Source organism: Oncorhynchus mykiss, chromosome 27 (genome assembly GCF_013265735.2).
Source record: "Oncorhynchus mykiss isolate Arlee chromosome 27, USDA_OmykA_1.1, whole genome shotgun sequence".
Classification (NCBI taxonomy): Eukaryota; Metazoa; Chordata; class Actinopteri; order Salmoniformes; family Salmonidae; genus Oncorhynchus; species Oncorhynchus mykiss.
The window spans coordinates 1,268,541-1,340,629 of record NC_048591.1 but is presented as its reverse complement, the minus strand read 5'-3'; the positions used below and the strand labels follow the sequence as shown (position 1 = coordinate 1,340,629).

The 72,089-nt window shown below is 42.4% G+C and overlaps 1 protein-coding gene and 1 pseudogene across 1 annotated transcript; one reads left to right on the top strand and one right to left on the bottom strand.

Moving 5' to 3' along the window:
* Nucleotides 1-19,654, top strand: part of LOC110507040 — a 22,431-nt pseudogene extending 2,777 nt beyond the window's left edge.
* Nucleotides 19,655-38,137: 18,483 nt separating this feature from the next.
* Nucleotides 38,138-50,045, bottom strand: gmnc (geminin coiled-coil domain containing). Its single transcript, XM_021587204.2, has 5 exons — nucleotides 48,957-50,045; nucleotides 48,054-48,228; nucleotides 47,663-47,751; nucleotides 40,188-40,304; nucleotides 38,138-40,003 (listed from the first exon to the last, which is right to left on the bottom strand). The coding sequence occupies exons 1-5, from the start codon at nucleotides 48,957-48,959 to the stop codon at nucleotides 39,101-39,103; spliced, it is 1,287 nt and encodes a 428-aa protein (XP_021442879.1). The 5' UTR covers nucleotides 48,960-50,045; the 3' UTR covers nucleotides 38,138-39,100.
* Nucleotides 50,046-72,089: the final 22,044 nt, after the last annotated feature.

The following is a 72,089-nucleotide window of genomic DNA, read 5'->3' as shown; positions in this document are numbered from 1 at the left end:
TTCTATTTCTGTCTACATTCAACTGGTAAAAGTTTATTGTGATATGATTAAGGGGGAAAAAACACCATTAGAGTGTGGTGCCTGGCCTTAATTGACCACAAAACATCACGCCTTGATCAAATCATGAAAATGTTGTCTTGACCTGCTTGTAACAAAACGTTAATTTTAGTCTGGATATATTATGTCTTCTCAACCAGAAAACCAGCACTGTAATGGATTTCTGTATTTTTATTTTTACAGTAAATCATACAGTAATGTGCTGCTACACCAGTTTACAATATAATACTGTAGACTACAATGCATTCTGGTCTAGCAAATTATTACATTTGTTAGCTGTAAAATGAACAACAAATGTTCAGCTAAGATACCGGATAGTAAATTACAGTAAGTTCCTTTATTTTCTAAATTAATTCCCATGTGCCAATTCAAGACTGATTTACAAAGTTTGACTGATTACAACATTTGAGGCCTCTCCAATTTTTTAGTAACTTTTTGTAAAGGTTTAGAACTTTCTAAGTTAAATCAACCTTTTTTGAGTTTGCTGATCATATCTTATGATCTCATGGTTGTATGAAATCCAAATAGTCTGACTGTTCGACAAGCTCTGATGTATTGAACAATACCTACAATGCCAGGGCTGTCAAACTCATTCGGGTTTCAACTAGATCCGGAGGGCCGCAATGAATAATTGTTATATTTCCTTGCCGTCAAAATTGTTCTCTATCCATAATTTTTTGAATTTTGCGACGCTCCCTGACTGTCTAGCTTTCATTTCGGTGATTATTAGCGAGCTGGATACAGTCAAACTGTATGAATGTAGGTCGGGTATAATTTCTACAGTTTAAATTTGGTTTAAGTTGTTTTAAAGTATATTGAGTTTGTTCCCCCCTTCCAATTTTTTATTACTAATAATTATTATAATTTTTTAAAACTAAAACCAGCCGTGGGCCCGATTAGACCCCATCAGCCCTCGAAGCCGGTGTTTGGAGCATATATTTGTCTCGGGCCTAACAACACCCATGCCAATATATCCTCCAAACACCAGCTTCTTGGGCAATATCACTTAATTATACACCACTTTATGAATGTAACCTTATTTTGCTGAAGGAACAAGACATAGCCAAACTCAGGACCTGTTCAGAAAGAGGTAATGTAGATTAGAGGCTACATTACCACAGGGCTTTATACCCTTCGAGTGACTTACTTAAATGGTGCTCAGTTCCATCAGCCTGTGTAACTCATTTCATCTGTGTTTTTATTTTCTCTTCATGCTCATGCTGCGAGAACTGGTGGTAACTGTGGTACCAGGAAGCAGGAGTGTAAACGCCTTCGGGAACATTGATCGTGTGCCCAAAAGAGACAAGCTGGTCATCAATGTAATGTAATGGAGCACTACCAAGGACTGTACCACTGTGTGGTCACTTACGAGACCAAAGGAAGAGCCATCAACTTCACCAGAGGGGTCAATGTAACCGCAGTGTGTAAGGCCTTTTTTTACAACTATATGAATGTTTTGAGACTATGAACCTTGCACGTTACATCCTTTTGTGATATGTATGTTTGAGTATTTCCTGTAGTTAGGTTTGATGGATAACTAAGTCAAACTTTTGACAAATTGAGTGTATTTTCTGCTTTGTTTCTCTCAGCTTCCAGTGGTTTACCCAAAAATACCATTATACTCAACCCTGCCAAGGAGCAACTCTATCCTGTCAAACATGGTAGGTAGAGAAGGACTATCAGATACATCAGCATATCAATATATTATATATTGATCAAGATATACACTGAGCGTACAAAACATTAGGAACACCTGCTCTTTCCATGACATAGACTTACCAGGTGAATCCAGGTGAAGGCTATGATTTTTTATGCTTGAGACAATTGAGACATGGATTGTGTATGTGTGCCATTAAGAGGTTGAGTGAGAAAGACAAAATATTTAAGTGCCTTTGAACGTGTTATTGTAGTAGGTGCAAGACGCACCGGTTTGAGTGTGTCAAGAACTGCAACGCTACTGGGTTTTTCATGCTCAACAGTTTCCAATGTGTATCAAGAGTGATCCACTACCCAAAGGACATCCAGCCAACTTGACACAACTGTGGGAAGCATTGGAGTCAACATGGGCCAGCATCCTTGTGGAATGCTTTTGACACCTTGTAGGATCCATTCCCCAGCAAATTTAAGCTGAGGGCAAAATGGGGAGCAACTCAGTAGGAAGTGGTTCTAAATGTTTTGCACACTCAGTGCATATCAAGATGTATCAAGTCCAATTTACTCAACTCAAATTCAACCCTTTCCCCATAACAAGTCATACAATTCAGTTGAAAATTAGACCATCACTTCCCCACTAATCCCACTACTCACTGTTCTGATCATAGAATTAGAATGAATACTAAGCCTATGGTTGTGACAGTTGTCTGAATAAATATAGAAAAAAACATTGACACATTGAATCATCAACATCAGAGTTGTGGCTATTCTTTTTTTCATATTATACACATTGCTCATGTGACAACGTTGTAATTATGGCTGTAGCGGTGATATTGTCATGAGAACAATATCCAGCACAGTAGACATTGTTCTCATGGTAATGCAGCAGTATTGATCGCCTTAATGACTGTTGCACGGTTGGAGGAGGCCAATATGAGATTCACCATCTCCAACTATTTAGTAACTGATTTGAGATCAGTTTTAGAACTTTGAAGTTAACTGAGTTTGCTTAACATATCTTATGTGTTGGCTGTCATTAATTTTAAAGTTGAGATGGGCGATGATTATTGAGTCCGTTTGGGGAGATGCATATGTGATAACAGAAAGTTGGATACTTTGATTTGACTTAACACTGTAAATGTTTGACAAAATATTACACTGCATTGTGGGACAATTATCATGGGTGAGGAAATATCTGTATTTCAGGTGTTAGAGTAATATTACCACATAATACCGTACATTTCCAATCTATTGACCACATGTGGGTGCATGGGATTGTGACTTCTGGGCCTCATTAACATATTTCACAGTGTGCATTGTTAGAGGTTATAGTTGTGCACCAGTTAGTGTAGAGTGTTGTACAAGTTTAGCTGTTCTTTGATTGTGCCAATACTAATATTTCCATCACAGGGTGCAGACCAAAGTGACAGTTCCACATTAAATGGATGTAATTAAATAACTACATACTGTAGAACATTTTACAGGACGTCATTGGAAACTCGAGTAAAATCACTACCATTTCAGAGTTTTACTTCTATTTTTTTGGTGAGTTGTTACTATTCCTTTTTTTTTATATTATAAAAATGTTCATGTGACAAAGCTGTAGTCATGGCTGTAGCGATGGGGTGATATTGTCATGGGGACACAGTAGCACAGTAGACATTGATCGCCATGGTGACTGTTGCAGGGTCAGAGGTGAATCTCACATGCACAGTGTTGTTGCCCTACCTAGAAGGACCTAGGAAGACCTGGTGGACCATTGATGGGAAGACTGTAGAGCAGCTAGCTGATCGCCGCATCTCAAACACTTCTAGGTAAGTCTCATCCTCTTTTGTCTTTTCTTGACTCTTCTCTTCTGTTACTGTCTCTTCTCATCTCTATTCTTCTCTACTCTTCTATATTGTTATTTTTGTTTGTTTCTATCCTCTCCTCTCATTCTTCTGTCACTCCAATTTATTGGACCTAACCAGAGAATACAACTGCTCCGGATGCAACCACCGAGGCGTGGCCACCCGCAGGGCAGTGCTAGAAGAGGAGGGTGAGGAATGAGTCGGCACACCACAGAGCATAGCATGACACAATATGACATTTGTTGATAATTTGTGTATTAGTCAGTATGGGAAATTAGTGTGTATCTAGCGCTCTGTGGTTTATCTTGTGGACTGTTGTGTGATTGTTACCATGGTAGAATTTAAAAAACTCTCAATGGAAATAGTTGTGAAATATTTATTTCAATCACCTCTGCAGAGGGTAAGCAGCAGAGATCAAATTTGAACTGTTTACTGTAACATGATTTAAATATAAAAGTATTCTAATCTTGATTTTGAACTAATTTTCCTTTTATTCTCAGTTTTATTGCTTTTCACATTTGATAAATTATCTTTATTGTTTCCTTTATTAGTATTTTTATACCATTGTTTTATATCTTGCTCTGTTCTTTCACTTGGCATTTTTTGTTTTATTTTTACATGCTACATTCTTTAGTATACGACTATATTTTATTATTTCAAGCAATAACTTGTGAAGCACATTGGGCTGCAATGACTTGTTTGAAAGGTGCTTAAATCCCTATAGTCGATTGACGCACCGGTGCATCAATCTAAGTTGCATAACAAAAAAAGTCTATAGTCGGTACTGTCGATGTGCCAACTTCTGTTTGGTAGCGTCCAAAACACTAAACAAATAAGACCCCCCACTGTGGAAAGGGGAGATTCTCACAAACACGTTGGTCGTCTCCGTTTTTCTCTAAGACCCCCACAAGTGTCACAAGACTCGTCTGAAGGTAACTGGTACCGCTAAAAAAAAAAAACGAATGGATGTATGAAAGTAGTTTTGTGCCTACCCAAAAAAGGGGTTAATTAAATATGTGTAAAAATATATATATATATTTATATATTTCCTGAGTTAGTTTTATTTCTCCTAGGTTTAGGACAGACACTTCAAACCTTGTTTCTTATGATTTATTGTTCTTTTTTGCCATTTCTAAATGTGTTATTCAATGTGTTTCTATGGGCTTTTGTAGTAAAGGCCCAAATCAATATTTTATCAAATCATTTTTTTTTACATCTTTTTTTTTATACCAAGAGGGGTTCTAAAATTCAAAATCAAATAGCTAAATGATCCATAGTATGACCTTCTTTAAACAATTCCACATGTCATCTTAGCACCCCACGCTTCCCCCAACATCTTAGACTCTAAAGAATTAACTTCTTGGTGACAGGGGGGCAGTGTTGAGTAGCTTGGATGAATAAGGTGCCCAGAGTAAACTGCCTGCTACGCTGTCCCAGATGCTAATATATGCATATTATTATTGTCGTGGAAATTTCCTCTATTTACCAAATAATGAGAGCAAACCAGACACAAGTCAGAGTTAGTTATCACAAAGTCCATCTTTAATTATATGAGCTCTATCACAACCCTGTGACTCTCAGATCAATTCAGTGTCTATCAATGAATTCTCTGAGAGTCCCTTACACATTGCAACTGAGATCCTTTATAGCAAAGACACACATAGCCAGACAGCATCGGCATAATTTATCGTTCAGCTTTGTCTCCTAAACTATGTTATTTTCTCAAACTCAGAACCATAAACCAATCCTCATATCAACAGGCATATATCAAATCCATCCTATCTTGACAAGATCACAGAGACACATTGACTGGCACACAGACATTGTGGAGCGAAGAGATACACGCTTGACCTCTCCCCTCTCTCCGGCCCAAGTAACTTAGTCTTGACATAGAACAGATACTGCAACCCCGCCACAGTATTATACAAACACATTCTGATGAGAAATAACTTACAAACATATGATGAATATAAAACATCTTACCTATGTTACCAACTAATTCTGATTATTCCCCAACATTATTTAGTAGTATTGGATAGGAAACACTATGACGTTTCTAAAACTGTTTGAATGATGTCTGTGAGTACAACAGAACTCATATGGCAGGTGAAAACCTGAGAAAAATCCAACCAGGAAGTGGGAAATCTGAGGTTTGTAGTTTTTCAACTCTTTGCCATTCAAATATACAGTGTAAATGGAGTCGTAATGCACTTCCTAAGGCTTCCACTAGATGTCAACAGTCTTTAGAACGTTGTTTCAGGCTTCTACTGTGAAGGGTGGCCGAATGAGAGGGGATTGAGCCAGGTGTCTGGCAGAGTGCCACAGGCTCTGACGCGCGGTCACGAGAGGGTCAGCTCTCGTATCATTGCTTTTCTACAGACAATGGAATTCTCCAGTTGGAACATTATTGAACATTTATAATAACATCCTAAAGATTGATTCTATACTTAGTTTGACAAGTTTCTATGGGCTGTAACGGAACTTTTTGAACTTCTCGTCCGACGTTTGACTGGACCTGAACGCGTGTTTGGATTTGTTACCAAACGCCCTAACAAAAGAAGCTATTTGGACATAAATTATGAACTTTATCGAACAAATCAAACATTTATTGTGGAACTGGGATTCCTGGGAGTGCATTCTGATTAAGATCATCAAAGGTAAGTGAATATTTATAATGCTATTTCTGACTAATTTTGACTACACAGTATGGCGGATATCTTTTTGGCTGCTTTGATGTCTGAACGCTGTACTCAGATTATTGCATGGTTTGCTTTTTCCGTACCGTTTAAAAAAAAATTGACACAGCGGTTGCATTAAGGAGTAGTATGTCTCTAATTCCATGTATAACACTTGTATTTTCATCAACATTTATGATGAGTATTTCTGTAAATTGATGTGGCTCTCTGCAAAATCACTGCATGTTTTAGAACTACTGAACGTAACGCGCCAATGTAAAATGAGATTTTTTTGACATAAATATGCACTTTATCGAACAAAACTTGCATGTATTGTGTAACATGAAGTCCTGTGAGTGTAATCTGATGAAGATCATCAAAGGTTAGTGATTCATTTTATCTCATTGTGCTTTTTGTGACTCCTCTCTTTGGCTGGAAAACTGACTGTGTTTTTCTGAGAGTTGGTGGTGACCTAACATAATAATTTGTGGTGCTTTCGCTGTAAAGCCTTTTTGAACTCAGACACTGTCTGGATTAACAAGAATTGTATCTTTAAAATGGTGTAAAATACTTGTATGCTTGAGGAATTTTGTTTTGAATTTGGCGCCCTGTACTTTCACTGGCTGTTGGCGACCTCCCAGAGAGGTTTTAACATACAAAGTATATTATCATTATTTCCAGAGAAAACACCTATCCTCTAGCCTAGAAAGGTTGGCTATATTACACAGACCTTTCCTATTTGATGTATTTTGTTGGGATAAGCAGTCATAACAGAAAGGGAGAGCAGGATGAGACATACAGGTAGGAGGGGTGATATTTGATACCAGGCAACCACAGACTGAGGGTTACATTTTTATAGTGCAAAATAAATTATTCAAAGTGCAAAAATTACAATAAACCTCATAATCAGTGCGATTATGATAAGACAGATAAAATGATGGCGCCAACAGAGATGGTCTCCTCGCTTCGGGTCCTTAGAAAACTATGCAGTTTTTTTATGTGCTATTTCTTACATTGTTAGTCCAGAAAATCTCAAGTGTTATTACATACAGCCGGGAAGAACTATTGGATATAAAAGTGATGACAACTTACCAACATTATGACCAGGAATACGTATTTCCCGAAGCGGATCCTTTGTTTGGACCTCCACCCTGGACATGCGATCTTATCCCAGAGGCCGACCCAAAACAACGCGGTCACCGCAGGAGGGGCAGACGGAGAGGCCTACTAGTGAAACTCAAAAGGCGAGCACACCATCCACCGCTTCTTAGCATATTACTCGCCAATGTCCAATTTCTAGATAACAAGGTGGATGAAATTAGGGCACAAGTTGCCTTCCAGAGAGACATCAGAGATTGCAACATTCTCTGTTTCACGGAAACATGGCTCACTCGGGATACTTGTCAGAGTCGGTACAGTCACCCGGTTTCTTCACCCATCGCGCCGACAGAAACAAATATCTCTCAAACATCTCTCTGATAAGAAGAAGGGCGGGGTGTATGCCTTATGATTAACGACTCATGGTGTAATCACAACAACATACAGGAACTCAAGTCCTTTTGTTCACCTGACCTAGAATTCCTTACAATCAAATGCCGACCGCATTGTCTTCCAAGAAAATTCTCTTTGATTATAGTCACAGCCGTGTAAATCACCCCCAAGCAGATACCTCATTGTCCCTGAAAGAACTTCACTGGACTCTATGTAAACTGGAAACCATACATCCTGAGGCTGCATTTATTGTAGCTGGGGATTTTAACAAAGCTAACCTAAAATCAGTACTCCCTAAATTCTATCAGCATATCGAATGCGCGACACGAGGTGGCAGAATTCTGGATCATTGCTACTCGAACTTCCGCGATGCATACAAAGCCCTCCCGTGCCCTGCCTTCGGCAAGTCTGACCATGAATCCATTTTGTAGCTCCCAGCCTATAGACAGAAACAAAAACAGGAAACGCCCGTGCTCAGGTCAATTCAACTCTGGTCTGACCAATCGGAATCCACGCTTCAAGACTGCTTCGATCACGTGGACTGGGATATGCTCCTGGATAGCCTCAGACAACAACACTGATGTATATGCGAGCGAGTTTATTAGCATGTGCATCGGACATGTCGTAACCGCTGGAACTATTAAAACCTTCCCTAACCAGAAACCGTGGATTGATGGCAGCATTCGCACAAAACTGAAAGTGTGAACCACCGCTTTTAACTTAAGGTATAGGGGGCAGCATTTTCACTTTTGGATACATTTTGTGCCCAATTTCAACTTCCTGCTACTCATGCCAGGAATATAAGATATGCATATTATTAGTCAAATTGGATAGAAAACACTCTGAAGTTTCTAAAACTGTTTGTTTGAATCATGTCTGTGAGTATAACAGAACTTATGTAGCAGGCAAAACCCAGAGGACTAACCATTCAGATTTTTTATTTTTTTAGGTCTCTGTCTGTTCAGTGAGTTCTCGTTGGCAAACGATTTCTTAGGAACTGGTTTACAGTTCCTACCGCTACCACTGGATGTCACCAGTCTTTGGAATTTGGTTGAGGTTATTCATTTGTGCAATGAAGAAGTAGGCCATCTAGGAACTGCTTAACACTGTTGAGAGTTGCGCAAGACGTGAAAAGTAGCTTGGTTTGTTGTGTTCCTGTATTGAACACAGAGACCCGTCTTCAATTTGATCTAATATTAAACGTTTAAAAATACCTAAAGTTGTATTACAAAAGTAGTTTGAAATATTTTGGCAAAGTTTATAGGCAACTTTTGAAATATTTTGTAGTGACGTTGCGCATTTGGGAAGCAGTTTTTTTTCTGGATCAAACGCGCCAAATAAATTGACATTTTGGATATATGGACGGAATTAATCGAACAAAAGGACCAATTGTGATGGTTATGGGACATATTGGAGTGCCAACAAAAGAAGCTCGTCAAAGGTAAGGCGTGTTTTATATTTTATTTCTGCGTTTTGTGTAGCGCCTGCAGGGTTGAAATATGCTTCCCTCTTTGTTTACTGTTGTGCTATCATCAGATAATTGTTTCTTATGCTTTTGCCGAAAAGCCTTTTTAAAATCTGACATGTTGGCTGGATTCACAACGAGTGTAGCTTTAATTGAGTATCTTACATGTGTGATTTAATGAAAGTTTGATTTTTATATAATTTTTTTGAATTTGCCGTGCTGCGTCCCCTATACCATAAGAAGTTATTAATCATGACAAAGTGACTGGAAACATGACCGAATACAAACAGTGCAGCTATTCCCTCCACAAGGCAATCAAAAAAGCAAAGCGTCAGTATAGAGACAATGTAGAGTTGCAATTAAAAGGCTCAAACATGAGATGTATGTGGCAGGGTCTACAGTCAATCACTGATTACAAAAAGAAAACCAGCCCCGTCGCGGATATCGTGTTGCTCCCAGACAAATTGAACAACTTCTTTGCTCGCTTTGAGGACAATACAGTGCCACTGACACGGCCCGCTACCAAAGCCTGTGGGCTGTCCTTCTCTGTGGTCAACGTGAGTAAAACATTTAAGCGTGTTAACCCTTGCAAGGCTACTGGACCAGACGGCATCCTTAGCAGCGTGGCATCCTCAGAGCATGCGCAGACCAGCTGGCTGGTGTGTTTACAGACATATTCAACCAATCCCTATCCCAGTCTGTTGTCCCAACATGCTTCAAGATGGCCACCATTGTTCCGAAGAAAGCTACGGTAATTGAACTAAATGACTATCGCCCCATTGCACTCACTTCTGTCATAATGAAGTGCTTTGAGAGACTAGTCAAGGATCATATCACCTCCACATCACGGACAAACTGAAATGGTCCACCCACACAGACAGTGTATTGAAGGCACAACAATGCCTCTTCAACCTCAGGAGGCTGAAGAAATTTGGCTTGTCATCTAAAACACTCACAAACCTTTACAGATGCACAATCGAGAGCATCCTGTAGGGCTGTATCACCTCCTGGTAAGGAAATTGCACCACCCTAACCGCAAGGCTCTCCAGAGGGTAGTGCGGTCTGCACAGCGCATCACCGGGGGCAAACGACCTGCCTTCCAGGACACCTATACCACCCAATGTCACAGGAAGGCCATAAAGATCATCAAGGACAACAACCACCCGACCCACTGCCTGTTCACCCTGCTGCCATCCAGAAGGCGAGGTCAGTACAGGTGCATCAAAGCTGGGCCCGAGGGACAAAAACAGATTCTATCTCAAGGCCATCAGACTCTTAAACAGCCATCACTAACATAGAGGCTGCTACCAACATACAAACTCAAATCTCTGGCCACTTAAATAAATAGACTTAATAAAGGTATCACTAGTCACCTTAAATAACGGCACTTTAATCATGTTTACATTACTCATCTCATATGTATATACTGTATTCTATACCATCTACTGCATCTTGCCTATGCCGCACGCCATTGCTCATCCATATATTTACATGTACATATTCTATTCATCCCTTTACATTTGTGTGTATAAGGTGTTATGAATTTGTTAGATTACTTGTTAGACATTACTGCATAGTCGGAACTAGAAGCACAAGCATTTTGCTATACACTCGTATTAACATCTGCTAACCATGTGTATGTGACCAATACATTTGATTTGATTACATTTTAACTTTTCTTCAGCAATGTGCGCGAGAAAGAGCAACTATAGATATATTGCTCAGTTTACTAAACTATTGTTAAATCATACTGCGAGATTGGTCTCAATGGGAATCCCCTGCCTTACTAAGTAAAATAAAAAATGAGGTTTATGCTATTTTTCACACTTTGCACAATTATTTTGCATTGTGAAAATGGTGCCCTGAATACATGCTGCAGGTGACTATGGTACCCACTAGGCACCCAAATCTTTATTGTATTGTATTTTCAGTGTACCTGCCATCGGTGAAGCTGGGCTGTGGCCTGTGCGTGACTCTGTTCCTGATGCTGATGCTGTTCGTGGTCTACCACATCTTCTGGCTGGAGCTGCTGCTGCTCTATCGCTCTTGGTTCGGAACCGACGAACAATGTACAGGTGGGACACCTTCTGTACAGACAGCCCTAGCTAAGAATAACCAACTAGATTTAGGAGTTTTTCCTGACCACCTGACCAAGAAAGTCTGGCTCCAAGTTATTAAACCTGACCAGGAAAAACTCCAGGCCTTAGTTAGTTACCCAGAATTTTGCCTGGTCAGGTCCAGTGGTCAGGAAACTTTTGACCCTACTAATGACATCTGTGAAATACATATTTTTTAAAATTCTTACTGAGTTTCCGCTTCCTCCCTCATTCAGTCGACAAGGAGTACGACATCTACATCTCGTATGCGAGGAGGAGCAATTTGTCCTCTTGACACTGCATAGGGTCCTGGAGAATGAGCTGGGCTATACTGTCGGCATATTCGACAGGGACAGCCTTCCTGGAGGGAGGGAGTATGGGAGAACCCCCCCCCCCTGCTTAGACAGAATGGTATAGTCTATCTTCAGGCACTGATATCAGTATGGAACAGGGGTGAGGAGTGCATGAGAGAAAGGGAAATAGAATGTAACAATGCACCAGTGGGTAGAAATGTGTAGGAATTGTGAAGGAGATGATTACAGACAGGAGGTTTTCCTGACCACATGACCTGACCAGGAAAAACTCCAGTCCCTAGTAGCCCACAACTAGGGCCTGGAGTTTCCCTGGTCAGGTCACATAGGAAACCTCCTCTGGCCCTAACGATGACACTTGCTATTACCATTAGAGGTTTCGGAGGATTGGCCTGAACAAAGGCTCTGCACAGGCCGCCCCCCTCGAACACGCTGTGTGACTGAGTGAGAATAGTGTGATCCCCTCCCCCTTCCCAGCCATCACAGACGAGATGCTGACCTTTGTGGGCCGCAGTCGCCGCCTCTTGGTGGTTCTCAGCCCAGGATACGGTCGCTAGGGGACCCAGGCCCTGCTGGAGCTCAAGGCAGGGCTTGACAGCATGGCGGTGGGTGGGCGTCTACGGGTCATCCCCGCTGGTACATTGGAAAGGGGACAAATCCAGTGATCTGGATTCTGGAAGGTTCTGGAAGCGACTGCGTGTGGAGCTGCCTGTCAGAAGGATAAAAGACTCGCTACAGAGCCAAGATAGTAACGCTATACCACTGCAGAATATACAGTGCCTTGCGAAAGTATTCGGCCCCCTTGAACTTTGCGACCTTTTGCCACATTTCAGGCTTCAAACATAAAGATATAAAACTGTATTTTTTTGTGAAGAATCAACAACAAGTGGGACACAATCATGAAGTGGAACGACATTTATTGGATATTTCAAACTTTTTTAACAAATCAAAAACAGAAAAATTGGGCGTGCAAAATTATTCAGCCCCTTTACTTTCAGTGCCGCAAACTCTCTCCAGAAGTTCAGTGAGGATCTCTGAATGATCCAATGTTGACCTAAATGACTAATGATGATAAATACAATCCACCTGTGTGTAATCAAGTCTCCGTATAAATGCACCTGCACTGTGATAGTCTCAGAGGTCCGTTAAAAGCGCAGAGAGCATCATGAAGAACAAGGAACACACCAGGCAGGTCCGAGATACTGTTGTGAAGAAGTTTAAAGCCGGATTTGGATACAAAAAGATTTCCCAAGCTTTAAACATCCCAAGGAGCACTGTGCAAGCGATAATATTGAAATGGAAGGAGTATCAGACCACTGCAAATCTACCAAGACCTGGCCGTCCCTCTAAACTTTCAGCTCATACAAGGAGAAGACTGATCAGAGATGCAGCCAAGAGGCCCATGATCACTCTGGATGAACTGCAGAGATCTACAGCTGAGGTGGGAGACTCTGTCCATAGGACAACAATCAGTCGTATATTGCACAAATCTGGCCTTTATGGAAGAGTGGCAAGAAGAAAGCCATTTCTTAAAGATATCCATAAAAAGTGTTGTTTAAAGTTTGCCACAAGCCACCTGGGAGACACACCAAACATGTGGAAGAATGTGCTCTGGTCAGATGAAACCAAGATTGAACTTTTTGGCAACAATGCAAAATGTTATGTTTGGCGTAAAAGCAACACAGCTGAACACACCATCCCCACTGTCAAACATGGTGGTGGCAGCATCATGGTTTGGGCCTGCTTTTCTTCAGCAGGGACAGGGAAGATGGTTAAAATTGATGGGAAGATGGAAGGAAGCCAAATACAGGACCATTCTGGAAGAAAACCTGATGGAGTCTGCAAAAGACCTGAGACTGGGACGGAGATTTGTCTTCCAACAAGACAATGATCCAAAACATAAAGCAAAATCTACAATGGAATGGTTCAAAAATAAACATATCCAGGTGTTAGAATGGCCAAGTCAAAGTCCAGACCTGAATCCAATCGAGAATCTGTGGAAAGAACTGAAAACTGCTGTTCACAAATGCTCTCCATTCAACCTCACTGAGCTCGAGCTGTTTTGCAAGGAGGAATGGGAAAAAATGTCAGTCTCTCGATGTGCAAAACTGATAGAGACATACCCCAAGCGACTTACAGCTGTAATCGCAGCAAAAGGTGGCGCTACAAAGTATTAACTTAAAGGGGCTGAATAATTTTGCACGCTCAATTTTTCAGTTTTTGATTTGTTAAAAAAGTTTGAAATATCCAATAAATGTTGTTCCACTTCATGATTGTGTCCCACTTGTTGTTGATTCTTCACAAAAAAATACAGTTTTATATCTTTATGTTTGAAGCCTGAAATGTGGCAAAAGGTCGCAAAGTTCAAGGGGGCCGAATACTTTCGCAAGGCACTGTAGCTATAGACACACAGCGTGCATAATAACATAGCGGAGACAACTCGCACTTGGAATACAGAATAGCATAGCATATACGTGACACAGACGCACACACATACATACCATTGTTCCATTATTTCACTGTCTTGTTTCCTTTTTGTGAGTGACAAGCCATTCATTTGTTTTGCATTCTGTTAAATGCTCGTTTGTGCTATCATCAGATAATTGTTTCTTATGCTTTTGCCGAAAAGCCTTTTTAAAATCTGACATGTTGGCTGGATTCACAACGAGTGTAGCTTTAATTGAGTATCTTACATGTGTGATTTAATGAAAGTTTGATTTTTATATAATTTTTTTGAATTTGCCGTGCTCCGTCCCCTATACCATAAGAAGTTATTAATCATGACAAAGTGACTGGAAACATGACCGAATACAAACAGTGCAGCTATTCCCTCCACAAGGCAATCAAAAAAGCAAAGCGTCAGTATAGAGACAATGTAGAGTTGCAATTAAAAGGCTCAAACATGAGATGTATGTGGCAGGGTCTACAGTCAATCACTGATTACAAAAAGAAAACCAGCCCCGTCGCGGATATCGTGTTGCTCCCAGACAAATTGAACAACTTCTTTGCTCGCTTTGAGGACAATACAGTGCCACTGACACGGCCCGCTACCAAAGCCTGTGGGCTGTCCTTCTCTGTGGTCAACGTGAGTAAAACATTTAAGCGTGTTAACCCTTGCAAGGCTACTGGACCAGACGGCATCCTTAGCAGCGTGGCATCCTCAGAGCATGCGCAGACCAGCTGGCTGGTGTGTTTACAGACATATTCAACCAATCCCTATCCCAGTCTGTTGTCCCAACATGCTTCAAGATGGCCACCATTGTTCCGAAGAAAGCTACGGTAATTGAACTAAATGACTATCGCCCCATTGCACTCACTTCTGTCATAATGAAGTGCTTTGAGAGACTAGTCAAGGATCATATCACCTCCACATCACAGACAAACTGAAATGGTCCACCCACACAGACAGTGTATTGAAGGCACAACAATGCCTCTTCAACCTCAGGAGGCTGAAGAAATTTGGCTTGTCATCTAAAACACTCACAAACCTTTACAGATGCACAATCGAGAGCATCCTGTAGGGCTGTATCACCTCCTGGTAAGGAAATTGCACCACCCTAACCGCAAGGCTCTCCAGAGGGTAGTGCGGTCTGCACAGCGCATCACCGGGGGCAAACGACCTGCCTTCCAGGACACCTATACCACCCAATGTCACAGGAAGGCCATAAAGATCATCAAGGACAACAACCACCCGACCCACTGCCTGTTCACCCTGCTGCCATCCAGAAGGCGAGGTCAGTACAGGTGCATCAAAGCTGGGCCCGAGGGACAAAAACAGATTCTATCTCAAGGCCATCAGACTCTTAAACAGCCATCACTAACATAGAGGCTGCTACCAACATACAAACTCAAATCTCTGGCCACTTAAATAAATAGACTTAATAAAGGTATCACTAGTCACCTTAAATAACGGCACTTTAATCATGTTTACATTACTCATCTCATATGTATATACTGTATTCTATACCATCTACTGCATCTTGCCTATGCCGCACGCCATTGCTCATCCATATATTTACATGTACATATTCTATTCATCCCTTTACATTTGTGTGTATAAGGTGTTATGAATTTGTTAGATTACTTGTTAGACATTACTGCATAGTCGGAACTAGAAGCACAAGCATTTTGCTATACACTCGTATTAACATCTGCTAACCATGTGTATGTGACCAATACATTTGATTTGATTACATTTTAACTTTTCTTCAGCAATGTGCGCGAGAAAGAGCAACTATAGATATATTGCTCAGTTTACTAAACTATTGTTAAATCATACTGCGAGATTGGTCTCAATGGGAATCCCCTGCCTTACTAAGTAAAATAAAAAATGAGGTTTATGCTATTTTTCACACTTTGCACAATTATTTTGCATTGTGAAAATGGTGCCCTGAATACATGCTGCAGGTGACTATGGTACCCACTAGGCACCCAAATCTTTATTGTATTGTATTTTCAGTGTACCTGCCATCGGTGAAGCTGGGCTGTGGCCTGTGCGTGACTCTGTTCCTGATGCTGATGCTGTTCGTGGTCTACCACATCTTCTGGCTGGAGCTGCTGCTGCTCTATCGCTCTTGGTTCGGAACCGACGAACAATGTACAGGTGGGACACCTTCTGTACAGACAGCCCTAGCTAAGAATAACCAACTAGATTTAGGAGTTTTTCCTGACCACCTGACCAAGAAAGTCTGGCTCCAAGTTATTAAACCTGACCAGGAAAAACTCCAGGCCTTAGTTAGTTACCCAGAATTTTGCCTGGTCAGGTAACTTTTGACCCTACTAATGACATCTGTGAAATACATATTTTTTAAAATTCTTACTGAGTTTCCGCTTCCTCCCTCATTCAGTTGACAAGGAGTACGACATCTACATCTCGTATGCGAGGAGGAGCAATTTGTCCTCTTGACACTGCATAGGGTCCTGGAGAATGAGCTGGGCTATACTGTCGGCATATTCGACAGGGACAGCCTTCCTGGAGGGAGGGAGTATGGGAGAACCCCCCCCCCCTGCTTAGACAGAATGGTATAGTCTATCTTCAGGCACTGATATCAGTATGGAACAGGGGTGAGGAGTGCATGAGAGAAAGGGAAATAGAATGTAACAATGCACCAGTGGGTAGAAATGTGTAGGAATTGTGAAGGAGATGATTACAGACAGGAGGTTTTCCTGACCACATGACCTGACCAGGAAAAACTCCAGTCCCTAGTAGCCCACAACTAGGGCCTGGAGTTTCCCTGGTCAGGTCACATAGGAAACCTCCTCTGAACCTAACGATGACACTTGCTATTACCATTAGAGGTTTCGGAGGATTGGCCTGAACAAAGGCTCTGCACAGGCCGCCCCCCTCGAACACGCTGTGTGACTGAGTGAGAATAGTGTGATCCCCTCCCCCTTCCCAGCCATCACAGACGAGATGCTGACCTTTGTGGGCCGCAGTCGCCGCCTCTTGGTGGTTCTCAGCCCAGGATACGGTCGCTAGGGGACCCAGGCCCTGCTGGAGCTCAAGGCAGGGCTTGACAGCATGGCGGTGGGTGGGCGTCTACGGGTCATCCCCGCTGGTACATTGGAAAGGGGACAAATCCAGTGATCTGGATTCTGGAAGGTTCTGGAAGCGACTGCGTGTGGAGCTGCCTGTCAGAAGGATAAAAGACTCGCTACAGAGCCAAGATAGTAACGCTATACCACTGCAGAATATACAGTGCCTTGCGAAAGTATTCGGCCCCCTTGAACTTTGCGACCTTTTGCCACATTTCAGGCTTCAAACATAAAGATATAAAACTGTATTTTTTTGTGAAGAATCAACAAAGAGTGGGACACAATCATGAAGTGGAACGACATTTATTGGATATTTCAAACTTTTTTAACAAATCAAAAACAGAAAAATTGGGCGTGCAAAATTATTCAGCCCCTTTACTTTCAGTGCAGCAAACTCTCTCCAGAAGTTCAGTGAGGATCTCTGAATGATCCAATGTTGACCTAAATGACTAATGATGATAAATACAATCCACCTGTGTGTAATCAAGTCTCCGTATAAATGCACCTGCACTGTGATAGTCTCAGAGGTCTGTTAAAAGCGCAGAGAGCATCATAAAGAACAAGGAACACACCAGGCAGGTCCGAGATACTGTTGTGAAGAAGTTTAAAGCCGGATTTGGATACAAAAAGATTTCCCAAGCTTTAAACATCCCAAGGAGCACTGTGCAAGCGATAATATTGAAATGGAAGGAGTATCAGACCACTGCAAATCTACCAAGACCTGGCCGTCCCTCTAAACTTTCAGCTCATACAAGGAGAAGACTGATCAGAGATGCAGCCAAGAGGCCCATGATCACTCTGGATGAACTGCAGAGATCTACAGCTGAGGTGGGAGACTCTGTCCATAGGACAACAATCAGTCGTATATTGCACAAATCTGGCCTTTATGGAAGAGTGGCAAGAAGAAAGCCATTTCTTAAAGATATCCATAAAAAGTGTCATTCAAAGTTTGCCACAAGCCACCTGGGAGACACACCAAACATGTGGAAGAAGGTGCTCTGGTCAGATGAAACCAAAATGGAACTTTTTGGCAACAATGCAAAACGTTATGTTTGGCGTAAAAGCAACACAGCTCATCACCCTGAACACACCATCCTCACTGTCAAACATGGTGGTGGCAGCATCATGGTTTGGGCCTGCTTTTCTTCAGCAGGGACAGGGAAGATGGTTAAAATTGATGGGAAGATGGAAGGAAGCCAAATACAGGACCATTCTGGAAGAAAACCTGATGGAGTCTGCAAAAGACCTGAGACTGGGACGGAGATTTGTCTTCCAACAAGACAATGATCCAAAACATAAAGCAAAATCTACAATGGAATGGTTCAAAAATAAACATATCCAGGTGTTAGAATGGCCAAGTCAAAGTCCAGACCTGAATCCAATCGAGAATCTGTGGAAAGAACTGAAAACTGCTGTTCACAAATGCTCTCCATTCAACCTCACTGAGCTCGAGCTGTTTTGCAAGGAGGAATGGGAAAAAATGTCAGTCTCTCGATGTGCAAAACTGATAGAGACATACCCCAAGCGACTTACAGCTGTAATCGCAGCAAAAGGTGGCGCTACAAAGTATTAACTTAAAGGGGCTGAATAATTTTGCACGCTCAATTTTTCAGTTTTTGATTTGTTAAAAAAGTTTGAAATATCCAATAAATGTTGTTCCACTTCATGATTGTGTCCCACTTGTTGTTGATTCTTCACAAAAAAATACAGTTTTATATCTTTATGTTTGAAGCCTGAAATGTGGCAAAAGGTCGCAAAGTTCAAGGGGGCCGAATACTTTCGCAAGGCACTGTAGCTATAGACACACAGCGTGCATAATAACATAGCGGAGACAACTCGCACTTGGAATACAGAATAGCATAGCATATACGTGACACAGACGCACACACATACATACCATTGTTCCATTATTTCACTGTCTTGTTTCCTTTTTGTGAGTGACAAGCCATTCATTTGTTTTGCATTCTGTTAAATGCTCGTTTGAGTCCCACAAATGTTATATCATTTTGTGTAATTATTCAATATTATGCAAATGTTTTATCAGAATTTTTAAATCTCTCCATTTCATCACATTTTCATTAAAGTTTGTCATAATATGCATATGGAATATGATTATCTTTCACATACATGTCTGTGTGTTTAAATACCACAATGCGATTTTGATTTATTGTTGCCAATAGTGTCATAGTCCCGTTCTGCTGGGTTCCTAAGGTGAGTCTCTCCCCCAGATGTGTCGGAGGCTGTCCTCAGGTGTATACAGTCAAGCTGATGGCTCCTGGTGGTCCTTAGCCCTGACTATCTGACAGAGAAGAGCATCAGCCTGCTGGAGTGTCACCTGGGCTTCTACATCCAGCTCACCAGCCACGCCTGCATCATCACCGTCCTTTACAGCCCCCTCCCGGTAGTCTCCTGCCGGGCCTCCTGCACTGAGGCCCAGCAGCTACGCCGCAGCACCACCACCATCACCTGGAGGGGACGATGGAGTTGGAGCCGCCCACCTCTTGCTTTTGGAAGCGCCTGAGCCTGGCCCTGCCTGTGAGGCCACTGGCCTTGGGGAGGAGGATCATCGACAGTACCTCATCACACTCCGACCTGGCCGACCTTTTTTGTTCCTTCAGCGCCAGCAGCAGGATGCTGCCGAGCTACAGAGGCAGAAGGATGGGAAGGGTGCTGCAAGCAGCGATGGCAATGGCGTGGTGCGAAGTAGAGGAGAGGTCGAAGGTTTAAGAAGCGGTAAGAACTGTAGAGTGTGTGTGTGTGTATATGTGAGTTTTAGGGAGCCTCGTGGAGTCTTGGTTAGCTTCATCCGGTATCAAACAGTAACAGACCTGAGGACCAGGACTTTATCCAAACAACATAGACACCCAACCAGGACTTCATAAAATCAGCACAGAGACCAAACCAGGACTTCATCCAGGCAGCACAAAGGCCCAAGCAGGACTTAACCCTAAGAGTACTGAGACTCAACCAGAATGACCAAATCCTTCCCCTAGCCAACCACAGAATTCTGACAACTGTGCGTGTAACCTAGATAATAATAACAGCAACAATATCAGGCATGGCTTTGCACTGTAAAACACTGGCTGAAGACGGACAACTGCAATAGAGTTGACTTACAACTTACTGGCAAAATGCCAAGGACACATCGCATTGAAATAGCAGAGGAGACAACTTCTTTTTTGAAGTGGAGAAATGTGCAAAGTGAATTTTATGGGTATGTAGTGAGAAACATTTGATGTGACATATAAAAGGCTGGTGTTTATGTGATTGATTGTCAGTTCTGTATCTCATTTGGTCCCTTCACTGACTTATCGAAGACCTATGGCAGACGTCACTAGATGTCACCCTTTCACCATTCACTGGCCTGAGTTGGTTGGTCTCCAATAAGTTTATCTGTGTGTGCGTGTTGGTTGTGGGTGGGTGGGGGTGTCTAGATTATCATAATATACTATCTATTGTCCATGTTACTTCTTTGGTGGTCCTTTGAGCCCATGACAAATGGTACTTAAATTTGGTTTATGTATGCCATATGTTCAGAAATCCATACAACTCTACCAATGCACGTTTTTTTAAGACTGGGTTTTGATGTGCCATAGAACAATTTCCTGTCTCAATGAATATGCAATTCAATAGAACTCAATAGAATTCTACACAAACCATGACCTTGTCGCTATGTGATTATAGTGTATTTCCTTATGAAATGAATGTGTTGTATTGAACAAGGGTTGTATTATCAATCGGCACAAAAGCTGAAATCTTATTCCATATGGATCATAGATTGGGGCAAGTTCAATGATGACATACAGTGTTATGAAGCACATTTACAATGCTGAAGTGCAGAAAGAGAGAGTAGAGGAAATTGTGCTGGTGGGAGGGTCTGTTTTCTCAGTGTCTGCTTTCGGTGAAGGTGCTCATTTCATTCCATTGAAGCAAATTACACACACATTGAAGGGAATTGTTTAGGCTTGCACCTGAATAGGCTTGCACTTTTTCAAGAGTCCTGGAAATTGATTTCATCAACGTCTTAGGACCAGAGATACAATTAGAGCATGAGCAAAGCGTACATTGACCTAATCGGGGCTCAGATTGAATGGCAGTAAATTGGTGTACAAGTATACAGTAACACAAACGAATCACTGAGCATTATTTAGGCCGCCGAGGGGCCTGGAAAGTAACCCAGAAATGTCATTGTAAGAGAAATGGGCAATTATATATTACGGGAAAGGATTTGACAGGAGGTGACGAGAATATGATTTATACCACATTAGTATTACACAAGGATATAAATAAGGATACTTTTTTAGTTGTTTTTTGAGTTGACTAGAGTAATTTAGAAAAATATTTAATTTTGCTGGACAACTCAGTCCGCTCTGGTAGAGGGAATGATATTTCCCCACAGCCGTTGATGGATCATCAAACACAATATACAGAATGAGAGAACTACTACAGGCAGCTATAACTATTATCACGGATCATCAGTTATACAGGGTTATCAAAACATGGCAGAGGCTTCCCAACATTATCGTTGTACATGGCGACATGATGATAGAGTTAAAACAACACAGTGAGTAAGTGGCCATGCTACAGCTACTATGATCTATTCCATAGGATGCTCCATGTACAGTACAGTGGTTACAAAACTGTCCCTGGGCATACGGGCATGCAGGCAGGCAGGGGTAACAGGAAGGCCCTGATGTCACCGCGTCTGTCCCCACCCTGTACTGACATCTTCATGGCTTCTTTATGAATTCTGAAAGGTTGACCAGATAAGGACTGTGATTGGATGTGTGTGTCAGGGTTAGAGGGATATAACAGTAGCGTACAGGTGCAGATACCATCACACACACATACCCCTAGTGTAGCAGGTGTATACGCTCTACCTACCCCATGGACAGGTGCGGGTGTCGAAGGTGCCAAAGTGCATGTTTACGCAGGGCTCAACCATTATCTGTCTTCATGGAGGGTAAATACTGTACTCAGGGACATGGAGAACACCTGAAGACATAACCTAGAAACTTTCCATGATGTTTACCACATCTGTGTTCCAAATGGTACCCTATTCCTTACATAGTGCACTACTGTTGACCAGAGCCATATGGACCCTGGTCAAAAGTAGTGCACCATAAAGGGAATAGGGTGCAAATTTGGATGTAGCACACATATTGGGTGATAGGCTGACCACCCACACCAACCTCCCACACACATACCTGTACACACACTGTCAAACATATGTTTCCGTTTGAGGTTTGATCTTCATTCTTATATTTCCTTTCAGTGGACGTTTCTGTGATTATACACTACCGTTCAAAAGTTTGGGGTCACTTAGACATTTCCTTGTTTTTGAAAGAAAAGCTAATATATTTGTCCATTAAAATAACATAACATTTATCAGAAATACATCGTTAATGTTGCAAATGACTATTGTAGCTGGAAACTGATGATTTTTTATGCAATATCTACATAGGCGTACAGAGGCCCATTATCAGCAACCATCACTCCTGTGTTCTAATGGCACGTTGTGTTAGCTAATCCGAGTTCATCATTTTAAAAGGCTAATTGATCATTAGACAACCCTTTTGCAATTGTTAGCACAGCTGAAAATGGTTGTACGGATTAAAGAAGCAATAAAACTGGCCATCTTTAGACTAGTTGAGTATCTGGAGCATGATCATTTGTGGGTTCGATTATAGGCTCAAAATGGCCAGAAACAAATAACTTTTTTCTGAAACTCGTCAGTCTATTCTTGTTCTGAGAAATGAAGGCTATTCCATGTGAGAAATTGCCAAGAAACTGAAGATCTCGTACAACGCTGTGTACTACTCCCTTCACAGAACAGCGCAAATATTTTCATGCTTCCATAATACTCTGATAAAGCTGGGGTCAATTCATTTTAATATGCTTTTCAGTATTTCTAAATCTTTAGTACGTACAACATTTCTCTCTCACCCATGCTTTGTCATCATACTGCTTTCAACTCTCCCTTTATCTCTCTCTCTTCCTTTCGCACCCTCAGACACACGCATGATCTGCATGTCTTATCATAACTCTGTAAAAATGATTCTCTATTCAAAACTTTACTTTCCTCAGGGCAGTCATTTACATCCACATTTCCTGATCCTCTCTTCCTGACACTGCTAAAAGGAAAGGACTGTTAAAGAAATGATGGTGAGATAGGAATGTTTATTAATGTTGAAGCCATGTGTCGGTGTGTGTGTAACCGTGTCCTTATGTGTCCATGTGTGCGTGTCCTTGAGTGTATGTGTTTTTCCATACCTGCCTATACCTGAACTACCGTACATTAATAACTGTATCTTTGCAAAAATTTTAACACACACGGCCCAATCCTAATCTGTTTCACAGACCTCCATTAACGTGAAAGTGAAAGTGATAAATTAAGTGGATATATGGGTATAATCTGGTCACTTTTAACTACGGGAATGGTGAGAGCAGGGTTACATGCCAAATGACATTCTATTACCTATTCAGTGCCCTGCTTCTGACCAGCGCCTATGTGGCTCTGGTCAAAAATAGTGCACTAGATAGTGAATAGGCTGCCATTTGGGATGTACCCCAGAACAGTGTGTGCGGACCTGCTCTATTTGCTTGTACAACTGAAAACTTGTGTTGGATCTGCCCTGCAACTGATCAATTATGACTATGATTATGACTGATAAACATTTATAATTGACCATATATAGTGCCTTGCGAAATTATTCGGCCCCCTTGAACTTTGCGACCTTTTGCCACATTTCAGGCTTCAAACATAAAGATATAAAACTGTATTTTTTTTGTGAAGAATCAACAACAAGTGGGACACAATCATGAAGTGGAACAACATTTATTGGATATTTAAAAAAAATTTAACAAATCAAAAACTGAAAAATTGGGCGTGCAAAATTATTCAGCCCCTTTACTTTCAGTGCAGCAAACTCTCTCCAGAAGTTCAGTGAGGATCTCTGAATGATCCAATGTTGACCTAAATGACTAATGATGATAAATACAATCCACCTGTGTGTAATCAAGTCTCCGTATAAATGCACCTGCACTGTGATAGTCTCAGAGGTCCGTTAAAAGCACAGAGAGCATCATGAAGAACAAAGAACACACCAGGCAGGTCCGAGATACTGTTGTGAAGAAGTTTAAAGCCGGATTTGGATACAAAAAGATTTCCCAAGCTTTAAACATCCCAAGGAGCACTGTGCAAGCGATAATATTGAAATGGAAGGAGTATCAGACCACTGCAAATCTACCAAGACCTGGCCGTCCCTCTAAACTTTCAGCTCATACAAGGAGAAGACTGATCAGAGATGCAGCCAAGAGGCCCATGATCACTCTGGATGAACTGCAGAGATCTACAGCTGAGGTGGGAGACTCTGTCCATAGGACAACAATCAGTCGTATATTGCACAAATCTGGCCTTTATGGAAGAGTGGCAAGAAGAAAGCCATTTCTTAAAGATATCCATAAAAAGTGTTATTTAAAGTTTGCCACAAGCCACCTGGGAGACACACCAAACATGTGGAAGAAGGTGCTCTGGTCAGATGAAACCAAAATGGAACTTTTTGGCAACAATGCAAGACGTTATGTTTGGCGTAAAAGCAACACAGCCATCACCCTGAACACATCATCCCCACTGTCAAACATGGTGGTGGCAGCATCATGGTTTGGGCCTGCTTTTCTTCAGCAGGGACAGGGAAGATGGTTAAAATTGATGGGAAGATGGATGGAGCCAAATACAGGACCATTCTGGAAGAAAACCCGATGGAGTCTGCAAAAGACCTGAGACTGGGACGGAGATTTGTCTTCCAACAAGACAATGATCCAAAACATAAAGCAAAATCTACAATGGAATGGTTCAAAAATAAACATATCCAGGTGTTAGAATGGCCAAGTCAAAGTCCAGACCTGAATCAAATCGAGAATCTGTGAAAAGAACTGAAAACTGCTGTTCACAAATGCTCTCCATCCAACCTCACTGAGCTCGAGCTGTTTTGCAAGGAGGAATGGGAAAACATTTCAGTCTCTCGATGTGCAAAACTGATAGAGACATACCCCAAGCGACTTACAGCTGTAATCGCAGCAAAAGGTGGCGCTACAAAGTATTAACTTAAGGGGGCTGAATAATTTTGCACGCCCAATTTTTCAGTTTTTGTTTTGTTAAAAAAGTTTGAAATATCCAATAAATGTCGTTCCACTTCATGATTGTGTCCCACTTGTTGTTGATTCTTCGCAAAAAAATACAGTTTTATATCTTTATGTTTGAAGCCTGAAATGTGGCAAAAGGTCGCAAAGTTCAAGGGGGCCGAATACTTTCGCAAGGCACTGTATATACTGGATACAGTACCAGTGAAAAGTTTGGACACACCCACTCAGGGTTTTCCTTTATTTTTACTATTTTCTACATTTTAGAATAATAGTGAAGACATCAAAACTATTGTGAGGACGTTGCTAAAAATGAAAAATGCAGAGTCAGGCGCAGGACACAGTTCTGAGTAATAATCCAAAATGTACTCAATAATAAGTTAGATTCCAACAAGGAACAAACACAATGATCCAAAGCATGAACAAAGAGAACCCACATGACAAACAATAATGCACAAAACAGAGAGGGAAATCAGAGGGTTAAATAAGGAACATAATAAATGGAATGGAAACCAGGTGTGTATGATCAAGACAAAACAAAATGAAAATGAAACATGGATTGGTGGTGTCAAGAAAGCCCGTGACGTCGACTGCCGAACGCCGCCCGAAGAAGGAGAGGGACCAACTTCGGCCGAAGTCGTGACAACTATGAAATAACACATATGGAATCATGTAGTAACCAATAAAGTGGTAAACAAATCAAAATATAATTTATATTTGAGATTCATTAAAGTAGCCACCCTTTGCCTTGATGACAGTTTTGCACACTCTTGGCATTCTCTCAACCAGCTTCATGAGCTAGTCACCTGGAATGCATTTCAATTAACAGGTGTGCCTTGTTAAAAGATAACTTCCTTCTTAATGCATTTGAGCCAATCAGTTGTGTTGTGACAAGGTAGGGGTGGTATCCAGAAGACAGACCCATTTGGTAAAAGACCAAGTCCATATTATGTCAATAATATGTCCACAGTCAATCATTACTTTAAGACTTGAAGGTCAGTCAATGCAGAAACATTTCAAGAACTTTGAAAGTTTCTTCAAGTCCAGTCGCAAAAACCATCACGAGCTATGATGAAACTGGCTCACGTGAGGACCCCCACAGAACGGAACACCCAGAGTTACCTCTGCTGCAGAAGATAAGTTCATTAGAGTTACCAGCCTCAGAAATTGCAGCCCAAATATATGCTTCACAGAGTTCAAGTAACAGACACATCTCAATTGTTCAGAGGAGACTGCGTGAATCAGGCCTTCATTGTCGATTTTGCTGCAAAGAAACCCCTACTAAATGACAACAATAATAAGAAGAGACTTGCTTGGGAAAAAAACAATGAGCAGTGGACATTTGACCGGTGGAAATCTGTCCTTTGGTCTGAAGAGTCCAAATTTGAGATTTTTGCTTCCAACCGACGTGTCTTTGTTAGACGCAGAGTAGGTGAATGGATGATCTCCGCATGTGTGGTTCCCACCGTGAAGCAGAGAGGAGGAGGTGTGGGGGTGTTTTGCTGGTTACACGGTCAGTGATTCATTTTGAATTCAAGGCACACTTAACCAGCATGGCTACCACAGCATTCTGAAGTGATACACCATCCCATCTGGTTTGTGCTTACGGGGACTATTATTTGTTTTTCAACAGGACAATGACCCAAGACACCTGCAGGCTGTGTGGGGGCTATTTGATCAAGAAGGAGAGTGATGGAATACTGCATCAGATGACCTGGCCTCCACAATCACCCGACCGCAACCAAATTGAGATGGTTTGGGATGAGTTGGACCGCAGAGCGAAGGAAAAGCAGCCAACAAATGCTCAGCATATGTGGGAACTCCTTCAAGATGGTTGGAAAAGCATTCCAGTTGAAGCTGGTTGAGAGAATGCCAAGAGTGTGCAAAGCTGTCATCAAGGCAAAGGGTGGCTACTTTGAAGAATGTAACACTTTTTTGGTTACTACATGATTCCTTGTGTGTTATTTCATAGTTAAAGATGTATTCACTGTTGTTCTACAATGTAGGAAATAGTAAAAATAAAGAAAAACCCTTGAATGAGTCGATGTGTCCAAACCTTTGACTGGTACTGTATCTGCTCAGGCAGTTTAGGGCATTGATTGAAGACCTGGTTCTTGAGAGATGTTGATGTTATCTATGATTGTATACTATATTTTTGTGTATTTTAACTGTTGCTAGTGTTCTATAAAATGTGTAAATTGTAATATGCAGGGCTCCCTTGTAAAATACACCTAAGTCTCAATGGGACTCCCTGTTGAAATAAAGATAAAATTAAATAAAAAATGTATTTTTCTCTACTGTCTGACTTTCTATTCGGTTTTCATAACATTTACACTATAGTTCCATAATGATGTTTAGTATACTTTGCATTCACTAGAAGTATGCATCCTTTTTAACAAAGTATTTATGAATTCTGACATTTTATGATTGGCATGTGATGTGTTCTTATTCTGAAAATTTACCCGTATTCATCATTCATGGTTGGACTCATCTTCTCAGTCCTCAGTCCTCCAGAGAGTGGAGAGCAACACTTAGGCAGGTTTAATCAAATCAAACCAAATCAAATGTTATTGTTCACATACACGTGATTAGCAGATGTTATTGCGGTTGTAGCAAAATGCTTGTGCTTCTAGCTCTGACAGTGCGGTAATATCTAACAAGTAATATCTATCAAATTACACAACATATACCCAATACACACACATGTAAGTAGGAATGCATTACACTTAGGTTAGTCATTAAAACTTGTTTTCAACCACTCCACAAATTTCTTGATAACAAACTATAGTTTTGGCAAGTCGGTTAGGACATCTACTTTGTGCACGACAAAAGTAATTTTTCCAACAATTGTTTATAGACAGATTTTTCACTTATAATTCGCTGTATCACAATTACAGTGGGCCAGAAGTTTACATACACTAAATTGACTGTGCCTTTAAACAGCTTAGAAAATTCCAGAAAATGATGTCACGGCTTTAGAAGCTTTTGATAGGCCAATTGACATCATTTGAGTCAATTGGAGGTGTACCTGTGGATGTATTTCAATGCCTACCTTCCAGCTCTTTGCCTTTTCGCATGACATCATGGGAAAATCATAAGAAATCAGCCAAGACAGCCTCAGAAAATAATTGAGACCTCCACAAGTCTGGTTCATCGTTGGGAGCAGTTTCCAAACGCCTGAAGGTACCATGTTCATCTGTACAAACAATAGTCTGCAAGTATAAACACCATGGTACCAAGAGGCCGTCATACCGCTCAGGAAGGAGACGTGTTCTGTCTCCTAGAGATGAACGTACTTTGGTGCGAAAAGTGCAAATCAATCCCAGAACAATAGATATATTGAAGCAACATCTCAAGACATCAGCTTGGTTGCAAATGGGTCTTCCAAATGGACCCCAAGCATACTTCCAAAGTTGTGGCAAAATGGCTTAAATAAAGGATCGGCGTCCCGTCAAAAGGGCAATTGTTAATCATTCAGTGTGTTATTTTAAGATTGCAGATTTCAGAGTAACAACAAATATCGGTACATAGATGGTCTTATATCAGCTGAAAGCTTAAATTCTTGTTAATATACACTGTAACTGCACTTCCACTTTACAGTATCAAAAATGCTAAAATGCCATGCTATTGTTTTGAGGTGAGCTCCTAACAACAAAAAGGGTTTTATCACCACGATAGGTTTGATAAATTCACCTCTGAAGGTGAAATGTTTATTTACATTTTGAAATCTTGCTCTGATTTATCATCCAAAGGGTCCCAGAGATAACATGAAGTTGCGTTTTGTTAGATAAAATCCTTTTTCATATCATAAAAAGGTCCAAATAGCATGCACGATCGATTTTTTATTTCCACTCGTTTAAGTTGCAAATAAAGGTATCTGTGAAAATCTCACCCACACTTCACTATTTCATTAGGGGTGTAGTATATCCTATAGGACACCATATTTTGTCGGAGAGCGACGCATTCATGGCACGCTGGTGACGCGTGCGGCCATCACTTGACTGTATCTTTGTCAAATAAGCACCAATCGGGGTCAAACAAAGCTAGCCAAATAGTTGGGCTTTACGGGAGTATGTGTCATAAAATGTAGCTTCTAACCTTGTACGATAGCATGCCATTCATTTTGGACAAAAATTATGAGGATATTCAGAGTTATGAGGTTATGAAAACTGGTTGTTTTGCAAATTTTGAACTTATAATATGGCTACTAATAATTGGAAAGCTAAATCAAAGTCCAAGTATACTGATTTGATGATATTCTTGCAGAAAAATAGAATATGAATGCCTATGTCTTCTTCACGATTTGCCCAAATGTACCAGGGGACTTCACACTAAAAGTCTTGAAGATCAGTCATACTCCAAGTTATCCATCTGAAACTTTGCACATACACTGCTGACATCTTGTGGACGATATCGGAATTACAACCAGAGTGATGGCTATAACAGTGACCTTTCCCTTGCATTTCAAAGATGGTGGTAAAAAAACATTGGTTGTTTTTTTCTTGGTATTTTCTTCTACAAGATCTATTGTTTTATATTCTCCTACATTCAATTCACATTTCCACAACCTTCAAAGTGTTTCCAATTCAAATGGTACCAATAATATGCATATCCTTGCTTCAGGGCCTGAGCTACAGGCAGTTAGATTTGGGAATGTCATTTAGGTGAACATTTCTAAAAAGGGGGCTATCGGACAACAAAGTCAAGGTATTGGGTGGCCATCACAAAGCCCTGTCCTCAATCCCATAGAAGATTTGTGGGCAGAACTGAAAAAGCATGTGTGAGCGAGGAGGCCTACAAACCTGACTCAATTACACCAGCTCTGTCAGGAGGAATGTGCCAAAATTCACCCAACTTATTGTGGGAAGCTTGTAGAAGGCTACCCGAAACGTTTGACCCAAGTTAAACAATTTAAAGGCAATGCTACCAAATACTAATACAGTGCATCTAAGCTTCTTACTGCATTCACGTAACAGGCGGGCTCCTCGTGAGGCAGGTGGTTAGAGCGTTGGACTAGTTAACCGTAAGGTTGCAAAATTGAATCCCTGAGCTGACAAGGTAAATGTCTGTCGTTCTGCCCCTGAACAAGGCAGTTAAACCACTGTTCCTAGGCCGTCATTGAAAATAAGAATGTGTTCTTAACTGACTTGCCTAGGTAAATAAAGATTAAATAAAGGTGTAAAAAAAACGTGTACCTAACCAACGTGTACCTAACCATAAACACCAATGCCTTTCTTATAATCAATACACAGAAGTATATATTTTTAAACCTGCATATTTATCTAAAAGAAATCCAGGTTAGCAGGCAATATTTACCAGGTGAAATTGTGTCACTTCTCTTGCGTTCATTGCACGCAGAGTCAGGGTATATGCAACAGTTTGGGCCGCCTGGCTCATTGCGAACTAATTTGCCAGAATTTTACGTAATTATGACATAACATTGTGCAATGTAACAGGAATATTTAGACTGATGGATGCCACCCGTTAGATAAAATACGGAACGGTTCCGTATTTCGCTGAAAGAATAAACGCCTTGTTTTCGAGACTCCCGAGATTAGGCTGGTGTAACGATGTGATGTGAAATGGCTAGCTAGTTAGCGGGGTGCGCGCTAATAGCGTTTCAAACATCACTCGCTCTGAGACTTGGAGTAGTTGTTCCCCTTGCTCTGCATGGGTAACGCTGCTTTGAGGGTGGCTGTTGTCGTTGTGTTCCTGGTTCGAGCCCGAGTAGGAGCGAGGAGAGGTATGGAAGCTATACTGTTACACTGGCAATACTAAAGTGCCTATAAGAACATCCAAAGGTATATGAAATACAAATGGTATAGAGAGAAATAGTCCTATAATTCCTATAATAACTACAACCTAAAACTTCATACCTAGGAATATTGAAGACTCATGTTAAAAGGAACCAACAGCTTTCATATGTTCTCATGTTCTGAGCAAGGAACTTAAACGTTAGCTTTCTTACATGGCACATATTGCACTTTTACTTTCTTCTCCAACACTTTGTTTTTGCATTATTTAAACCAAATTGGACATGTTTCATTATTTGAGGCTAAATTGATTTTATTGATGTATTATATTAAGTGTTCATTCAGTTTTGTTGTAATTGTCATTATTACAAATAAATAAAAAAATCGTCCGATTAATCGGTATCAGCTTTTTTTGTCCTCCAATAATCGGTATTGGTATCGGCGTTGAAAAATCATAATCGTTCGACCTCTAATGCATAAGCATGGTAAATCGTTATGTCTCCTTGACAACCTCAACCCTGGTGAGCACAAATCAGTTATGTGTGTGTGTGTGTGTGTGTGTGTGCTTAGTTTAATTGGGTTGATGGAGACTTGTGGTTTGTATGTGGTTACTCATCACAGTCAGAATGCCATAAAAACACATGAACCATTAAGCCGTGAGGAATCCGGGCATATGATTGGGGACACTGCACTACTCCTGTAGGGTGGGATCAAACAGGACAGGACACGCTTTTCAAAGCACCTATGTCTTCTTATCAATTGTTTTCAAAGGTGTGGTCGCATTTGGCACTTGTCGCCTCCGAAAATGTACGCCTCATGTCTTTAAGCACTTGCACTCTGGGCTTCTCAAAGTAAGGCTCATAAGGCCCTTGTCAAAAGTAACAAATAGATAAATAAGGAATAGGGTGCCACTTTGGAGCCCCCTTCCTCAGGGCAGGAGGGTCAGTGACTACAGAGGTTATACATCATATATTACCAAAAATCCAATCAACCTCCAGAGACAACTGCTTGTTATTAATTGGAGACCGACTTTCTGCCTTGTGAATCTTTAACAGCGCTTGCTGTTTTAGTCATGCCTCTGTGACTCAAACAGGTATGTGTGTGTGTGGGTGTGTGTCTGTCAAGATGATCCACTCATCAATCAGCTAAAATTAAATAAATATAGGAATTTATGGATATCAGAATGAATGTATGCAACAACTTCTGAAAATGTACAATATCAAAGCATTAGCTAGCTGACATTTAAGTAGAAAACCTCAATCTTGATATACAGTGTATTAAGAACCCTTCCCTTTTTCCACATTTTGTTACATTACAGCCTTATTCTAAAATGGATTCAATATTTTTTCCCCTCATCAATCTACACACAATACCCTATAATGACAAAGTGAAAAGAGGTTAAAAAAAACATTGTGCAAATGTATGAATAAAAAACAAACAGAAATACCTTATTTACATAAGTATTCAGACCCTTTGCTATGAGACTCGAAATTGAGCTCAGGTGCATCCTGTTTCCATTGATCATCCTTGAGATGTTTCTACAACTTCATCTGTGGTATATTAAATTGATTGGACAAGATTTGGAAAGGCACACACCTGTCTATCTAAGGTCCCACAGTTGACAGTGCAGGTCAGAGCAATAACCAAGCAAAGAGGCTGCAGGAATTGTTCGTGGAGCTCCGAGACAGGATTGTGTCGAGTCACAGATCTGGGGAAGGGTACCAAAAAATGTATGCAGCATTGAAGGTCCCCTAGAACACAGTGGCCTCCATCATTCTTAAATGGAAGAAGTTTGGAACCAACAAGTCTTTTCCTAGAGGTGGCCGCCTGGCCAAACTGAGCAATTGGAGGAGAAGGGACTTGGCCAGGGAGGTGAGCAAGAACTCAATGGTCACTCTGACAGTGCTCCAAAGTTTCTCTGTGGAGATGGGAGAAACTTCCAGATGGACAACTATCTTTGCAGCACTTCACCAATCAGACCTTTATGGTAGAGTGGCCAGACGGAAGCCACTCCTCAGCAAAAGGCACATGACAGCCCTCTTGGAGTTTGCGCAAAGGCACTTAAAAGACTCTCAGACCATGAGAACCACGATTCTCTTGGTGACTCTTTGGCCTGAATGCCAATTGTCATGTCTGGTGGAAACCTGGCACCATCCCTACGGTGAAGCATGGTGGTGGCAGCATCATGCTGTGGAGATGTTTTATAGCGGCAGAGACTGGGAGACTAGTGAGTATTGAGGGAAAGATGAACGGAGTAAAGTACATGATGAAAACCTGCTCCAAAGCACTCAGGACCTCAGACTGAGGTTCACCTTCCAGCAGGACAACTATCGTAAACACACAGCCAAGACAACACAGGAGAGGCTTGGGACAAGTCTCTGAATGTCCTTGAGTGGCCCAGCCAGAGCCCGGACTTGAACCTGATCGAACACCTCTGGAAGGACCTGAAAATAGCTGTGCAACAACGTGTCCCATCCAACCTGACAGAGCTTGAGAGGATCTGCAGAGAAGAATGGGAGAAACTCCCCCAATACAGGTGTGCCAAGCTTGTAGCAGCATACCCAAGAAATCCAGAGGCTGTAACTGCTGCCAAAGGTGCTGCAATAAAGTATTGGGTAAAGGGTCTGAATACTTTTGTAAATGTCATATTTCCATTTTTTTTAATACATCTGTTTTTTTCTTTGTCATTATTGGGTATTGTATGTAGATTCATTTTAATACATTTTTGAATAAAGCTGTCATGTAACAATATTTGGAAAAAGTCTGAATACTTTCCAACTGCGCTGCAGCAATGTGTGACAACTCTTCCTAGACCACAATGACTACTCAGGCAACGGAGCTGTTCCACTGCTCCACCCTAACCAGGATCATATTGCTACAGTCTAAGGCCCCAAGCTATTGCTGCTCATGTACATGATGGTCAGGGAAAAACTCAGGCTCTTAGCTATGGTGGACCATAGCGGTTGCCTTGTCCACTGCTGGTGATGCTGATGGCATAGTGGTATTTGATATTTTATCAGGATCCCCATTAGCTGTTGCAAAAGCAGCAGCTACTCTTCCTGGAGTCCACACAAAACATGAAACATAATACAGAAATACATAATAAAGAACGCCAATAGACAAGAACAGCTCAAGGACAGAACTACATCAATTAAAATAAAAAAGGCACACGTAGCCTACATATCAATGCATACACACAAACTATCTAGGTCAAATAGGGGAGAGGCGTTGTGCCATGAGGTGTTGCTTTATCTAGGGTGGCAGGTAGCCTAGTGATTATAGTGTTGGACTAGTAATCGAAAGGTTGCAAGATCGAATCCCCCAGCCGACAAGGTAAAAATCTGTTGTTTTGCCCCTGAACAAGGCAGTTAGCCCGCTGTCATTGAAAATAAGAATTTGTTCTTAACTGACTTGCCTAGTTAAATAAAGGTAAAAACCATTTTTTAAACCAGGTTTGCTGTTTATTTGAGCAATATGAGATGGAAGGACGTTCCATGCAATTAGGGCTCTATATAATGCTGTATGCTTTCTTGAATTTGTTCTGGATTTGGGGACTGTGAAAAGACCTTTGATGGCATGTCTGGTGGAATAAGTGTGTGTGTCAGAGCTGTGTGTTGTTGACTATGCAAACAATTTGGGATTTTCAACACATTGATGTTTCTTATAAAAAGAAGAAGTGATGCAGTCAGTCTCTCCTCAAATCTTAGCCAAGAGAGACTGGCATGTATAGTAATTATATCAGCACTCTGATTACAATTAAGAGAAAAACGTGCCGCTTTGTTCTGGGCCAGCTGCAGCTTAACTAGGTCTTTCCTTGCAGCACTGGACCACACGACTGGACAATAATCAAGATTAGACAAAACTAATGATCTGGTGGTGGTGATGGTGGTGTGAGTGTGTATGGTGTCTAGGGGGACGACGCATCCACTTTGACAGCTCATTAAAGGTTAATGAGTAGTGGGCCAGTATGTTTGTGGTTGGAGCCACTGGGGGCCCATTGTTAATGTTACACTCACCTTGTTCTACTGAGTAAACCACACAGATAGTAAGGATCACTCATGTATGCAGTATGCAGCAGTGGTCACAACAGTCATACTAAACGACTGTATTCCAATCATAGAAAGATACAACCTCAGTAGTCTACCCCTGCCCACATACCATGGGGCTTCCACTGAGAAGGAGCATGATCAAGTGCAGATCCATCTTTTGCTGGAGTGAGTGGATTGGGTTTGGTAGCAGGCTCAACTCACTGCTGCCCCCTGTGGATATGAGGGAGGACTGTGTAGAGGAGTGTGTGGTTACATCATAAAGCCTTATCCTATTGTGACCAATAGGGTTTGAACCTGGGTTTCCTGCACACCAGAAGAGCATATCAGCCCCCTTAGCCAAAGTTTAGGGAATTGCCTCGGGGAGCTAGTACAACTTTTCATCAGGTCTCAGACGAACCTGATCACCAAACCACCTGTGTTACAGTATGTAGGTTACATTAGTCCGACCATAAACCAAATGTATGCATCCCTCTCCACTTCACTATATCAGCCACCTGCACCTGCTATCTGGACCCCTATTTCCAGTTCACCGCCATTCCTAATTCCCTGCACTCCCCCTTTTATTCACCACTACTCTACCCTACCCTGCTAGTGTTGGTTGTTGCACTGTGAAACCTGGGGTGTATTCATTAGTGCATATTGTAGGGGAAAGAAATCCAACAAAAACAAAGTTTCTTATTGGACAAATTTAGGTAGGTCCATCCCCTCTTTGGGCTTTGCCTGAGAGTTTCCTTTTGCGAGGGTGGAGACTTTGCAAACTGGAACTCTCAATTTCTAACATGAATAGACCCAGAACTTAATCACACAGCTGACCAAATTATGCACGATTTTAGTTCTGGGTTAGCTGAGATTACCAGGACAAGGACAAGGCTTAATCTGTATCCGGGAAACCGTCCGTCAGTGTCTAACTAAACTTTCTTGTCGAAGGATTGTTAGGTAATAGAGGGCCGAACTGTTCACTTAATTCTCTCCATTTAAGAACACCTGCCATAGGTACATTTGTATACGTGACTCTCACTAACGTCAGTCTTTCCATTCCCCCTAGACGTGTAATATATGCCAGCGATGATGATAGTTTGAGCAGCTAGCAAGGCTGTCAGCTGGGTGAGAATAAACAATACGATCCCCTCAGAAACACTCGGGCCATATTGAGTTTCAGCAGGGTAGGCCCACTTAATGACCCCTTTGCCTCCCCGACACTTAGCCCAGAAAAAGAGGACCGACCGTGGGTTCACCAGCCAAGCCTCCTGTCTCAGGGTCTGTCTACCTTTATTAGATCTTACCAACCCAATCTGGTGGACATCTGTAGGGGCTTTACCTTGTCATTATGGATAGACCACTCGCTCATGCACCACCATGGCTAACTCTGAGACTGAACTTTCCCTCAGACTCCGTAAGCTCTCAAGGGAGCCCGAGAGGGGGGGGTGTATCCCGTCTTTCCACCCCAGGGGATGTAGCCCATCGTTACCTTGGTGGGCGGATCAGGGTGGGTATCTCTCCCAGGAGCTGCTGGTCGTCTTTTGTTTTTTATTAAAGGGGAACAAAAAGCTCCTGGAAAGTGTGGAGAGACAGGTGCCGGAGTGAGCTTAGTTAATGTAGCATGGCAGGTCATCCCTGTAACAAGGTTGGCTGGGTGTGGCCTAGGGTGGTCTAGCTGTCTAGGCAGACTCCTTCTGATCAGATATAACGCTGCAGCATGGGTTCGAATCGAGCCCACTGCTATTTCTGCACACTGTCTGCTCTATTGTTTCTCTATATGTCTGTTCTATCCAATAATTAGACTGAACCATTCCTTCACAAAAAATGGTTGGCTTGGTGTGACTATATCTCAATCTGAAGTCCAAGGACTTTGTTCCATCCTTATGCCATTAAGTTTCAGACGACTTGTCTTGTGGCAATCTATTGGTTCTCAAACTAGTCTTATGACAACATTTTTACTCAGCTTGTTCAGCATTGATGCAGTTCAAACACACGTACTGCCTACAAGACATGATAATTAGCCAATGAGCCATATGAAAAAAGGTTCAAGAGAGAAAAGGAATCATATCCACAAAAATGTTTTAAAGGGGTTGAGCAATGAAAAGATGCGGATTCCACTGGTCCTGTGAAGACCACTCTTGTACAGTGGCTAAATCTAAAACCATCACCATCATGGGATAAAGGGTTTCAAAAAAGCGTGTGAAATGTGATCAAACTGGGTTTAAAATAGATTATGTCAAAGTATGTGGAACAAAATTCACAGAAAAATTGCTAATCAGTATTTCTTTTTTTGATCACAAACTCAGGTCAACTTACAAAATTATAAAATCACATTGTGTACATATAAACTCAAGAGACAGTGTATTACAGGGGTTTGTAGTGACTGGAAGGGCACATTTTACTCTAGTTTTTGTCGGCAGTGTGTAAAACGCTTTCAGTAGGACCAGGTTTTTTTTCAAACAGCAGGAAAAGCTCCCTATACACCATAGATACACTATATATACAAAAGTATGTGGACACCCTTTCAAATTGCTGGATTCAGCTATTTCAGCCACACTTGTTGCTGACAGGTGTATAAAATCGAGCACACAGCCATGCAATCTCCATAGACAAGCATTGGCAGTAGAATGGCCTTACTGAAGAGCTCAGTGACTTTCAACATGGCAATGTCATAGGATGCCACCTTTCCAACAAGTCAGCTTGTCAAATTTCTGCCCTGCCGGAGCTGCTTCGTTCAACTGTAAGGGCTGTTATTGTGAAGTGGAAACGTACAGGAGCAACAACGTCTGTCCTCGGTTGCAACACTCACCACCGCGTTCCAAAAATGCCTCTGGAAGCAACATCAGCACAAGAACTGTTCGTCATGAAATGGGTTTCCATGGCCGAGTAAACGCACACAGCCTAAGATCACCATGCGCAATGCCAAGTCACGGCTGGAGTGGTGTAAAGCTTGCTGGAGTGGTGTAAAGCCCTGACCTCAACCCCATCGAACACCTTTGGGATGAATTGGAACGCCGACTGCGAGCCAGGCCTAATCGCTCAACATCAGTGCCCATCCTCACTAATGCTCGTGACTGAATGGAAGCAAGTCCCCGCAACAATGTTCCAACGTCTAGTGGAAAGCCTTCCCAGAAGAGCGGAGGCTGTTATAGCAGCAAAAGGGAGACCCACTCCACATTAATCCCCATGATTTTGGAATGAGATGTTTGACGATCAGCGTCCACATACTTTTGGTCAAATTAGTGTATCCATGGTGTAAATCTAGGGAGCGTGTCCTTGGGTACTGGTCAGATGCTGTGCCATATTTGATTGAGCCCTGATTGCTAGCATCACAAGTTTTCACTGACCATTTGAACTGACTAAGAAAAACTCTGTTCCCTATAACGTCATTAACACTCAAAGTAGGGTTAATATGTAGTAGGATTATTTACACATTCAAATTAAACTAGTAGACTTCTGTCGGGCACTTTTGTCAGGCAGCTGTCTTATTAATGTCTCATTAATAACATTGTTATAGCTTAGAGGTAAATTTGATCAACTTCTACAGGCTACATTTTACAACCTGTTTACTATCTGTAAACTTCGTGTTGTTATTCTACAGTACAGGTGAAGTGTTCAAAGTGCTCAAGGCTGTAAGTACTAGGCAGTGTGACTTTGCCAAACTGCACTGCTGCTTTAAGGCTGTTTTTTCCAGTTATGTGTATGCAGCTGAAGGGTACAGGGCAGTGTTTTACTTTTCTATGGTTAACAGTGTTTTATCGCAACAAGGGCAATTGTCTCTGTGGCAGTCATTCTCTCTTTCAGAACAGCAAGTTATCCATCGTCCTTTGGATTAGCACCTCTTATGCTTTTCCTTCAGGCCTATGCACAAACATAGTTACCTACGCAAAATGGCGATCCTGCGTATTTGCGTCTAGTTATTTGTATCTTGTTACAAATCACGGGGCTGCACGTTTGCTTACTCTTGCTACGCAACTACGCAGGGTCGCTATTTTGCATAGCTTATTGTAGGTCTTGCGTCTGTCCGTAGGATATAAATGAGGCTTATGGGCCTTGTTTGGGGACCCAGGTGAAGTTCCAGCCTCCCAGGGTGTCCTTGCGGACGAAGGCCTGTCCCTGAGGAAAGCTGTGTGTCTTGAGTCTGACGCTGCTGGAAGGGTTTAGGGACATGCTGAAAGCTAGCTCTGTCCGGCCACGAGGGGTAGACAGTTCAGGGTACTGAGTCGTCACATCACCCCCTACAGGACTGGAGGGGCTACGGTAGTGAGGGCTGGGAGTGTGGTACAGCCCTGGACTACTGTCCTGAGACAGGTTGGGAGAGGAGGCTAAGATGGGCCTGAATGGCTGTATTGGGTCAATTGACGAGAGAGTGTTGACTAATTGGGGCAGTGGGGCTTCATAAGGGGTGGCCTGGAAATTGGGGGTGACTTCTATGCTAGGGCTGTATGGAGTAGAGGGCACAGTTCCAGTGAAGTTAGAGACGGAGTCTGTAGAGACACTGTAGTCACTGTTGGTGTTAAAGCAGTAATCAGTGTACAGTCCTACACTGGCACCATGACCAGGGCCATCAGTAGGTGTGTCATAAGCGGTGGATTTATGATCGGTTGTTTGGCAGTAGTCACCAGAGGAGTCTGTGATGGTGCTGCATTTGGTGAGGGAGTCAATGGAGGAGTTAAAGCTGTATTCAGTGGATGTTGTATCGATGGTGTCCTCGTCCTTCAGGCCCAAGGTCTGCAGGATCCACAGGTCCACAGGCGGGGTGCTGGCTAGCTCCTCTTCTGAACAGAACTGCAGGGACAAGTTCCGGCAGGTCCGTTTCACCTGAGAACCAAGGAGAAGCTGACTGGCACTGAGGTTCCGGAATTCTCCAACACCATGCAGATTCTGGATTTCGGAATTCCGCTTCCGGTTCCTCCTCCTATCGCCACTCTGAGCAGAGAGAAGTCTCTATGGAAAAGGAGGAACACAAGTAAGGAGGCTGTTTGAGAGAAACTACACCTCTATATACTGGGAAATTGGGCTTTACAAAGGGCACACTTATTATGCTACATTTAGGGATAACTAGAGATACATTCAGCTGAAATGAATCAATCAATCAGTCATGAATAATCTTTGATTATGAAGTAATTACCTTTGTTTTTTCCTCCAACGTTTTCACAAATGAAGAGTTTAAGAATTCTTTGAGTTTGTTATTTTCCTCATGCAGTCTTGCCAGTTCCCCCTCTCTCTGTATCAACGTGTCTTGAAGCTTAGGAAAATAAAAGACAAATGTGTAAGTATCTACAGTACAAATTATATATTCATTATTTTATTTACTCATTTGAAGAAGAAGAAGAAGAAGAAGAAGAAGATGATGATGAAAAATCCATTTTAGTGGCCCCACTCTTGACGGCAAAATGAAAAAATTTGGTTTTAAAGTGAATTTCCTGCAATTCGACACATTTTGTTATCACACATTTCCTGCAATTCTACCCATTTTGCAATGAGGTGGAGAAACAATGTTTGTGGTTTTAAAGCTAATTTCCTGCAATTCTACACATTTTGCCATGACTTTTGTCATTTTAATGATATCTGAGAAAAAGTGACTAGCAAAATCAATGGGGGCCACCTGGAGGTCGTTATTCGGCCATGATTACTACATGTTTAGATAGCTGCCTAGACTAACTATCAGTTTTTCACACAACCAGAAGTTAGCTAGTTGGATTAAACCTAGCGTTAGCTAGTTAGATAAAACATGACACAACAAAAATGACTAAAACCTTAAATGTAAATTCGAACTAGCTACTACCCAGGAGAAAGCTCATGTTCGTTCCAACATATCAAAGTTTATTCACATTCATACTAATCAAATCAAACTTTGTCAAATGCGCCGAATACAACAAGTGTAGACCTTTTTTATTTTTTTTATTTAACCTTGATATAACCAGGTAGGCTAGTTGAGAACAAGTTCTCATTTACAACTGCGAGATGGCCAAGATAAAGCAAAGCAGTTTGACACATACAACAACACAGAGTTACACATGGAATAAACAAACATACAGTTAATAATACAGTAGTCTACATACAGTGTGTGCAAATGAGGTAAAGATAAGGCAATAAATAGGCCATAGTGGCGAAGTAATTACAATATAGCAATTAAACACTGGAGTGATAGATGTGCAGAAGATGAAGGTGCAAGTAGAGATACTGGGGTGCAAAGGACCAAAAAAACAAAATACAGTATGGGGATGAGGTAGTTGGATGGGCAATTACAGATGGGCTATGTACAGGTGCAGTGATCTGTGAGCTGCTCTGACAGCTGGTGCTTAAAGTTAGTGAGGGAGATATGAGTCTCCAGCTTCAGTGATTTTTGCAGTTCGTTCCAGTCATTGGCAGCAGAGAACTGGAAGGAATGGCGGCCAAAGGAGGAATTGGCTTTGGGGGTGACTAGTGAAATGTACCTGCTGGAGCGCGTGCTATGGGTGGGTGCTGCTATGGTGACCAGTGAGCTGTGATAAGGCGGGGCTTTACCCAGAAAAGACTTGTAGACGACCTGGAGCCAGCTGGTTTGGCGACGAGTATGAAGCGAGGGCCAGCCAACGAGAGCATACAGGTCTCAGTGGTGGGTAGTATATGGGGCTTTGGTGACAAAAGGGATGACACTGTGATAGACTGCCTCCAATTTGCTGAGTAGAGTGTTGGGGGCTATTTTGTAAATGACATCGCCGAAGTCGAGGATCGTTAGGATAGTCAGTTTTACGACGGTATGTTTGGCAGCATGAGTGAAATAGGAAGCCGATTCTAAATTTAATTTTGGATTGGAGATGCTTAATGTGAGTCTGGAAGAAGAGTTTACAGTCTAACCATACACCTAGGTAGAGTTGTATGGCATTGAAGCTCGTCTGGAGGTTAGTTAACACAGTGCTCAAAGAAGGGCCAGAACTATACAGAATGGTGTCGTCTGCGTAGAGGTGGATCAGAGAATCACCAGCAGCAAGAGCGACATCATTGATGTATACAGAGGAGAGAGTTGGCCCGAGAAATGAACCCTGTGGCACCCCATAGAGACTGCCAGATGTCCGGACAGCAGGCCCCTCCGATTTAACACACTGAACTCTATCAGAGAAGTAGTTTGTGAACCACTCAGTCATGTGAGAAACCAAGGCTGTTGAGTCTGCCGATAAGAATGTGGTGATTGACAGAGTCGAAAGCCTTGGCTAGGTCGATGAATACGGCTGCACAGTATTGTCTCTTATCGATGGCGGTTATGATATTGTTTAGAACCTTGATTGAGCGTGGCTGAGGTGCAGCCATGACCAGCTCGGAAACCAGATTGAATAGCGGAGAAGGTACGGTAGGATTCTAAATGGTCAGTAATCTGTTTGTTAACTTGACTTTCGAAGACCTTAGTAAGGCAGAGTAGGATAGATATAGGTCTGTAGCAGTTTGGGTCTAGAGTGTCTCACCCTTTGAAGAGGGGGATGACCGCGGCAGCTTTTCAATCTTTAGGGATCTCAGACTTTTCGAAGGAGAGGTTGAACAGGCTAGTAATAGGGGTTGCAACAATTTTGGCAGATAATTTTAGAAAGAGAGGGTCCAGATTGTCTTGCCCGGCTGACTTGTAGGGGTCCAGATTTTGCTTGAAACATGTAGGTATTACAGACTCTGTCAGGGAGAGGTTGAAAATGTCAGTGAAGACACTTGCTAGTTGGTCCGCGCATGCTTTGAGTGCACGTCCTGGTAATCTGTCTGGCCCCGCGGCTTTGTGAACGTTGACTTGTTTAAAGGTCTTACTCACATCGGCTATCGAGAGCGTTATCACACAGGCGTCCAGAACAGCTGGTGCTCTCATGCATGCTTCAGTGTTGCTTGCCTCGAAGCGAGCATAAAACTGAGTATTACTGTGTAACTTTTTTTATTTTTTTATTTTTTACTTTAGTTAATTTGGTAAATATTTTCTTAACTCTTCTTGAACTGCACTGTTGGTTTAAAGCTTCTAAGTAAGCATTTCACGGTAAGGTCTACACTTGTTGTATTCTGAAGACAAACAATGTATACGAAATGCTTCAGTCTGGTTTTAGACCCCATCATTGCACTGAGACTGCACTTGTGAACATGGTAAATTACCTTTTAATGGCGTCAGACCGAGGCTCTGCATTTGTCCTCGTGGTCCTAGACCTTAGTGCTGCTTAGTGCTGCCATCGATCACACATGCTTTTGGAGAAATAGGAAGGCCAAATTGATCTACACAGACAAGTTCTGGCCTGGTTTAGATCTTATCTGTCGGAAAGATATCAGTTTGTCTCTGTGGATGGTTTCAACTGTAAATGTCGGTATTCCTAAAGGTTTCGTTTTAGGACCACTATTGTTTTCACTATATATTTTACCTCTTGGTGATGTCATTTGGAAACATAATGTTAACTTTCACTGCTATGCGGGTGACACATAGCTGTACATTTCAATGACACATGGTGAAGCCCCAAAATTGCCTTCACTGTAGGCCTGTGTTTCAGACATAAGCAAGTGGATGGCTGCAAACGTTCTACTTTCAAACTCGGACAAAACAGAGATGATTGTTCTAGGTCCCAAGAAACAAAGATAACTTCTGTTGAATCTGACAATTAATCTTGATGGTTGTACAGTCGTCTCAAATAAAACTGTGAAGGGCCTTGGCGTTACTCTGGACCCTGATCTCTCTTTTGACGAACATATCAAGACTGTTTCAAGAACAGTTTTTTTCCATCTACGTAACATTGCAAAAATCCTACATTTTCTGTCCAAAAATGATGCAGAAAAATGTATCTATGCTTTCGTCACTTTCGTCACTTCACTTTCCGGCTACCTGGATAAAGCACTAAATAAACTTCAGTTAGTGCTAAATATGGCTGCTAGAATCCTGACTAGAACCAAACAATGTGATCATATTACTCCAGTGCTAGCCTCCCTACACTGGCTTCCTGTTAAGGCAAGAGCTGATTTCAAGGTTTTACTGCTAACCTACCAAGCATTACATGGGCTTGCTCCTACCCATCTTTCCGATTTGGTCCTGCCGTACATACCTACACGTACGCTACGGTCACAAGATTGTCCCTAGAATTTCTAAGCAAACAGCTGGAGGCAGGGCTTTCTCCTATAGAGCTCCATTTTTATGGAATGGTCTGTTACAGGAATTAAATTCCTCTATGTTTTAATACCCAATCAAAATTAAACACTCTGTCAATTCATAAGAATTTGTAAGACTCTTATTTGTATAAAATGGACAGAGACCAGTCTTTGAAATCAACCAGCTGCATGTATTCTCGAGAGTACTGCCCATGATACATTTTACCACAGGTAATAAACTGAAAATGACGTCAGCGTTTTCTAACTGTTCCAAAGGCTGTATAGTTCTCAAGCCTTCCCACATCGTCTAGAGCCAAGGTCAGTCAGCATGTGTAGATAAGCATTCTAGCCAGCCTGGCGATATAGTTAATTCATTTCTACCAAGGAACAGACAGTCATTGTTCTAATTCTTGATTATATTTACACACATTATATTCAGTACTAGGATTATAAAGAAAATTCATACATATACAGTAATATAATAGTATTCTGATTAATCAGTTCTGATTGAAATGTATACATAATTAGTCATTATTGATAAAAAATTCCCTTAATAACATGGTCTCACTACCAATATGAGAGACGCAGACTCGGTCTCAACCTTTAAGTCTTTATTGAAGACTCATCTCTTCAGTAGGTTCTATGATTGAGTGTAGTCTGGCCCAGGTGAAGGTGAACGGAACCTTGCTGTCTCGGCCTGGCCGGTTCCCTTCTCTCCACTGGGATTCTCTGCCTCTAACCCTATTACAGGGGCTGAGTCACTGGCTTACTGGTGCTCTTCCATGCCGTCCCTAGGAGGGGTGCGTCACTTGAGTGGGTTGAGTCACTAACGTGGTCTTCCTGTCTGGGTTGGCGCCCCCCCTTGCCGTGGCATTGATCTTTGTGGGCTATACTCGGCCTAGTCTCAGGATGGTAAGTTGGTGGTTGATGATATCCCTTTAGTGGTGTAGGGGCTGTGCTTTGGCAAAGTGGGTGGGGTTATATCCTGCCTGTTTGGCCCTGTCCGGGGGTATCATCGGATGGGGCCACAATGTCTCCTGACCCCTCCGGTCTCAGCCTCCAGTATTTATGCTGCAGTAGTTTACGTGTCGGGGTGCTAGGGTCAGTCTGTTATATCTGGAGTATTTCTCCTGTCTTATCCGATGTCCTGTGTGAATTTAAGTATGCTCTCTCTAATTCTCTCTTTCTTTCTTTCTCTCTTTCTTTCTTTCTCTCTCTCAGAGGACCTGAGCCCTAGGACCATGCCTCAGGACTAACTGGCATGATGACTCCTTGCTGTCCCCAGTCCGCTTGGCCGTGCTGCTGCTCCAGTTTCAACTGTTCTGCTATGGAACCCTGACCTGTTCACTGGACGTGCTACCTGTCCCAGACCTGCTGTTTTCAACTCTCTAGAGACAGCAGGAGCAGTAGAGATACTCTCAATGATCAGCTATGAAAAGCCACTGACATTTACTCCTGAGGTGCTGACCTGTTGCACCCTCAACAACTACTGTGATTATTATTATTTGACCATGCTGGTCATTTATGAACATTTGAACATCTTGGCCATGTTCTGTTATAATCTCCACCTGGCACAGCCAGAAGAGCACTGGCCACCCCTCATAGCCTGGTTCCTCTCTTTGTTTCTTCCTAAGTTTTGGCCTTTCTGGGGAGTTTTTCCTAGCCACCGTGCTTCTACATCTGCATTGCCTGCTGTTTGGGGTTTTAGGCTGGGTTTCAGCACTTTGAGATATCAGCTGATGTAAGAAGGGCTATATAAATACATTTAATTTAATTTGTATTCGGTGCATTTGACAAATAAAGTTTGATTTGATTTGAGGTGGCATTGAGGTATACTCCTCAATGCCATTGGATGAATCCGTAAACTTATTCCAGTCTGTGCTAGCAAAATGGTCCTGTAGCGTAACATCCGCGTCATCTGACCACTTCCATATTGAGCGAGTCACTGGTACTTCCTGATTTAGGTTTTTGCTTGTAAGCAGAAATCAGGAGGATAGAATTATGGTCATATTTGCCAAGTGGAGGGCGGGGGAGAGCTTTGTATGCATCTCTGTGTGAGAAGTAAAGGTGGTCTAGTCTTTTTTCCTCTGTTTGCACATGTGACATGCTGGTAGAAATGAGGTAAAACGGATTTAAGTTTGCCTGCATTAAAGTCCCCGGCCACTAGGATTGCCGCCACTGGATGAGCATTTTCTTGTTTGCTTTTGGCCTTATAAAGTTGGTTGAGTGTGTTCTTAGTGCCAGCATCGGTTTTTGGTGGTAAATAGATGGCTACGAATAATATAAATAAGAACTCTCTTGGTAGATAGTGTTGTCGACAGCTTATTATAAGGTACCCTACCTCAGGCGAGCAATACCTCGAGCCTTCTTTAATATTAGACATCGCGCACCAGCTGTTATTGACAAATAGACACACAACCCCACCCCTCGTCTTACCAGACATAGCTTCTCTGTTTTGCCGGTGCATGGTTAATATTAGACATTGCGCACCAGCTGTTATTGACAAATATACACACAACCCCACCCCTCATCTTACTAGACGTAGCTTCTCTGTTTTGCCGGTGCGTGGAAAATCCCGCCAGCTCCATATTATCTGTGTTGTCGTTCAGCCAAGACTCGTGAAACATAAAATATTAGTTTTTAATGTCCTGTTGGTAGGCTAATCTTGATTGTAGTTCATCAATTTTATTTACCAATGATTGCACATTGGCCAATACAACGGATGGAAGTGGGTGTTTACTTGCTCACCTACGAATTCTCAGAAGGCAGCCTGACTCTGTCCCCTTTTAATCTGCCTTTTTTTCACGCAAATGATGGGGATTTGGGCCTGTTCCCTAGAAAGTAGTATATCATTCGTGTCGGACTCGTTAAAGGAAAAAGCTTCTTCCAGTTTGAGGTGAGTAATCGCTGTTCTGAAGCCCAGAAGTTATTTTTGGTCATAAAAGACGGCAGCAGCAACATTATGTACAAAATAAGTAAAAAAAACAACAAACAAAAAAAAATAGCACAGTTGGTTATGAGCACGTAAAACGTAGCCATCATCTCCAGCGCCATTATTCGGCCCTTTTGTACACTTTTTACTTAAACGTACTTTGTTGATGCCAACAACAATTACTTTTCCAAGTGCAATGATGGTGGTGCTGCACAGTGATTCTTCTCTCACTCACACACTGCCACAATGCTTGTATCAACCGAGAGTGAGAATGAAGCAGTCAGTGGAGGTGGGGGAAGTGACTCACATTCCAGCAGCAGAGGCCTTTTCAAAATAAAAGTTCCTCAATGAATCTGGTGAGAATTTTTTTTTTTTTTAAGTCTTGTGAATTGCTGTATTTATTTTATTATTGAGATCGGGGGCATTTGACCTGCTTCTAACATTGGGGGGAGATGTCCCCCCTGTCCCCCTGTTCCTATGCCCCTGTACACAGGTAGCACATGTAATTGCCCCTGTACACAGGTAACACCTATGCCCCTGCACACAGGTAGCACCTGAAGAAACTCTCCAGTTTTGTTAGTGTAAATAGCTACCTGCTTGTTTCTCTGCAAATGTGGTGACAGGTGGTCAGTCCAGATTGGGTCAGGTCGAGAGGTCCCAAAGTCCAAGCAAGAGTAGAGTTCTAGTTTGGAGAGAATACAGAGACATTGCCCTAAATATCAGAAATACAACAATAATTGCAGCAAATAGCAGTAAAGGCCTGTGATAGCTGGGCCTAAATGAGTAAGTAATGTGTACAGTAGAGAAAATAAAATAATAATTTGAAGAAAAATAAACAGAAGCCTTGGGATGTGATTTTAAATCAATCCTACTATCTGCTATCCAAATGAGGAAAATTCCAGTGAGAAACGAGCCAGCCACATGGAGGCTCACGCTGAACCTGGCATATCACTGCGAAGTAAATTTTAATTTCAACAGACTTACCCCGCTGTGTTGGCTCGTGCTGGCATGCTGTGTCGTCCGGGGGACCAGCGGCCCAAAAGGAGGCCACAGTCACCGTGGAAACGTCAACACTGTCTGCCGACGTTGGGGCTGGGTAAGGGCAGTTGTAGAGTTGGCCCCCTACAAAGCTCAGATCTTGACAAGTCAGGGCAGTGCTCTGTAAAACAAATAGGCAGGAGGGATACCTCATCAATAAAGTGAACGTTTATCAATAAAAGTCGTAATTGTATATTATAACATATTCATAATGATCAATTGTGACAATAATCCATCACCTAATGCAGACAGATGTGATTAATTGTGATAAATGGTGATAAATTGTGAACTCTCTCTCTGTCTCTTACTTTATAGCATGGAACTATTAAATAAATTGGCTTCAATGAAGCTTAGATGCAACATCCTTATTTGATGTGAATTACAGTCAGATTGAATAAACACACTATCAGATGTAAATATAACTGAATAATTATATCAACGCCACAAGCAATCCATAATTTCTCATGCCGTAATGTGATATACGGATAAAGTTCCTCGAGAGTTATAGCGATCAACATGATCTATCTATCTACCTGTTGCGTCTGCCTTATCCAGACTGTGCAAATTCTCGATCATGACTCCCGCTCACAAAATCTCAGCACTTCAGTCCACATTGTAGGTAGGCTACGCTGTTTTACAAAACTTGAATCAAATGTATTTACAAAACGAGTCACATGCAAATCTGCAAATGCACCAAATTGCCGGTGAACACTGTGCGTAAAAATACGCATCATGGTCACCATGCGCTGATGAACACTAACACAACAATAAAGTCCATATTATTAGGAAAATGGACAACAAGACATACATACATGTTTAACTGTCAAATTATGTGACCAAGACACTCACCATGGTGAAGGTAGGGCCACACGGAGTAGGGCGCGTGTGGGGCTCGGGGAACGCTCCGAACCTGTAAGGAGAACTGCTGTGTGGGTTGGGGGAGGTGAGTAAGTAGACTATAACTAATCTTAATTTTGCAGTAGCAGTAAAGCCTGAGCTCTATCCCCTCTCTCCAAGCAATCTGATTTGACGATCTAAAGCTGTCAAACTTGTGACGTGTGATATTGGACAGTTGGAGTCTTGGTGATCCACATCTGCGCCGCTTGTTTCATTTAATAAGAACGAATCAAGATGCGTTGTTAAGCACGTCTCTTAATGTAATAGCCTACACTGATGCTTATTGTATTTTGCAAGGTGCATGAGTATATAGCCTCATGATCAAGTAATTCTGCTCAGAAGGAGATATGATGGAGAGATAAAAATAATCTTAGGGCATCTGTGCACGGGACTGCATCCATTGGATGGCGCAGAGTTAATGTTTAAACCAAGAACAGATAGACATGGGGAATGAATCGTCTGTCATGGGTAGACATGCATATACCCCCACCTCAACTCAACTGGCAGTTAAAAGACAGGAACATACCTTTGAGTGACACATTAACATGGCATTGTATGAGACATGAGGTAAGAGAGAGAGAGAAGGGAGGGGCAGATTTGAGGAAGGAGGAGGGAGAGGGTAGGGGTGTACTGTATTTATTGTAATGATGCTGGTGGTATATTTTCTAAATGATTTCTAGCTTCAACTATGCATTAGATCAATTGAGCAATAGACTGTTGGCTACATACATGTTCCAGAGAATGAGGAATGAGTTAGTGAGACATTCCATCCTCAGTGTCATATTGCATGATAGCTTAAATATCCTGAACAGTCATTCTGAAAATAAATGTTTCTATCATGGCTAACTACCAACAGGATGTTTGAAAAGATGTTTGAAAAAAAATCTGATGTTGACTGTTCATGACCTTTAATGGTTGCAATTCATAGCAATCTAGTTTCTGTAATGTTTATTATCATTACCCTCACACCTCATGATTATATTTGCACATACAGTGCATTCGGAAAGTATTCAGACCACTTGACTTTGTTCATATTTTTGTTATATTACAGTCTTATTTGCATTTGTCCTCATCAATTTACACACAATACCCTTTAATGACAAAGCAAAAACAGTCTTTTAGACATTTTTGCAAATGTATATACAAAACCCCCCTGAAATATCACATTTACATAAGAATTCACTAACTAAGCCACAGAACTAAGTCCTTTACAAAGCACTTTGTTGAAGCACCTTTGGCAGCGATTACATCCTTGAGTCTTCTTGGGTATGACGCTACAAGATTGGCACACCGGTATTTGGGGAGTTTCTCCCATTCTCTCTGCAGATCCTCTCAATCTCTGTAATATTGGATGGGGAGCATCGCTGCACAGCTATTTTCAAGTCTCTCCAAAGATGTTCAATCAAGTTCAAGACTGGGCTCTGGCTGGGCCACTCAAGGACAGCTGCATTGTCTTGGCTGTGTGCTTAGGGTCATTGTCCTGTTGGAAGGTGAACTTTCGCCCCAGTCTGAGGTCCTGAGCACTCTGGAGCAGGTTTTCATCAAGGATCTCTCTGTACTTTGCTCCGTTCATCCTTGCCTCGATCCTGACTAGTCTCCCAGTCTCTGCCGCTTAAAAACATTCCCACAGCATGATGCTGCCACCACCATGCTTTCCTCCAGTGACGCTTGGCATTCGGGCCAAAGAGTTCAATCTTGGTATATTCAGACCAGAGAATCTTGTTTCTCATGGTCTGAGAGTCTTTAGGTGCCTTTTGGCAAATCCAAGCAGGCTGTCATGTGCCTTTTACTGAGGAGAGGCTTCCCTCTGGCCGCACTACCATAAAGGTCTGATTGGTGGAGTGCTGCAGAGATGGTTGTCCTTCTGGAAGGTTCTCCCATCTCCTCAGAGGAACTCTGGAGCTCTATCTGAGTGACCATCGGGTTCTTGTTCACCTCCCTGACCAAGCAAGGCCCTCCCCCGATTGCTCAGTTTGGCCAGGAGGCCAGCTCTATGAAGACTCTTGGTGGTTCCAAACTTCTTCCTTTTAAGAATGATGGAGGCAACTGTGTTCTTGGGAACCTTCAATACTGCAGACATTTTTTGGTACCCTTCCCCAGATCTGTGCTTCGACGCAATCCTGTCTCGGAGCTGTACAGACAATTCCTTCGAACTCATGGCTTGATTTTTGCTCTGACCTGCACTGTTCACTGTGGGACCTTGTGTACAGGTGTGTGCCTTTCCAAATCATGTCCAATCAATTGAATGTACCACAGGTGGACTCCAATCAAGTTGTAGAAACATCTCAAGGATGATCAATGGGAACAGGATGTACCTGATCTCAATTTCGAGGCTCATCGCAAAGGGTCTGAATGTCACTTATGTAAACAAGGTATTTCTGTTTTTTATTTTTTAGACAGACAGACAGGCAGGCACACACGCACGCACGCACACACGCACACACACACACATACCCTTGTTTCAGACCAGTAGCATATAATGGATCCTATTGTATCAGATATTTATATAGTTGGTGCTGTATATTAACTAATATACATGGGTTCTAACTTGAAAAATGTGTTGTTAGTTTACAAATGTTTGCCTCCCCACACATAAAAACCACGAAGACTACTGGAAAGGCCCGAACGCAAGATGGTAATTTTGATGACTCACACGGTGAGCCTACTGTACATGATAAGCTGATGTGTTTAAGTATGGAACACGTCTGTGAGGATTTTTCTACACTATTCACAACATATTTACACAATAGCAATCTTTATAGGATAAAAATCTAATTTAATCAATTACATGTGGAAAAACCTATTTGAGTGAACGTTATCATGCCAGCAGCAGATGAAACAGAAAGTGTATTCTCTCCTCCCTCTCTCCCTGGTTTGAGCTATCAGCTATCACTGTCTAGCTGGCTAGCTTTAGGATATTTACTAGCCTATACCAGTGGCAATCTTAGCTGTTATCGACATATGGCAGCACACAAACACAATCTATCTCACTTATTTTGAAAGCTAGAAAGAAAAAGAAACAGAAACGGAGATAGAGGATAGCTAGCTATAGCAGGCTAACGTTAGCTGATGCCTCTTCAGCAAGAAGCAACTGTGACAACATCGATCCTTAGATAAAAAAAACAAAATCTCCCATTGATCAAAATCCACAATCCACCCCTCTAAAGAAAGCCTGTCTCTGGGACTTCTCCTGAATTACCCCAGATCCGCGATCAGATCCATGACCAAAGCGTCACATTTAAATTTAGCTCGCAAGAAGGCTCTATAGAAAACTCCCCTAGCACCACAGACACCATCCAACGAGCCGTCCATAGACACAGAGAGCCCAAGTGCAGACAGCCAGCAGCTCCCAAAACACAACTTATGTGTCAAGCTCCAGAAATAAACTTTCCCATTGAGCAAAATCCACAATCCATCTCTCTAAAGAAAACCTGTGTCCTTTGTCCGAAATGCCACCAGATCCACGATTGAATACATGGCCATTTCGGTTTAGCTCGCCATCCACATATATAGACACACACACAGTTTCAGCCCCAGCCACAGGGTTCTATACAGAAACATTGACCTCCATCGCAACCAAAACTGTTCTTTTCCCATAGGCTTGTACTATCTGTAGAATGACAGCACCAGCCGTTAGTTACCAACAGCTGGCAGACACATTCATTTTACCAGGTGAAGCCCTTATAGTGCTCTGTCTCTGCTGGTGCTGCAGCCATGTTGTTGATATGGACAGCATCTACTTTGAAAAAACAACAACATTTTGCTGTAGCCCTCCTTCCATTGTTGATAGCCATGGAAGTTCTCAAGGATGAAATGTGCCCCGCAGATTGAGGAGTAGATGCCAAATTCGCCCGCCTTCTTCTCACAAATGTATTCCACTTTTTACAAACTGTTTAATTTGCGGGCCATAGAGACATACTGACATTTGCATAGCAAGTGTTGCTACACCCTGCTACCACGCAAAGCTTGGCCATTTTGGTTAATAAAAATGCAATTGCTAGCTAGCTCCACATCACTAACCTAGTGATTTTTGCTTTTTTTCACAAGTATATAAAGGGTGGGCATGGGTTTTTATTTCCTCACTGTGTGATGCTGACTGCCGCTGTGGGACTGTGTCCGAAGTTAGAGCTGATTTGTTAGAGCTGACTTTTCGAACAATATTACAGTCTTATTAAAATGTTTTTAAGTTTTTAATTTGGGAATGTTTTCTTGGGGTGCCTTAATAATTTAAGTTACTATTACATACGTTTCTGGCCTTTAGAAATAGCTTCTACATGCCCTTTAAGTGTGGTCCTCTGTGTGGTTTTGTTTTGTTTTCAGTGTTGCAGAGAGGAGGAGGGGCTGTGCAGGCAGCGAAAACCTGTTTTTGTTTCGCCAAAGCTTTGCTTTGGCAGGAGAAGTGGGCACCGAGGGTTTTGCTGGTCCTTTCTGTCTTAATTGCTGGGTTTTAGAGTGACTTTGTGAAGTGTTCCAGGGGTGATGAGGAGCAGGGGGGGCAAAGGAGGAGGAGGAGGTGGGGGGACGTGGGTGTTAGTGTTTACTCCTATCCTCTCTAACTGACAATTAAAGGGATAAGAACTTCTCTCCTTTCACTCGTCATTGCCTCTTTTCCCTCTCTCCGATTAAGATCCTCACCCCCTCCCATTTGCCATTGAAGTAAAACTATACATAGCCAAAGGATTTCTGTGTGTGCCAACGTACCTGTTTGGAAATCTGACTGAATTGAAGCAACTGAGTTTAGAAACCTTTCATGTAAAGTCCTAGTACTACCATTGCAAATATGGTCATTTATGATGCCTTTATCCAAAACAACAGACTGTCATCATACACACATATTCTGAACATGTGACCCACGTTACAACTTGTGGGAACATTAGCCTATGGCTCCACCAATCCAATGCTTTTAGGTTCGTGGGAAGTAGTGAATGAGTGCATACTTCAGAAGAAAGTAGATATTATTGGTACGCAGGAAGGAAAGTGGGAGAATGAATGAACCCTGGTGGGGAGCAATATACTCTGTGAGTGTCAGAAGCTGGGGACTATTACGGCAAGACCTCAGGCTCTGCATATCCCCTGCATTTTTGTGCCACTTTGCGCTATACTAGTGCCAGATAAACCACTAGCAGTAAAAGGCCAAAGTGTTGTCATTGCGCCTTTGTGTTTAATTAATGACTGTTTTCGTCCCTCTCCCCTCCACCACCGCCCTATGCCCTCCTGCCGGCATCATTTTGGATCATTATTTTTCTGTACTTGTCCGACTCAAGAATGAGCTACATAAAGTAACTTAACTGCTCTGCCTGTAACAGATGTAGTTTCTTTAATGAAATGTTTTTATCAACATGGTCTGTTTCAACATACTGTATCTGTGGAAATAATGTACTGTACGCAGAAAAATGTATCTTCTGTTTGGTCACTATATACAAGCAAAGGTGTGATAAGGAATACATGCAAAAAGTTACTGCATGTTGTCTTTACTTTTTTTGGTCTTTCATACCCATATCCATCCCTTATCCCTGGTAAATTCTCCCTTCTCCTCATCCAAATCCATAGTTTGACCTCAATGCATTTTCCATCAGAATTGTTTAAAAGGTAGAACACCGTTTCTAGCTAATCATTTCTTTGCACCCCACCACACCACTGATTCAGACAACCGTTTAATGCATTTTGGTTTGAAGGCACCCTTACAGTATGTGTGAGTGAGTGAGTGGTTGTGTGAGTGTGCGTGTTTGTATATGTGTCGCTTTGTGTATGCAGTCATGCGTGCGCATGTATGTGCGTGTGTGCATGTGTGTGTATGTGTGCGCGAGCAGGGAATCCTGAAAGTGTGTCCAGACAGTGGAAATGGAGTGTTGAGGCCACAGTCAGGACACTGCTTTATATCCATTGTTAGCAGTCAGATCCTCAGATTCAGTCACCCCTCCCCTGCCCCTCCACCTCCTTAAAGTTAATCCAAATTACATATCGATTTCCTTACGCTGTAAGCAGTCTATGGACAAGGTCTGACAGCAACCCATGCCTTGGTTTTGTTTACCTGACCACTGAAACTAAATGCTGCCTTTTTAGCATTTGTCAATGTTACCGATATTAGATATTTTTGCACTTTATGTGCCTTCATTGAGCTATACAATTCATTTGAGATACTTTCGGATGATTTGGAAAAATGTCTAATATCGGTACCATTGACTTGCATTGAGTTTGCAGTGCCCAGTTAAACAAAACCAAAGCATGGATTGCTGTCATACTGTACCTAGTCCATAGACTGCTTCCATGGTAAGGAAACCATTCAGTAATTGTGTAATTTGCATGAACTGTCATTTAACTCCCTCCATACCCCCCTCACCACACTCTCCCTCTATCCATCCTTTCACTCCTTTACCCCTTCACAGCTCTATCTCTATATCTGTCTATCCCTCCACCCCTCCATCCCCTGAACACCCTCCTTACCCCCTCCATCCATCCGTCCATCCGTCCATCCATCCATCCATCCATCCATCCATCCATCCATCCATACCTCCACTCCTTTACCCCTTCATAGCTCTCTCTACATCTATATATTCCATATCCCTCCACCCCTCCCTCCCCTTACCACCCCCTCCCCCTTCCATCCACCCGTCCATCTGTCCATCCATCCATCCATCCATCTCTATCTCTACATCTGTCTATCCCTCCATATCCTGTACACCTCCACCTCTATCCCCCCTCCACTCCTCTACCCCTCCACCTTCCCCACCATCTTCGGCTAGAGGGTGACTAACATACTATCCATTCGGAGCCCCCCTACTTCTTAGCCAGTTGGCCAGTTAATTGCTCCGTGTTCAGGGCCAGTAACGAGGCTGTACAGGTGGGCTACCTGGGAGTCTAACCCCGTGGCCCTGGCACAGATGTCAGCTCGGCCTGCCCTTTCTCTGCTGCACCCCCCCCCTGCAGAGAGCTCTAATGACGGGGGCTGCAGACAATGGATTTGTTGGGCAACAAGCAGGCCACTCTGGCTGCCTGCAACCTGTTGTTAAGTGGTAAACAGGCCTTTTGGACTGTTCCCTGTCTGCATGAGGCCTGGCTCACACTGAGTTAACATGTTGGCCCCAGAAACTATAGATTTGATGCCAGGATTCTATCCAAGCCTAACTATAGAGCAGTCCACTTGTATAGGTAATTTATGGTTGAGCTGACATGTGCAGCGTTTACCATAACGCAACATCTGCACATTTTGGGAGAAACGCTTTTGGAAGCCGAATTGTCGGCTGTATAAAGTGCGGCTCGGATTGAATCCCAGCCTGAGTTTCAGTAAAAGAGGAGTGACTGATGAAGTAATCCATTATTAGTAATCCATTGATCCATTGAAGGTTAACAAAGGTAAGTTCTGTGTTAAATTATGTTTAGAGTAACAACATAGGCTAATGACCTGTATGATGTTCTCCATTAAGGGCCAATTCCTAACTTTAGATCAGCTCATGTCAATGGGAGAAGTGCAAAGCTTGAGTCAGGAGGTAAGCACATACATTTCAAGTTAGGATTTCACCTTAGTTGACAAGGTCTAAATCACCAGCACTGACCGCTACCTAAACGATTAACATTTATGCAAACAAGAAATTCTGTGAACTATGGGCTTAGTACATTTCAACATACCACAGCTCTGGCTTTGCAAGCACCTAACTTTTCAAGAACCATCAAAGTTAACCATTGACTGCTATGGCACGTATTATGCAAATCAGCAACCTACTCCATACATGTTGTGTGTGTCATCATACTATTTGCTAATTTACCCCAATATAAACAGGGTTGTCTACAATAATAGTCCAACAATGTGCGCCACGTGTTCTCAAAAGCACCTGTGGAGAGTGTCTAAAGTCACAGCCTGGCACGCTTGACTTCTTCACGGGGGGCCTCTTAACTTCCACCTGTCCCCTCCTTAACTCCATTTGGTGTTAACCCTCCACTCCTCCTGCTCAGACCATATATGATTATTAACCTCCTTCCACAGTGACTGTCCATATCTGGCTGTTACCTATCAGTGCTGTGGCTAGGGCCTACTCCGTTAGTTAGCGACGTGCTGCTAATCTTCTTTTATCTCAACAATAGTCACCTGCTGAGAGCCCTGTGCCAATTAAGCCCTCAGCTCCCAGAGAGCCCCAGAGAGCAATGCAGAGAGTGCCCCGCCCTGCACTGGCCCAGAGCATGAGTCCTTCTCGTCCCCCAAACGGACCAGCCCAGCTGCCCACAGGCGTGCCGAGGACCTAGGAGGACCCCCTTTCCCTATCGCGGTATGCCACTGGCAAGGGAAGCCCTAAACCGGGTCCTTTTGTTTGGAGTAGGAGAGACATATTGGTTCCTGCAGGACGTGTTCCCCCCCCCCCCCCCCCCCCCCCCCCCCCCCCTCCCCCCCACGTGACGGGGCGTGATTCTGCTGCCACCATGCTGACATCAAAGTAGTGCCAGTCAAAGGATACAGGGAGGACAGATATGCTTGTAGAATAGTAGCAGGGACTCCAAGAAACTACAGACACTTAAACAGCTTTTTAGCCCATAATAGTCTAATCTCTGTCTAAACTGGGGGAGCCCTTACTGCTATTACTCCATATAAAACACATTGAATAACAGATTCACTACATGGAACATCAGATAGTCCCCAAAAAAATCTAAAGGAAGTTTGTTCTGAAGTGTTGGTCCTATATCTGAGACATACATTGGGGCAAAGAAGTATTTAGTCAGCCAACACTGTTGCTAGTATTTCGGCCCATTCCTCCATGTAGATCTCCTCTAGAGCATTGATGTTTTGGGGCTGTTGCTCTGCAACACAGACTTTTAACTCCCTCCAAATATGTTCTATGGGGTTGAGATCTGGAGACTGGCTAGGCCACTCCAGGACCTTGAAATGCTTCTTACGAAGCCACTCCTTCGTTGCCCGGGCGGTGTGTTTGGGATCATTGTCATGCTGAAAGGTTCTTTGTTACATCCCTGACCTAAACCCTTTTCCCCTGATTTCTCAGGAAGATAAATAGTCTAGGAAGATTCTTGGTGGTTCCAAACTTCTTCCATTTAAGAATGATGAAGAACACTGTGTTCTTGGGGACCTCAAATGCTGCAGATTTTCTTTGGTACCCTTCCCCAGATCTGTACCTCGACACAATCCTGTCTCAGAGCTCTACGGACAATTCCTTCGACCTCATGGCTTGGTTTTTGCTCTGACATGCACTGTCAGCTGTGAGACCTTATATAGACAGGTGTGTGCCTTTCCAAATCATGTCCAATTAATTGAATATACCACGGGTGGATTCCAATCAAGTTGTAACAATATCTCAAGGCGGCAGGTAGCCAGCCTAGTGGTTAGAGCATTGGGTCAGTAACCAAAAGGTTGGTGGATCAAATCCCTGAGCTGACAAGGTAGAAATCTCTCATTTTGCCTCTGAACACGGCAGTCAACCCACTGTTCCTAGGCTGTCATTGTAAAGAATAATTTGTTCTTAACTGTCTTGCCTAGTTAAATAAAGGTAAGAAAAAATATTAAAGGATGATCAATTGAAACAAGATTCACCTGAGCTCAATTTTGAGTCTCATAGCAAAGGGTCTGAATACTGTTTCACATTTTTAATACATTTGCAAAAATAGTTTTCACTTTGTCATTATGGATATTGTGTGTAGATTAATGAGGATTTAAAAAAAAAATACATTGTAGATTAAGGCTGTAACATAACAAAATGTGAAATAAGTCAAGGGGTCTGAAAACTTTCTGAATGCACTCTAAACCCAAGCATATTGGGTTGATGGATTGACCCAGCAGTTGGGTAATTGTTTATGCAATCCTTTCAGTGTCATCCGAATTTCAATTTGGCTTGCATATTTTTGCCTTTTCTACCATCCCAACCCCTTCCTTTCCTACGCACACAATCAAGATATGATTTAGAATTTCAAATAATTAATTTCTATTGCCTGCATTTCAGAGAATGCACAAGAATGTCATTTTTTTAAATAGCCGATTGAAACAAAGCCCTATTGTCTAAATATGTATTATTTCACAAGATAAGATTTCATAAGATATAATTGATTATTATAATTTATTTATGTTATTTCATGAACCAAACAGTCCACACATCACACTAAAGCCTCAATTGAACTTGATGTGCACTCTCAGATTGCGAACACAGAAAAACAAAACATGCGTGTGTGACACTGTCTATCTTAAGTGCTATTAACACAGATCTATCTATCACAGTGTCAGAGCGAATCAATAGATATTCACATTCACTGACACACTTTGGTTGTCTTAGGTGACAGCACACACACACACACACACACACCACGCCACTTTGCCATACAATAATTGTCTACATTTGGGTCGAGTTAAAACATTGTTACACAGAACAAATGTAAAATTTTACATTTGAAGGTCACTCTACTAAGGACATGGACTAATGACTCATTACTTAGTAACTGTATTTCGTTCATAAAGCACTTTTTCACAATCCCCATTATGTACTGTAACATTTTTATTTAAAATAACATGTGATAGAATGAAAGCGCACCAGAACGCGCTTCAGTAGAAGAGCTAAAGGCAAAAACGAGCCACGTACCATACCGTAGGCAAAAAGCAAGCACAAATGCATTAACAAACAAACTAAAAGTACATTTAACAGAGCTATAAATAGTGCCTTAAGAGCACATTAGCATTGGAATGAGACACTGATGACTCATCCATCCATTGATCTATTAATTCACAAGAACACATCAGTAAGAGGGCTGCGCTTCCTCCTGTCTCTTTTCACACTACAAGGGCAGTTACATAATTGTTCAGGGGGGAAAAAACATGCTCGCCACAGTCTTACTATGGGGATCCTGTTCCTGGCAGCTGATACACCGTGGTCTGTAGGAAGTCCTATGCTGGGCTACAGTGGAAAAGTTGATAATAGGACTTGAAGCACACATACAGTGCCTCAAGCAGTGTACCTTGCTACAATGCCAGTCCACTAATGACTGTAAACAGCTGTGAGCAGTCCTCAAGAGCCAACATATATGGGTAGGGTCTTGTCACCTCTGCCTGGTGCAGGTACTCAATCATGTTGGTCCCAACCTGTTCGATAAATCATTTGATTGTCCTTGAAGAGTATGATCAGTTATCAGTTTCCCCGGGAAATCCGGGTTTAAAATGTAGAAGTCCCCAGCAATCTGTAGTAATGCAATTATTTTTTTGTAATTTGTATTGTACTTTAGTTTTTTTGACAAACATAAACATATGACAAAAACAATAGACAACTTAAAATGTACATACAGTCGTGGCCAAAAGTTTTGAGAATGACACAAATATGAATTTTCACAAAGTCTGCTGCCTCAGTTTGTATGATGGCAATTTGAATATACTCCAGAATGTTATGAAGAGGGATCAGATGAATTACAGTTTTTAACAATCACTTTGGCACTAATTTCATTTTTCAAAACTCTAGACACAAAACTCAAAACGGTCGTCACTTGTAATACAGGCTGTCCAATGCTCAAAACATTGCATTGTGCATTCATATCTTTAAAGAAACCTTGCACTTGCAGAATCATTGGTTCAAATAACTCATTTATCATGAAATACCATATGAACATTCATTTAGATCACCCACACACAAGATACCGAAAGTTTCACTGTGTCGTTGTTCATAACAATCATTAAATATTGTAGTACAAAATATGTGATGCATGTTTCATTGTACTACTACATGCAAATACACTGCTCAAAAAAATAAAGGGAACACTAAAATAACACATCCTAGATCTGAATGAATGAAATATTCTTATTAAATACTTTTTTCTTTGCATAGTTGAATGTGCTGACAACAAAATCACACAAAAATTATCAATGGAAATCAAATTTATCAACCCATGGAGGTCTGGATTTGGAGTCACACTCAAAATTAAAGTGGGAAACCACACTACAGGCTGATCCAACTTTGATGTAATGTCCTTAAAACAAGTCAAAATGAGGCTCAGTAGTGTGTGTGGCCTCCACGTGCCTGTATGACCTCCCTACAATGCCTGGGCCTGCTCCTGATGAGGTGGTGGATGGTCTCCTGAGGGATCTCCTCCCAGACCTTGACTAAAGCATCCGCCAACTCCTGGACAGGCTGTGGTGGATGGAGCGAGACATGATGTCCCAGATGTGCTCAATTGGATTCAGGTCTGGGGAACGGGCGGGCCAGTCCATAGCATCAATGCCTTCCTCTTGCAGGAACTGCTGACACACTCCAGCCACATGAGGTCTAGCATTGTCTTGCATTAGCAGGAACCCAGGGCCAGCATATGGTCTCACAAGGGGTCTGAGGATCTCATCTCGGTACCTAATGGCAGTCAGGCTACCTCTGGCGAGCACATGGAGGGCTGTGCAGCCCCCCAAAGAAAAGCCACCCCACACCATGACTGACCCACCGCCAAACCGGTCATGCTGGAGGATGTTGTAGGCAGCAGTTCTCCACAGCGTCTCCAGACTCTGTCACGTCTGTCACATGTGCTCAGTGTGAACCTGCTTTCATCTGTGAAGAGCACAGGGCGCCAGTGGCGAATTTGCCAATCTTGGTGTTCTCTGGCAAATGCCAAACGTCCTGCACGGTGTTGGGCTGTAAGCACAACCCCCACCTGTGGACGTCAGGCCCTCATACCACCCTCATGGAGTCTGTTTCTGACCGTTTGAGCAGACACATGTACATTTGTGGCCTGCTGGAGGTTATTTTGCAGGGCTCTGGCAGAGCTCCTCCTTCTCTTCCTTGCACAAAGGCGGAGGTAGCGGTCCTGCTGCTGGGTTGTTGCCCTCCTACGGCCTCCTCTACGCCAGGAAGCATAGGAACTGAGAAGTGGTCTGTGGTCACCACCTGCAGAACCACTCCTTTATTGTGGGTGTCTTGCTAATTTCCTATAATTTCTACCTGTTGTCTTGCACAGCAGCATGTGAAATTTATTGTCAATCAGTGTTGCTTCCTAAGTGGACAGTTTGATTTCACAGAAGCGTGATTGACTTGGAGTTACATTGTGTTGTTTAAGTGTTCCCTTTATTTTTTTGAGCAGTGTACATCACTGTAAAATAACTAGTAGAGAGAATACTACAGACACAGTGGAATTATTGATGAAATACAATAAAATCACAACGTAGGTTTCTTTGAATCAAAAAACAGTTATAGGTCAACTGCAGTGTTCCTCACCTGGCTTACTGTAAAAAGAAAAACAAAAGATTGATTACTGTACTTCTATATTTCCCTCAACCCTGTCTTTTGGATTTGGCCACAGGTTCTCATCCACATCACAATGGATGTTTTCATTAGCCAAACATCTTGGGAAGAATCTTCGGCAAAGGCAAATCCAGGCCTGACACTGGTCTGCCGTGATGTCATTGCATACGTCATCCATGGCCTGGAGAAGGGTGGCTTGTTCATGAGGGCGCCTACAATATACCTTCCACCTCCATTTGGAGAAAAATTCCTCAATCGGGTAAAAGAAAGGAGAGTTTGGGGGTAAGTACAGGGTGGTAAATTTTGGATGGGCCTGAAACCATGCTTGCACCATTTGAGCATGGTGGAACCTGACATTATCCCACACAATGACATAGATCATGCCATCAGCTCTACAGACCTGATTTAGCTCATCAAGGAAGGTTACATTCGAACAGCGAATCATGTGGCTGCCTGCAACTCAATATATAGAGTATATAGAGTAGAGAGCTTTAGATGTTGTTTGACCAAACATTAGAATGGGCAAGATGCGTAATCTAAGCAACTTTGACTGTGGTATGATTGTTGATGCCACACATGGTGATTCCAGCATCTCAGAAACAGCTGCCTTCCTGGGATTTTTATGCACTACAGTCTCTAGAGTTTACAGAGAATGGTGCGATAAACAAAACACATTCAGTGAGCGGCAGTTCTGTGGGCAAAAACACCTTGTTAATGAAAGAGGTAAGAGGAGAATGTCCAGACTCATTCAAGCTCACGGAAAGGCCACACATGCTCAAATAACAGCTGTTTAAAACAGTGTGCAGAAGGGCATCTCTTAATTAACGTACAACACCGTGAATAATTCAGGCTGTTGTGGAGGCAAAAGGGGGCCCTACCCATTACTAGATAGGTATACCTAATAAAGTGGCCGGTGCGTGTACAGTAATGTCAAATCTGAAAACATGGTCTGGAAAAGTAGTACATGGGACCATAGAGACAGTGATAAAGAATGATAATGAAATATTACATCCATAGATAATGTAGTCCAATTGGTTCATGTTCCACGGTAATTGTTGTCAATGGATCTCGTTATCCTGAAACTTTCCTGATCTAAACATGGAATATTGTTTGTCAGTTTCCACAAAACTATGCATTAAGAGTAATGCAACCGTTACTTATCATTTTGAGCAGTTGTATCAATTGATAGTTAGATCATTGTAATGAAATGAGTAGATAGTCATTTCAGATGTAATTTGTGAATTGCATTTTGCAATGGTAATACTTTGATATTATGTTGTGTCATTTTGAACAGGTGATTTTAGTTCAGTGAACAAATGATCTTGGCTTTATCTGTATTGTATCCAAGCAATTGGAAAAAAGTGTCAGAGTTTTGAAAAATGAGCATTTTGATCATTGGTTGTGAGTTTTGTGTCTAGAGTTTTGAAAAATGTGCATTTTGATCATTGGTTGTGAGTTTTGTGTCTAGAGTTTTGAAAAATTACATCAAGGTTCCGAAATTAGTGCCAAAGTGATTGTAAAAAACTGTAATTGCAAAGTCCCTCTTTGCCATGCAAATTAACCGAATCCCCAAAAAACATTTCCACTGCATTTCAGCCATTGCCACAAAAGGACCAGCTGACATCATGTCAGTGATTCTCTCGTTAGCACAGGTGTGAGTGTTGACTAGGACAAGACTGGAGATCACTCTGTCATACTGATTGAGTTCGAATAACAGACTGGAAGCTTCCAAAGGAGGGTGGTGCTTGGAATCATTGTTCTTCCTCTGTCAACCATGGTTGCCTGCAAGGAAACACGTGCCGTCATCATTGCTTTGCACAAAAAGGGCTTCCCAGGCAAGGATATTGCTGCCAGTAATATTGCACCTAAATCAACCATTTATCGGATCATCAAGAACTTCAAGGAGAGTGGTTCAATTGTTGTGAAGAAGGCTTCAGGGCGCCCAAGAAAGTCCAGCAAGTGCCAGGACCGTCTCCTAAAGTTGATTCAGCTGCGGGATCGGGGCACCACCAGTACAGAGCTTACTCAGGAATGGCAGCAGGCAAGTGTGAGTGCATTTGCAAACACAGTGAGGTGAAGACTTTTGGAGGATGGCCTGGTGTCAAGAAGGGTAGCAAAGAAGCCACTTCTCTCCAGGAAAAACTTCAGGGACTAACTGATATTCTGCAAAAGGTACAGGGATTGACCTGCTGAGGACTGAGGTAAAGTCATTTTCTCTGATGAATCCCCTTTCCGATTCTTTGGGGCAACCGTAAAAAAAGCTTGTCCGGAGAAGACAAGGTGAGCGCTACCATCAGTCCTGTGTCATGCCAACAGTAAAGCATCCTGAGACCATTCATGTGTGGGGTTTCTTCCCAGCCAAGGGAGTGGGCTCACTCACAATTTTGCCTAAGAACACAGCCATGAATAAAGAATGAGACCAACTTCTCCCAACCACAAGGGACAAACATTGCCTTTTCCAGCATGATGGAGCACCTTGCCATAAGGAAAAAGTGATAACTAAGTGGCTCGAGGAACAAAACATCGATATTTTGGGTCCATGGCCAGGAAACTCCCCAGACCTTAATCCCATTGAGACACTTTGGTCAATTCTCAAGAGGCGGCCTCCCGGGTGACATAGTGGCTAAGGGCGCTGTACTGCAGCACCAGCTGTGACACCAGAGACTCTGGGTTCGCGCCCAGGCTCTGCCGTAACCATCCGCGACCGGGAGGTCCGTGGGGCGACGCACAATTGGCCTGACGTCATCCGGGTTAGGGAGGGGTTGGCCGGTAGGGAAATCCTTGTCTCATCGCGCACTAGCGACTCCTGTGGTGGGCCGGGCGCAGTGTGCGCTAACCAAGGTTGCCAGGTGCACTGTGTTTCCTCCGACACATTGGTGCGGCTGGCTTCCGGGTTGGATGGCGCTGTGTTAAGAAGCTGGTTGGGTTGTGTATCGGAGGACTTTCAAAATTCGTCTCTCCCGAGCCCGTAAGGGAGTTGTAGCGATGAGACAAGATAGTAGCTACTAAAACAATTTGATACCACAAAATTGGGGAAAAAAAGGGGTAAAATTCATTTAAAAAAATTAAAAATAAAACAAATTCTCAAGATGCAGGTGGACAAACAAAACCCCATAAATTCTGACAAATTCCAAGCATTGATTATGCAAGAATGGGCTTCCATCAGTCAGGATGTCAGGATTGCAGTCAGGATTGCAGAGGTCTTGAAAAAGAAGGATCAACAAATATTGACTCTTTGCAAATATTGACTCTTTGCATCAAGTTTATGTAATTGTCAATAAAAGTATTTGACACTTGCTTGTAATTATACTTCAGTCTTCCATACTAACATCTGACAAAATATCTAAAGACACTGAAGCAGCAAACTTTGTGGAAATTAATATTTGTGTCATTCTCAAAACTTTTGGCCACGACTGTACATATCCACAAACATTAATGACATCACATTTGCTCTGATCCATATGTTCCCACCGTATCCACACCCAATGCTGTTTCTAATTCTTTTGAGACTATGCCCCATATGACTTCAAATTGTGTCATGTTGTAGCCAGACAAACAATTACTTTTCCCATTGCAGTTAATCACTAGTCTGGCTAACACCGAACTCTTGAAGTCCTCCTGACTTCAGAGTCTGGAATGGCTCTTTGATGTTGTCGGCACAATGCGTCACACACCCGATGAGCGCCACCCCCTTCTATTCCAACAGTTGGATTTTCAAATCCAAACAATGAGTGAGAGGTCTCAACCCCGAGTAAAGAAAAAGACATCTGAGAGAAGCAATCAAACCCTGTCGTACAATTTATTAGCAAATATTGCATTAACAAACAATCTCCTTTCCAGACCAATGTGGTCACATCTCTCCCTGCGCTGTGAGTCATGTGGGTTGCATCAGCCAGGCTAGGTAATCACAGCAAACAGAATCAAATGCAAATCTAATGTTTTTGTAAAGAAATTAACCCACCATGCCTGGAGTATCCAGCAGACACGGATACTCTCTGACTATCTTGACTGTCTTGGCCCAATTCTGTCTGGTCCACTGAGCCCTCTGGATTGTGATCTCCTTTATGTATTACGCAACCTGGTTTGCCGACCAGAAGTTGTTCAGCCACTTGGTCATCTGGGCTGCCCTCTTTCATTTGACTTAGTTGTGAGCACAAAAAATACAAAGTATTCATAGAATATTAATTCCTTTTAACAATCAGTTTTCAAAATACACAACAACTCTGTCAACAAGTACCGGTCAAGACCCAGCTACTGCTCAATGTTGGTGTGTCGCTTGGTGTGGCGTATTAATGTGTGTGTCCCCAGGACCTCCCCTCGTGTATAAAAAAAGATGACGTTTACAGAATACTCACTGCATGTAAGGCTTTTATGTTCTTCTTTAACTTCAGGCTATAGTTGAGTCGTCCAAAAGCAAGAGCATTTTCTGGTCCATCTTTTCCGCTGCAAAAGAGAGACTAAAAGGGAAAAGGGGTACCTAATCAGTTGCACAACTGAATGCATTAAACCCAACCGGGGAGCTGCCTTTAATCGACATCCACGTCTTGGGCACCCGGGGAGCAGTTGTTGTTGGGGGTTAACTGCCTTGTTCAAGGGCAGAATGGCAGATTTTTCCACGTTGCTGGCTCAGGAATTAAAACCAGTGACCTATCAGTTTCTTGCCTAACACTCTTAACCACTAGGCTTAACAGCTAGGGGGGAGATTTTAAGGTATAGTTTCGCCCACATTTCTAAATTAAATACTTTGAGGGAAGGGTTGATAAGCCAGGTGAAATGATTGAACAAAGGCAAGGGAGTGAGGAAAGAGCTAAATTAATAGGGGAGGCAGTAGCTACGAGGTTAGAAAGGCAGACCATATTTGAATCCTAGGGCTGCCTGCAGGGATATCTGCAGGGAGTGATCCATCAGGTCAGCCAGAGGGTTACCAGCAACAATATTTCTGTATACTACCTACTGCTGTTGTGCCCTTGAGCAAGGAACTTTATTCCTAAGTGCCCAAGAGCTGCTCCCAGCCTTTGATGTGTGTTGTATGTCAAGTTGGTCACTATCTATGATAGCTGTGCATGTAATGTATTTAGTCCCAAAGTGGTTGCAAGAGGCTCTAGTGAAATTAAGTCTTTCAAGTTTCCATTAAGGTTGTACTATTGCTTATTGATGACAATGTGGAAGACGTAGATGTTGTTTTACACAGGGTCAACGAAAATCTGTCTCAACTCTCAAAAAGGAATTTCTCATTTTCACTGACCCTAAAACTTTAGAATCAAAGAGGCCAGGTTCCACTCATTCAGCTTGTCTTTACAAAGCGTTCCATGCGTCAAATCAAATCAAATTTCATTTGTCACATACACATGGTTAGCAGATGTTAATGCGAGTGTAGCGAAATGCTTGTGCTTCTAGTTCCGACCATGCAGTAATATCTAACAAGTAATCTAACCTAACAATTTCACAACAACTACCTTATACACACTTGTGTAAAGGAATGAATAAGAATATGTACATAAAAATATATGAATGAGTGATGGCCAAACAGCATAGGCAAGATGCAGTAGATGGTATAGGGTACAGTATATACATATGAGATGAGTAATGCAGGGTATGTAAACATTATATAAAGTGACACTGTTTAAAGTGGCTAGTGATGCATTTATTACATCAAGATGGCAAGATGCAGTAGATGGTATAGGGTACAGTATATACATATGAGATGGGTAATGTAGGGTATGTAAACATTATATAAAGTGACACTGTTTAAAGTGGCTAGTGATACATTTATTACATCAATTTTTCCATTATTAAAGTGGTTGGAGTTGAGTCAGTGTGTTGGCAGCAGCCACGCAATGTTAGTGATGGCTGTTTAACAGTCAGATGGCCTTGAGATAGAACCTGTTTTTCAGTCTCTTGGTCCCCGCTTTGATGCACCTGTACTGATCTCGCCTTCTGGATGATAGCGGGGTGAACAGGCAGTGGCTTGGGTGGTTGTTATCCTTGATGATCTTTTTGGCCTTCCTGTGACATCGGGTGGTATAGGTGTCCTGGAGGTAAGGTAGTTTGCCCCCGGTGATGCGTTGTGCAGACCTCACTACCCTCTGGAGAGCCTTACGGTTATGGGTGGAGCAGTTGCCGTACCAGGCCGTGATACAGCCCGACAGGATGCTCTCGATTGTACATCTGTAAAAGTTTGTGAGTGTTTTTGGTGACAAGCCGAATTTCTTCAGCCTCCTGAGGTTGAAGAGGCATCGATGTGGATAGGGGGTTGCTCCCTCTGCTGTTTCCTGAAGTCCACGATCATCTCCTTTGTTTTGTTGACATTGAGTGTGAGGTTATTTTCCTGACACCACACTCCGAGGGCCCTCACCTCCTCCCTGTAGGCCGTCTCGTCATTGTCGGTAATCCAGCCTACCACTGTAGTGTCGTCTGCAACTTGATGATTGAGTTGGAGGCGTGCATGGCCACGCATTAATGGGTGAACAGGGAGTACAAGAGAGGGCTGAGAACACACCCTTGTGGGGCCCCAGTGTTGAGGATCAGCGGGGTGGAGATGTTGTTATCTACCCTCACCACTTGGGGGCGGCCTGTCAGGAAGTCCAGGACCCAGTGTCAGTGGCACTGTATTGTACTCAAAGCGAGCAAAGAAGTTATTTAGTCTGTCTGGGAGCAAGACATCATGGTCTGCGATGGGGCTGGTTTTTCTTTTGTAATCCGTGATTGACTGTAGACCCTGCCACATGTCTGAGCCGTTGACTTGCCTCGACCTCTGCATTTAAATAAAGAAATGGTAGCAACATAGCTAAGTTAACTTGGCTACATCTAATTGAAGGATAACTCTAAAGTTAGCTAGCTAGAAGAATTTGAATCCATCATCAACTTCACATCTGACTAAAGCTGCCAAAAACCATTGAACACCAGTACAGTAAGGCTAGCTAACTTAATAAATCACCATGCAAGCATGAGATACGCCTCCCAAATACCTTGGTTAAATTAACCCAGATGGAGAAAAAGTCAAATCTAGTTATGGTAATTTAGCTACCCAGCTAACTTACCTAATGTTAGCTAACAAATGAAACAGTGTCCAAGACAGTCCAGAAGAAGTGTCAGAATAAGCTAGCTAAGTTTGTTACAGACACTGACATAGTTTGCTAGTTAGCTAGCCAAACATTGACAAAACACGTACATTTAGTTATATTCCGCGACAACACTTCATTCAGCTAGCGTCGTGGGCATGGTCTTGAGGCTAACATTAGCAAGCTAGCTAATGTTACCACAGCCAGAGATATTAGCACAGAAAACGGCTAGCTAGCTAACAGTCATTAGCTTGCTAACGCTAGAGCTAACATTCGCTAGCTACCTAATTATGATAGGTAACTCAGGTTAAACCTATTTAACCTGAATTACCATCAAATTCATAATTCGTAACATTTGTTACTTACAAAACTGTTTTCACAGTTTTCAGTCAGCCTAAACACCCTTAGTCTGTTGAAATAACGTTAGCCATTGTCCACTCTTCAGTCACCCAGTCAACACAGAACTAGAATAGTTCCAAGTAACGTAAACTCACCCCATTCCGTACAAATCTGTGCAACTGCGACATTTACAAGGCTGCAAAGAAAACGAATGGGATTGTAGCGACTGTGTTGACTTCAAAATCTGGGGTGTGAACTACGTTTCTATTAAAGCGTTGACCGACATGGTAATGGCTCTATAGTATTGGAGAAAAGTTGAAAAAGCTGACCCTCCGTTACATCTTGACGTGTCATGTCGTAACGTACAGCACGCATAAAGCAACTATTTCTGTCTTACAATCTCTCTCCACCAGGTGTAGCACTTCGCTGTTGTGTTAGCTAACATGCTACTGAATGTGACACTATCATATTAAAAGACAGCATTGTATTCAGCTAAAAATGTGTTTAAGCAAAACATTAGTTTGCTAGCTACCTATCACATTAAATGTACAAAAAATATAGCTAACATTAGCTAGATACAGTAAGTGCTAGCGAGTCAGTCATTGGCACTGACAGATTGAAACGGGTATAAACTTAATGTGTTTCACTCTATCCCGTAAAACATGACATTGCTAACTAGGCTTCATTTAAACTCAGCCAAAAAAGAAATGTCCTGTCACCGTCAACTGCATTTGTTTTCTGCAAACTTAACATGTGTAAATATTTGTATGAACATAACAAGATTCAACAACTGAGACATAAACTGAACAAGTTTCACAGTCATGTGACTAACAGAAATTTAATAATGTGTCCCTGAACAAAGGGGAGGGGGTCAAAATCAAAAGTAACCGTCAGTATCTGGTGTGGCCACCAGCTGCATTAAGTACTGCAGTGCATCTCATCCTCCTCACCAGATTTGCCAGTTCTTGCTGTGAGATGTTACCCCACTCTTCCACCAAAGCACCTGCAAGTTCCCAGACATTTCTGGGGGGAATGTTCCTAGCCTTCACCTTCCGATCCAACAGGTCCCAGACGTGCTCAATGGGATTGAGATCCGGGCTCTTCGCTGGCCATAGCAGCAAATAAAACTCAGCAGAAAAAGCTCAGCAAAAAAAGAAACGTCCTCTCACTGTCAACTGCATTTATTTTCTGCAATCTTAACATGTGTAAATATTTGTATGAACATAACAAGATTCAACAACTGAGACATAAACTGAACAAGTTCCACAGACATGTGACTAACATAAATGTAATAATGTGTCCCTGAACAAAGGAGTGGGGGTCAAAATCAAATGTAACAGTCAGTATCTGGTGTGGCCACCAGCTGCATGAAGTGCTGCAATGCATCTCCTCCGCATCACCAAATTTGCCAGTTCTTGCTGTGAGATGTTACCCCACTCTTCCACCAAAGCACCTGCAAGTTTCCGGACATTTCTGGGGGGAATGGCCCTAGCCCTCACCCTCCGATCCAACAGGTCCCAGACGTGCTCAGTGGGATTGAGATCCGGGCTCTTCGCTGACCATGGCAGAACACTGACATTCCTGTCTTGCAGGAAATCACGCACAGAACGAGCAGTATGGCTGGTGGCATTGTCATGCTGGAGGGTCATGTCAGGATGAGACTACAGGAAGGGTACCACATGTCTTCCCTGTAACGCACAGCGTTGAGATTGCCTGCAATGACAACAAGCTCAGTCTGATGATGCTGTGACACACCACCCCAGACCATGAAGGACCCTCCAAATCGATCCCGCTCCAGAGTACAGGCCTCGGTGTAACGCTCATTCCTTCGGCGATAAACGCGAATCCGAACATCACCCCTGGTGAGACAAAACCGCGACTCGTCAGTGAAGAGCACTTTTTGCCAGTCCCGTCTGGTCCAGCAACGGTGGGTTTGTGCCCATTGGCGACGTTGTTGCCGGTGATGTCTGGTGAGGACCTGCCTTACAACTGGCCTACAAGCCCTCAGTCCAGCCTCTCTCAGCCTATTGCAGACAGTCTGAGCACTGATGGAGGGATTGTGCGTTCCTGGTGTAACTCGGGCAGTTGTTGTTGCCATCCTGTACCTGTCCCGCAGGTGTGATGTTCGGATGTACCGATCCTGTGCAGGTGTTGTCACACGTGGTCTGCCACTGCGAGGACGATCAGCTGTCCGTCCTGTCTCCCTGTAGCGCTGTCTTAGGTGTCTCATAGTACAGACATTGCAATTTATTGCCCTGGCCACATCTGCAGTCCTCATGCCTCCTTGCAGCATGCCCAAGGCAAGTTCACGCAGATGAGCAGGGACCCTAGGCATCTTTCTTTTTGTGTTTTTCAGAGTCAGTAGAAAGGCCTCTTCAGTGTCCTAAGTTTTCATAACTGTGACCTTAATTGTCTTCCGTCTGTAAGCTGTTAGTGTCTTAATGACCGTTCCACAGGTGCATGTTCATTAATTGTTTATGGTTCATTGA

Bases quoted from the DNA above. Each gene is read 5' to 3' on its own strand.
- gmnc (XM_021587204.2), bottom strand. The intron at 47,752-48,053 runs GTAAGTCTGTTG...TCTCCAAACTAG, and splicing joins GCACGAGCCAACACAGCGGG to AACTCTACTCTTGCTTGGAC. The intron at 40,004-40,187 runs GTAATTACTTCA...CCTTTTCCATAG, and splicing joins CGTTGGAGGAAAAAACAAAG to AGACTTCTCTCTGCTCAGAG.